At 43.3% G+C, this 72,089-nt stretch overlaps 1 protein-coding gene across 1 annotated transcript; it reads left to right on the plus strand.

Moving 5' to 3' along the window:
- Positions 1-10,752: 10,752 nt before the first annotated feature.
- LOC120980879 (cytochrome P450 2J6-like) lies at positions 10,753-36,430 on the plus strand. The gene is made up of 9 exons (XM_040410236.1): positions 10,753-11,047; positions 24,695-24,857; positions 25,096-25,248; positions 26,599-26,759; positions 29,400-29,573; positions 29,694-29,838; positions 29,931-30,118; positions 33,758-33,899; positions 35,893-36,430. Exons 1-9 carry the CDS (start codon positions 10,886-10,888, stop codon positions 36,072-36,074), a joined length of 1,470 nt encoding a protein of 489 aa, XP_040266170.1. The 5' UTR covers positions 10,753-10,885; the 3' UTR covers positions 36,075-36,430.
- Positions 36,431-72,089: the final 35,659 nt, after the last annotated feature.

Here is a 72,089-nt window from a genome sequence, read left to right on the forward strand (position 1 = left end):
CTTGTTCTCTCGTAACCGTTGCAACACACGTCCTGACATCCAGAATGTGGGGCCTCCCATGGATTCAGAATATACCAAGATGTCTATCCAAATAGACCACCACACACTGCTGCAACAGGTCACGGAAAACATCGTTGATGAATTCCTGAAAGACTGCGGGCGCATTGCACAACCCAAAGGGCATAACCAAGGATTCATAATGACCGGTCCTGGTGTTAAACGCGGTCTTCCACTCATCGCCCGCCTTGATCCTTACCAGGTTATATGCCGCCCTCAGTCGAGTTTGGTAAAGACCGTGGCCCCTTTAAGGCGATCGAACAGCTCGGAAATCAAGGGTATCCGGGTAAGCATTTCCTTGATCGTGATGCGATTGAGACCCCTGTAATCGATGCAAGGCCTCAACTCACCGCCCTTCTTTTTCACAAAGAAAAATCCAGCCCCTGCCGGGACGAGGATTTGCGAATGTGTCCGCGTGAAAGCGCCTCCCTCACGTACTCCTCCATGGCCTCATTCTCCGCTACCGACAGTGGATAGACTTTGCCACGAGGAGGAACGGCACCAGGTTGTAACTCTATGGCACAATCGTATGGGCGGTGCGGAGGTAGGGCAACCGCGCGCACCTTATCGAATACATCCCGGTACTCCCTCGTATTCAGGAGGGCAACAGAGAGTCCGAGAAGTACAACAGCAACTTGACAGACCCATGGATGCAACTAGCCCACACTGCGGTGACCACGAGAGATCTCGGCCGATCTCCAATCGAAAGTCGGATTATGCTTCTGGAGCCAGGGGTACCCCAAGACCACCGAGTAGTGTGGGAGACGAAATAACCTGGAGGCAGACCGACTCTCTGTGAACGGCACCAATGGCTATCCCCACTGAAGGGTCTCATGAGTCACGTGTGGCGGCAGAAGGGGTCTGCCGTCTATCGCCTCAAGAGCCAGTGGGGAACCTCGAGCCTGCAGAGGAATGGAATTGGCGGCAGCGAACACACTATCAATGAACAAACCACCAGCACCAGAGTCCACCAACGCCTGGGTCGTCACCGAGCCCCCGACCCAGGAGAGGTCAACAGTGTTCAGTGGTTTTGTCAACACGGGAAACCGGGGACGAGGAGAGCTCCACCCAAGATCTGCCCCCGACAGGATCTCAGGTGCGAGCGTTTTTCCCGGACGGTTCGGACATGCCCAACCGAAAATGCCCACCGAGACCACAAGTACATGCATCGGCCCTCGCGTCTCGCGGAGTACCCTCTCCCCCCTCGACAGGCGGCAAGCCAAACCCCAGCTGCATGGGTTCATCCCCAGACAAGTCAACCCCAGGAGGCGTGGGAGGAGAGGGAGGCACGGGTGGGACAGCAAACGTAGGCGCCAATCTGTTAGTAGAGACCACCGCAGGCTCTCCTTAAAGGAAGGTCTCTTCCCTGAGTCTGGTGTCAATCAAAAATCAGGAAAGAAATAAGAGACTCGAGCTCCACTGGTAGGTCCTTAGCTGCATCTCATCCTTCAAGGCATCCGAGAAGACCATGAGAGAGAAAGCAGCGACCAGAGCCTCATTATTCCAGCCCACCTCTTCTGCCAGGGTACGAAACTCAATGGCGTATTCAGCTACGGATCGTGAACCCTGTCCTGTTGGACATAAGAGCTTCGCAGCAGAGGCAGCACGAGCCGGCACATCGAATACCTTCCGAAGAGAAGCAACAAAACCGGAAAACTCGGCAACCACCGGATTGTTGTTCTCCCATAAAGGGCTGGCCCAGGCCAAGGCCTTGTCCGAGAGCAGCGAGATCAAGAAGCCCACCTTTGATCTCTCAGTAGGAAAGGCATGTGGCAGCAACTCGAAATAAATGCCCACCTGGTTAAGGAAACCTCGGCACTGAGTTGGCTCTCCCCCAAAGCGCTGTGGAAGAGGGGCAGAACCGGTCATACCCCGAAACACCGCAGGCGCAACCACAGGTGTCGGGGTAGACTCTGGCGCAACAACCGGAGCGGCAGTAGGAGCGACAACCGACCCATCGGCAACGGGAGCGAAATGAGCCGTGCGTTCAAGCAGGGTTAGCAACGCCACAGCGAACCGACCCAACAGGTGATCCTGCTGATCAAGTCTGGCAACCAGCATGGTAGCGAGGATGGCCCTGTACCGTCAGAATTCATGGCTTGGTCCTAATGTCACGGAACCATGAACCAGACGTACAACAAGAGATAAGTGAAAATAAGAAGGCTTTATTGAAAATAAAGCTGTAAAGCAAAAGTCCAAACGGATGGTGAAACCGAAGCAGAGTCTTTGAGAGGCCAGGGGTCAGGAACCAGAAGGGTAGTCAGACGAAGCCAGGATCAGGAACCAGCAGGGTAGTCAGACGAAGCCAGGATCAGGAACCAGCAGGGTAGTCAGACGAAGCCAGGATCAGGAACCAGAAGCAGCAGCAGCAGTCTTAGAAGCATGTGAACACAGGAGGACCAAGCAAGGAACTGAAGCCACAGACCTCCTATATATATGAGCTAGGCATCCAGCTCCTCCCAGTGGGAAGGAGGAGCCGCAGGGTGGAAGGCTACAAGAAACCCAGAAACCAAGATGGCCGCCAGCACATGTCAAACGAAGGAGAACAGCAAGAAGGTAAGACCATGACACACGTCATGAAGCTGCTCTCTCCCATGTGTCTCTGTTTGTAGTCCAATTCCAAGAGCCCCCTGTTCCTGGCTTGGGGCTCATATATCAGCCTCAGAAACAGCCCACCTCCCCCCTCCTCAGGGATGTGACATCATAGTGTGACTGTGACGTATACCTGCACTCAGGACAGCCAGTTAGCCCCCTCTGAGGCTAGCAGCACCACACGCCCAGCCATGTCACAAACACAAGGTGGGGGAGAGCATAACTAGCCTGATAAGCTGGGGAAACTCAACAAAAGGCCTCAGATCTATAGATCCCTTAGCCTTTGAAGTCACCAGCCACCTGGAGACATATCCACCCCACTGCAGGAACTGGCATTTAGGAGGGGGTTGGTTAGGAAACAAAAACCGCCCCACCTCCTGGCTCTAAACGCTGTTCCTATGGGGGGCATTTAAGTATGTATATAGATACTTGGGGCGCATCTATATACACATATATGCTCATTATAAACCTGGGGCATACATGGGCAGTTATAGGCCCATAATATATTATATATATAGATATACACACACACACACATATACATATATATACATATATATATATATATTACCTGGGGGAGAGCCATGGCAGATACACATATACAGATGTATGCACTGCATACACACATCCTCATATATATATCTACATAAGAGGGAATATATACACGGCCATACAGGGAATATATATAAGGGGGGCCCATATACATACATACCTACACATATCAATGAAGGGGCAGATACATACGCCCACTCTGACTTCCCTCTCACGGTACTACAGGCGTTCTTTGATTTCAAATGGGAACAGCATTTTTCTTGGATTACAGCAGATGTTACATCTTTATACACCGAGATTCCCCATGATTTAGGCCATTGTTTTTTGAACATTTGTTCAGATTTTTCTCCAGCTTTCCAGGATTATGTTTGTCGGGTGGTGTGGTTCCTACTTAAACACAATGTCTTTATGTTTGCCCAGCGTTACTTTCTGCAATTGACAGGGGTTTCCATGGGTGTGAAATTTTGGCCCTCTATGGCAAATATCTACATGGCATGGTGGGAGTGCCATCTATTATTTTCATCAAACAATCCTTGGAGTGGCTCCCTGAGATGGTACGTCCGTTACATCGACGACTCTCTGTTGTATGGTCGGGCGATTGTGCGGCCGTGCCCTCTTTTGGGAGCTTTCTCAATGATAATCAGTGGTCATTTTAAATTTCCATTACACATGGTACCTCCACCATTGCCTTTTTGGATTTGTCTCTTGAGGGTGATTTTGTTACACAGCAGGTTTTTTCCAGCACGTTCCATAAGGATACGGGAGGCAATACCACTCTCATGACCACATCTTGCCATCCCCCCGCATGTAGTGCATAATGTTCTAAAGGAGAGTTTATTCGGGCCCAAACGAAATTGCTCCAGAGAGGAATACATTTAGAAAGGAGATGGGAGGTTGTGGCCAATAGACTTATAGAACGGTAAATATCCCCCTTGGACTCTCAATCGTGCAAAGGCAAACATGTCCACTAAGTCTAGAGACAGTTTGATTTTTCCAGGGACCACACGATCCGACAATAAAACATCTCAGAACAAACATTATGATAAGACCGCACAGAGTATCCCTTCATTTGTAACTAATTATAGCATTGAATTTCCACAGATATGTCGCATTGTCCGAAAGCATTTATCTATTCTTAATTGTGACGAGCAGTGATCTGGCATCATTCCTTTTGGTGTCAAATGCATTGCTCGCCGCGCGCCTACCATAGTACAAAAGATTAGTCCTAGTCTTTTATATGATAGCGACAAAAATACTAATAATAAGTTTACCTGATTGAGACACAAGGGTACCTTTAAGTGCGGTCATGGCATTTGCACATGTTGTAAGTACATACAAATAGGTTCCTCAATATATTCTATGGCCACACACAATACCTTTGATTTAAAACAATATGTTAATTGCAACACCAGTTATGTGGTGCACTGCATTACCTGTTCCATATGCAGTCTTCAAATATGGCGTTGGGCTGTACTGACTAAGAGCTTGAAGGTGAGATGATGCATACACCTTTCCGATATTCCACATACAAGAGTTAGACATGTGTCAGCGGTCAGTCTTCATTTTGCGGTTCAGCTTCGGGGGGATACTGCAGGATTCTGGTTCAAAGCTTTGGATGAGAGTTAGTATCCTCCCTCCAGAGGTGGGAACCTACAAGCGAAAACTAGTGGATGTTTGTGCATGGGGTTCCCGTGTTCCAACAGGATTGATCGTAACAAACTGATTCCTTTCTATAATGTATTTTAGATTGTATCATGTTAATTTAGTGGCATCCAACTTTTTCTATTTTATTTTCATCTACATTGGCATGTTGAACAGGGGTCGTGATGGGGAATGCGCATTCCTGTGTGAGCGCAGGCAACGGTGGATCCAGCAGGATTTCCGCTAGTAGATCCGAGGCAGCCAGCAATCAAATTGTCAGGAGTAAGGATCCGTATCAGAGTATCCGAAACGCGTAGATCTGTTTGCTATGTTGGATTTTTTAAAATTCTTGTGTGTATTGGAATAAAGAATGTCATCTTTTTTGGAAGCTGGATTCCTTCTTCATTTTTCTAGTTTCCTCCCTTTCGCCTTTTCCCAGCGCAGTCTGTGCCTCCATTACAAGTGTTATCAGGTGAGCGCAGCCTTGGACTTTTGTTTTATAACTGATCAGCTGAGCTGAACTTATCTGACAAGATTCAGGAGTGAGCAGCACTGTTCAATACACACAAGTACCGCCGTATGACTCATGAACCTCACACTTGGCTGTCGAGTTATTGAGTCCAGAACACGGCTTCACATGAGTTTTGCTTTTTTTTTCTGAATAATGCAGATTTATTATTATTTTATACACATAACTTATGTTTCGTTTTAGAATTTTTAAGGTTATACCTGTAGTTTAAAAATATAGTAACAATTGTGCTTTTTTTAAATTTCCTGGTAATATATATAACATTTGACTTCATTTGCGTTCATCATTGTATACAATTTTGGTGTGCAATTTTAAAGCATTAAGACTTATTACTTTATATTTTATTTTTATTTTTATACTCTGTTACTTAAAGTTCATAAAAACCATGGTGGATTTTATAATCCAGGACAGATGCAAGGACCAGTGACAGTGGAAAAAAGATGGCGTCAATGACCAGACCCATTGGTTACAATAAATAAAGTCTCCTTTAATGAATTGATGATAAGAGTAGTAGTAGTACAAATAGCAACAATAGACACAGTTCCAAAGCATACTACAGTGTAGTCTTTTCCCAATAGCTGTGTATAAGAAAGCAACAATGATGGTAGTGATCCTCCCTGAATCTCACTTTAAGTTCACTTTGCAATCTTCCCAAATAACCAAAGGTGTACTATTCCGTTCTCATTAACTTTTTCTGCAGTTCCCACGATGTGGGAAGTAGTAAAGTCTTATCGCCACAAATGTGCTGTACCTTACTGTCTGAATCCATCACTATCTTGAAATGTAGTTCTATACCGTCTAGGAATGTCGGTTTTCTCAGTTAAGATGTTTTCTGGCAGTTTTTTTGCCTTAGGGATAAAGGGTCTTGGGGCCAGACTTCCGTCTAAGGTCCATTCACACTTCCGCAACTGTTTTGCGATCTGCAAAACGCGTCACTGGCCATGTGCGTTCCGGTACTGTGCTAGAAATTCCTATTCTTGTCCAAGGCTGTCGGACAAGAATAGGACATGCTCTATTTTTTTGGGCGGCCGCGGAAACGGAAGTGCGGATGCGGACAGCACACGGTGTGCTGTCCACATCTTTTGCAGACTTATTATGCGGATGTGTGAATGGACCTAAGCCTACACCTCAGGAGCTCACACATGCCCGTTTACCTCTAATTCTGAGGATAGATTCTCTCTGACCAGGAGGGGAGTGCTGTGAACACTCTCTGGGGCCTGCAGTGATGGCTGCGGAAATGGGGGTCGAAGCCTTAGCGTTAGCCCAAAGTCAAACCAGTAAATGTTTGTATAGTGGGGCAAAAGTTTAAGACGCTGGGATTTTTAAATGCCAATTTTAAAGAGCGTGTTTGTGAGTATGGCAAATAAATTTTTTAACCATAACACCAACGGAGCTTCACTATTGCAGAAGCCACTTGTATTCACAGAACCTCTAGGAAACGAAATCGAAAGAAAAAAACAGCAGATTCACCTGGGGTATATCTGAATTAAGTCCGTGTGTAGATTCTGCGGTATTGCATGAGAACGTGGGATCTCCGTCAAAATAAGAACAACTAGCTACGGAGGGATTATATTACACGCCTTGGTTGACAGAGTGCTGTGTAGTATAATCTGTCTAAATTGTTTGCATACTGGCCTTGATTACAAGCGCAGTCCGGAACTCTATATTTTTACGGGTCCACACCCTTGCCTATTACCACTTTAACAACAAGTACTTTAAGGCTACTTCACACTGGCGTTTCTGGGTCCCGCTTGTGACATCCGTTTCATGGGCTCTCACAAGCGGCCCAAAACGGATCAGTTCAGCCCTAATGCATTCTGAATGGATAAGGATCCGTTGAGAATGCATCAATTTGGGCTGCGTTTGGTCTCCGATTTTAGGCGGTCACTAAAACGCAGCTTGCAGCATTTTGGTGTCCGCCTGACAAACAGATCCGTCCTCACTTACAATGTAAGGGCTCTTTCACACCTGCGTTCTTGTCTTCCGGCATAGAGTTCCGTCGTCGGGACTCTATGCCGGAAGAATACTGATCAGGATTATCCTAATGCATTCTGAATGGAGTGAAATCCATTCAGGATGCATCAGAATGTCTTCAGTTCCGGAACGGAACGTTTTTTGGGCGAGAAAAATACCGCAGCATGCTGCGCTTTTTGCTCCGGCAAAAAATCCTGAAGACTTGCCGCAAGGCCGGATCCGGAACTAATGCCCATTGAAAGGCATTGATCCGGATCCGGCCTTAAGCTAAACCGTCGTTTCGGCGCATTGCCGGACCCGACATTTAGCTTTTTCAGAGTGGTTACCATGGGCTGCCGGGACGCTAAAGTCCTGGCAGCCATGGTAAAGTGTAGCGGGGAGCGAGGGAGCAGTATACTTACCGGTCCGTGCGGCTCCCCTGGGCGCTCCAGAGTGACGTCAGGGCGCCGCCAAGCGCATGGATCACGTGATCACATGGATCACGTCATCCATGCGCATGGGGCGCTCTGACGTCATTCTGGAGCGCCCCGGGAGCCGCACGGACGTAAGTATACTGCTCCCCCGGCTCCCCGCTCCTACTATGGCAACCAGGACTTTAATAGCGTCCTGGCTGCCATAGTAACACTGAAAGCATTTGGAAGACGGCTCCGTCTTCAAATGCTTTCAGTACACTTGCGTTTTTCCGGATCCGGCGGGCACTCCCGGCAACGGAAGTGCACGCCGGATCCCAACAACGCAAGTGTGAAAGAGGCCTAAGGCTACTTTCACACTAGCGTTTTTCTTTTCCGGCGCTGAGTTCCGTCCTAGGGGCTCAAATCGGAAAAGAACTGATCAGTTTTAACCCCATGCATTCTGAATGGAGAGTCAGTCCTTCAGGATGCATCAGGATGTCTTCAGTTCAGTCTTTTTGACTGATCAGGCTTTTCAGAAAACCGTAGCATGTTGTATTTTTACCTCCGGCCAAAAATCCTGAACACTTTGACTGAACGCCGGATCCGGCCTTTTTCCCATTGACTTGCATTAACGCCGGATCCGGCGCTGTGTGTTCAGTCAAACCGGATCCGGCTTTTGCATGTTAAACCCGAAAAATGTGAAAAAAAGTTAAAGTCCATAAATGGCGGATCCGTTTTTTCCAATGCATTTTTTCATTGTGATCAAATCCTGATCAGGATTCAAATGTAATCCGTTTTCACACGTTTTTCCGGATCCGGCGGGCAGTTCCGGTGTCGGAATTGAACGCCGGATTAAAACAACGCTAGTGTGAAAGTAGCCTAAATCCATGGGGACGGATCAGTTTTTCACTGACACAATATGGTGCAAATGAAAACGGATCCGTCCCACATTGACTTTCAATGTAAGTCAAGACGGATCCGTTTTGACTTAAACATTTTTTTTAATGAATAATGCAAACTGATCCGTTCTGAACTGACTTTTTCTCTGGTAAAGGCCTCTTTCACACGGGCGTGTGCGCCCCGTGGTTGCGCTGTGGCCCGCAAAATGCGGGCCGCAATGCACAAGCACAGTCTGTGGGGCAGCCGCAGCGGATCGGGGACCCATTAACTTTAATGGGTCCACGATCCGGCTGTTCCGCAAAAAGATAGGACATGTTCTATCTTTTTGCGGAACAGAAGTACGGGACGAAACCCCACGGAAGCACTCCGTAGTGCTTCCATAGGGTTCCGTTCCGTGCTTCTGTTCCGCATCTCCGGATGCAGACCCATTGTAGTGAATGGGTCCGCATCTGCAATGAGCCGGACCGTGGTACGGTTACACGGACGCTAAATTATGCAGTGGGTCTGGATATGGGTATAGAAGTCTATAGTTTATGTTCGTGACGCCAATTGCAGCGTGCGCAGGGTACAGTCTCAGGGCCCTTCAAGGTGTTGCAACTCACGTACCAGGTTAGGAATGCCAGAGTGGGGTAATGTCTCTGTGTGGTAGTGGTAATAGTGTCAACGGTGTCTCCTACTTTGGTACGGCTGGACTGGATCCTGGCTCACTTGCAATAAATGAGTGTGTTGCTAGTAGGAGTAATTGAGGGATTTGGTAGCAATGAATGAGATCGAGACTTGAAATATAATTCAACTTGTCTTTACTGAAGGCAGCATTAATCCATATGAGATACAGCAATAGTCTTGGGTCCCAGCAGGTATTGGCAATGTATGGCAGGGATCAATATCTTCTTCTGCTCCTATCATGTGCCTGGAGAATATGGCAGTAATCTGTATTCTGCTCTGTCTTTCTTCTGCTGTGTGTAGGACTGACTAGCTGAGGAGGAATTTGGCGTCTCCTGGTCTCTGGATGTTACTCAAAGTTAGCTCACAGGGAATGGCTCTTCCTGGAGTTCTGGAGATGGCTGCTTGCTTCTCAACCAGCTGAGGCTGAAGCGCTCAGACTGGGAATGATCTCTGGTCTCAACCGAGACAAGGTCCTGGCTTGGGATCCCAAAAACATGGGGGCTCCTACCAGCACAGCCTTCCCCTAGCCGGGGGTGGCTGGCACACACTAACTGTAACTTCCTTCCCCACCCATGAGGCAGGATGTGGACCTCCTCAAAGAGGGGGAGATAAACTGGAATGTACTATTCCAGTCTAGATATGCTAAACTGTTACTAAGTCCCTGGTAACATTGCTGCCACCTGCTGGTGTACATGAAAATTACAGCAAAATATATTTTAACAAAGATTTCAATGCACATTAGTGAGGATGTGATGTTAAATTACACAGGATGACAATGCAGATACACCTAACAGGTTGTAGCGGGGTAAAAGAGTTTAGTAACATAACTCTGGGATGTTACACATCCATGATGCGGAATGCCCACGGAACGGCACCCATGTATTGCGGATCCGCAAATGCGGTCCACAATACGGCAACGGGACACACACGCTCGTGTGAAAGAGGCCAAAATGTTAGGTTTTCTAATGGAAGCCTGACAAATTTTCAAGGGTTTCTACAATTGACCTTTATTTCTTGTCCGTGTACGTTCAGTTTTTTTGTGGCCTGTATGAGGAACCATTCATTTTAACGGGGCCACAAAAAACTGAAATGTGTGCATTCCGTATCCGCATGTCTTTGTGCAAAAAAAATAGAACATATCCTATTATTGTTCGTTCTACGGCCAAGGATTGGACATTTCTGCAGGAACCAAAAATACATGATGGCATGCCATCGGGCGGGATCCGCAATTTCCGGACCACAAGACACTTGTGGCCATGTACATGAGCCCTTACACAGGCTAAGGAGGATCCATACCTGCCCTCCTCTCACTGCAGCCTATCAGCACCTCTACCACTGCCCTTCTTACTCCAAGCTGGTTTTACTGGCCAGGTGACAACCCTAGTTGTAAGCAAAGAATGTCAGTGTCCTACAGTTATTGTTCCACAGCAAGCAATCAGCAGAGAAGCAAGCAGTGGGGCCGAGTCCCTGCTTAGACATTATCACAGCTTCCTTTCTGGGAGTGGTTGTACTTTGTGTTCCTGGAATCAGCAAAAGGGCCCTAGCCAGGGATCACTGTCTGAGAAGCAGCAAAGCAGTCATCATGGAGCTCATCACAGCTCTTCTGCTAGGACTCTTACTACTGGCTTTACTATGGAGAAAGATGTCTCGTCCTAAGGGCTTCCCTCCTGGACCTGTCCCCCTGCCTGTGATTGGCAACATACTGCAGATGGGCTTTTCAAATCCATTGCCGGCATTCAAGAAAGTAAGTAGAGAGCACAGGATCAGAGAACTGTACGGACAGCTTGCATGATTGGAATATGAATTTCTGCAATGTTAGTATAAAGTGAGATCAAAACAGGCTTCCTCTTTAAAGGGGATCTCGCACATCAGCAATAGCATTTATCATGTAGACAAAGTCAATACAAGGCCGGCACTTTTTCCTATAGTGTACAAGTACGACCATCTCTTCTGGATTGCAGGGTGGTCGTAACCCCTGGAAATTAGCAGTGTAGAATGTGATGGAAAATGAATCCAGCCAGCAAAGGAGACAATATGGACAATCACAATACATTAGTAAGTGCCTCGTATTAACTGCATGTACATGATAAATGTTATTTGCTGAAGTGAGACAGCCCCTTTTAACAGTATTATGGTGTCCTGTATGAGACAGTATCTCTCAAGTTCTGTTTTGCAGAAATTCTTAAAAATGTCAGACCACTATCCGGTGCTGCAGGCATAGAAATCAGTCCTTGAGATGAGTAAGATTCTTTTTATTATAGTCAACGCGTTTCAAGGGCAAAGGGCCCCCTTCGTCAGGACAATATACAGAATAAAGATACACTTGTAATCGGGATCCCGATTACAAGTGTATCTTCATTCTGTATATTGTCCTGACGAAGGGGGCCCTTTGCCCTTGAAACGCGTTGACTATAATAAAAAGAATCTTATTCATCTCAAGGACTGATTTCTATGCCTGCAGCGCCGGATAGTGGTCTGACATTTTAAGAATTTCTGCATATCTATTTCCCTGGAACCTTTTGGACAGGAAAAGACCCAGGCAGCAGCACGGCATCCCCTAATGCTGGTGGGGAAATATACCAGCTAAGGCACATCCAGCTGTTGTGACTTTTCACAACAGAATCCGGTAAGCGAAATACGCACCATAATTTTATATTTTCTATAAGGCGGTACCACACATGAGGCGCTGTGTTTTTTGTCTTTTCTCCTTTCTATCTTCAAGTTCTGTTTTAGCACTATGTAGGACAGGGGTACTCAACAGGCGGACCGTGGTCCGAATCCAGACCTCAGATGCCTGCTGTCCGGACCCATGCATGTCCCGCATCCAGCTGTATGTGCGTCCTGAGCACACACATACAGTTGAGTACCATGGTGAAGCAGGGAGCGGTGCTCTCTGTACCCAACAGCAGGAGCGATGAAAGGACGTCATCACGCTTGCTGAGTGAGAGAAGCACAAGCCCCAGGATGATGAGCTCTTTTCATCAGCAGAGTGGGAGCTAGGTAAGTACCACTTTTTTTATTTTATTAAAATGACATCACTATTGGAGCACTAAGTGGGCATATCTCCTGTGAGAGGGCACTACTGGTGTATCTACTATAAGGGGCATATCTAGTGCTGAACAACCGATGAGTATTGGAGAAGCGGGATGGGGGGAGCTGACAGTTCGAAAATGTGGGGTAGACGAGTATTTAAAGGGGTTCTGCACTTTGTTTAAACTGATGATCTATCCTTTGGATAGATCATCAGCATTTGATCGGTGGGGGTCCGACACCCAGGACCCCCGCCGATCAGCTGTTTGAGAAGGCAGTGGCGCTCATCTTAAAGGGACCCCTAGCAGAGGCGTACGCTGCATGTGCCTGGTCCTATGTCTGTCCTCAAGCGACCTGGGATATAGTAGGTAAAGTGCGGTGGAAATGGTAATGAAATTGAAAAGAATTCCCCTCTTCCATAAGCTATTACTAGAACCTAAAAACACATGGGGGGGGGGGGGGCGGTTATTAAGACTGGCGCTTTCTGCTATACTGTAAGATGTGCCTGTAAGATGTGCCTGTAATTTATGATGAGGTGTATGCTCAGAGCTGCCGTAGATTTCTGGCTTCATATGTGTCAGTAAACTGGCGTAAACGAAGATAAATTTGTTGGTGCGGATGGCCACGCCCCATTCTTGTAACTCCCCATTGTCCATATTGTCCATATGGACAATATGGACATATTTAGTGATATTGTAACGGTCACGTACACTACACACAGGGGGAAGGATAGTGACCACTGCGCTCCACCCTTACCCTTTGCCCTGTCTACTTTCCTCACAAGTCCTGATGACAGGGGACAACTGGACGGCAGTCCCTAACTTAGGATACGTGCAGGGAGGGCAGACAAGACAAATAACAGATCGTGAACGGACCGGGTCAATACCAAGAGAGCAACGCAGTACAAAGGGATAAAGCAGAGAATAGTCAGGAGAAGCCGGGGTCAAATACCAGGAGAGTAATGAATTACAACAGAAGTCTGCAAAGAATCGTCAGGTGGAAGCCGGGGTCAGAATACTAGGAGGGTTGCGCAGTACAGGAGGAGCAGGCAGAGAATCGTCAGGGAACACAGGATCAGGTAAGTATACAGGAAACTAAAAATTGTCAAGAACCTAATTAACAGGCAAAATGTGGCCAGCAGGCTGCCTGTTAAATACTGGCTAGCTGAGGTCATGTGACGTGGCCAGCGCCACATGACCCACACTAGGGAGTACAGCTGAGCACCTGGTTGCTGGTGGAACTGAGGCCGCCGGCCGCGTGGAGGAGACGTGCACGCCCCCTATAACCTAGGAGACGAGGACGCTGTGCGCGTCCTTGCTCCTGCACAGAAACAGGACGCCGACGGCACTGAGGAGAGCGAGCGCCTCGGCGTCCCGTGACAGTTATGGTGTAGGTATGCCAGAGTGGTGTAGGGTGGCCTAAATGTCCCTTAATGGTGTTCCACTTGTCACGGTGCTCCTACCTGGATATGCTGGAACCCCAGATGATGTAATAAATTGAGTCCAGACCTTGTGTTGAAGTTGATAACAGCTTTACTTGAATAAACGTTCTTCCAAACAGTTTACAGGCTTTGCTTTGGTTTCCAGCAGGCTTTGGCATTAACTGAACTGTGGCAGGCAAACTCCTCTTTGCTACCGTATGTCTGTTGCTCTCTGGCTCTGCTGTGTTGACAGGATTAAATTGGAATCTTTTCCTATCTGCTGTACTTAACTTTGTAATCTGGTCTGGCTCTAGTTTTATCCAGGGAACTTTCTCCTCCTGGCTTCTGAGGCTTCAGGCTTTGGCCTCCACATCCAGCTGAGCTGCAGGTGCTGAAGCTGGCCTGAACAAGGCTCATCCAGGAGGGACCGGCTACTGCTGCCTTTTCCTAGCAGGGGGTACTCTATTCTCCCTTCTAACTAGCTAAACTCCTCCCTAGAGGGAGAAAATAAAATGGAAAGAAGGTTCCATTCTATGTTAGATAGCTCTGCCATTTATGCTGCCACCTGCTGGTGAACCAGGCATATTACACGTTAATATAACAGTTGCAAACATTAGAAATGCACAGTGTATAGGACCTGAACAAAATACACAAGATGACATTAGGTTAGCACATTAGAGATAGTAGAGGAGTTCAAAAGTGGTGGGCGTTACACACACAAAGGCCGATTGTTGTTATCTTGCTTGTTTTAGCTAGAATGCATACAAGCCAATCATGGCCTCATACACAAAGGATAGCCATGTACCCAGGAGCCACATTTCAGTATTTCTGAGCCATAGGTTGTACTTTTTGCTGCACCATATTCTTCCTTAGTAATAATGGCTGTACAGTAGAATTCAACCACAGTATGGGGTGTGATGGAACATGCCACAGTTTTTTGTTTGTGGGTCCTGTAGGACTGCCATAAAAAAAAAAACACTATGAGGGACATGTAAAGGTGCATCTCAATAAATAAAAATATTAAAATTTATTTATTTCAGTAATTCAAAAAGTTTAAACTCATATATTATATGTATTCATTACACACAGAGCGATGTATTTCAAGCCTTTATTTCTTTTAATGTTGATGATTATGGCTCACAACTAATGAAAACTCAAAAGTCAGTATCTCAGAAAATTAGAATATTGTGAAAAAGTTCTATATTGTCGACTCATGGTGTCAACACTGTAATTAGCTACTCAACACAAAACACCTGCAAATGTTTCCTAAGCCTTTAAATGGTCCCTCAATCTGGTTCAGTAAGTTACACAATCATGGGGAAGACTGCTGACTTGACAGTCGTCCAGAAAACATCCCAACATAAAAAGTAGAAATAAATAAAATAAAGAATATTAAAAATAAATGACAAGTGGTATTGTGTTTTCCTGTCCGCTCTAGTGTGGTTGGTATAGTATTTCTATAGATAAGAGGGGCAGGAACCCACATCAAATAGGCATCTCAATGTTACATTAAGGTAGTAGAGCTATTTGCAATCCTGTTGACCGGCCAACCTATATGTCAAAAACAATATCACACAAGAGAATGATAATATGTTTTCCCGTCTGCCCCAGTGTGAGTAGCAACTAATGTAGGTGTGACTCTATGGGTGAGAGAGATGGGAGTCCACTATATCAAATATCTGTGTTGGTATCAGATCCAAAATATATAATCAATATATACACCAGAAAAATATGGTGATCAATAGTGTAAAACAATTAAAATATATACTTCATAGTCACTATTGTGCCTGTAATCCATGATCATATAGAGTCCCAATATTTCATATCTCAATATTCATGATTATATGAAAATCAGAGTCCATGATTATCTGCAGAAAAATCTATGTCCATGATCAACAATAGTAATAACAAAAATAAAAAATCAATATCCATGATCAATAATTATATAGATAAGAAATAAAAGTCTAATTTGTGGACCTGTATATATGCCACTTGAAGTTCTTAATCCAGATACAGTACACCAGTGTTCGTTCCCACCATGTCTCTGCTTTGTTTCTATACAATGTAGATGGCAGTATAGCGGGGGACAATTTGGAATCAGGTAGGAACTTGAACTGTGAATTAAGTGTATTAAGTGAATTAAGTGTAAGTACAGTGAAACCTACAGTCCTGGGCGGTTATATTTAATCAATGGTGGAGAGACTTTTCTGTTGAAATATATATCCACATTCCACATGCACGAGGAGACTTGAATACCATTTGGAGTTATAGGTACTTTTCTCCGGGACATTCCTATTTCCGACTGCGGTTTGCGGTATTACCACTACCAATAGTGGTCTATTCACTGCACAATTCTAGGCGGTACAAAGTGCCAATTTTGAACATTAACACAAGGATTGCACAATTACCATTTTTCTGTGTCATTTTATGTGTTGGTACCAACTACTATTTTTTATGAAGTTTTATTGTATTTGAGTGCATTTATATGAATGATTTATTGGATACAAATATATCCTATGTCCAGATGGTGTGAGTGCTCACTCCTTTCTCTCTAGATGGCAGTATAGGCAGTGATCTGATCTATTTATCCTATTATGCCTTATACATTGTACAGTATATCACTCTTTGTGGATGAATTTAAAATGTTACCACATTGCTGGAGTGTTTATGATGCGTCACTACTTTGAGTGATGATGCTCTCATGAGCGAAATCCTCCGACTCCCCTTCTCGCGGCTGATATGAGCTGCCGTTTGTCGTCCCACGTGGTAGCGCTGTATTAGTCTCCGCCCTGTTGCACTGCAGGCTATAGATGTTTGCAGAAATTCAGAAGCCGCGATGTTGTATGCCGTATTGGATAATAGTTGTACCGGGGGTCTGTTCTGGAGTATTGTAATACCAGTAGTACAAACGCGTTTCAGAGCAACAAGCTCCTTCTTCAGTGGCTTCTACTGGTAGTGTGCTTATTGGTACAATTTATACCCGAAAATTAGTTTCTTTCAGGAATTTGCCAAAAGATGGTATGGATACTCCTTTTGGACCAGTAGGCAACTTATAAAAGATCTGCCTATTGCTAAAAAAATAAAATTTATAGAAACAGATAAGACTATTATGCAAAACACATATGTGAAAATACAAAGAAATATATCAGCGTTCCGCTTCGAGTATATTCTATATAAATCATCATGAAAAAACTAACATTTCAGCTGAGTTAAGTCATTCACCAATCATTTATAATTTTTCATTTTCCGTTTTAATGCTTTTGTGGATGAATTTTATGAAACTCCCTTTATAGGGCTCCCTTCTACAACATATACCAAAAAAACGCATATGCGTATTTAATGCGTTTCTGATGCGTTTTTTGTCTTAAATATATATTTTTTAACTATTCTTATATTCACAAACCCATAATGGGCCATTATGTTTAGATAATTATATAATAACCTCACCCGGCAGATATTCTTTACCATCTATCTAGAAATCTTCTTATTAAATGAGATACATTTTTTTTTTTTTTTTCAACAATATTAAATGATTTATAGAGCACAAAAAGTTTTTTTTTTTTTTTTTTAATTCTCTTTATTGGAAATTTCAATAACAAAAAGTGCATAATTCAAATTCTTGTAACATTGACAGTTTCCATATATCATGAATTCAGTAGGATATACCCTGTGACCATAGTTATTTTTTCATTTACAATTTTGTGTCATATACCTCAAAGCCATATTTCCCTCCCTCTCCCTTACCCTAACGCAACTCACTCCTAAAAAAAAACTTTTGCTCCTTACTGGTTGTCTACAATTTAATCTATCTCGAGAGATCTTGACCCCACATAAAGAAGTCTAGATTTCTAATTTACCCAGACTTCCACTCACTTGGGCCTCCAAATACCATTTGGTATGTATGAAGGGGGAGATTAATTCGCGAATCTCCGCAATGGACAGGGCGAATTCAATAAACTTTCTCCATTTTTTTTATGAATTTGGCTGTTGCCTTCTATTTATTTCTTTCCACCTCCAACCTCTCCATATACACCACCTACCACTTCTTCCCAAGTTGGGACTGATGTATGCAGCCAGTGTCTTAATATAAATTTTTTAACTGCCAGAAGTAGCACGTGAATGACTTTCTCTGCTACCGCCATGCCTGTGGCCTCATCTTGGTTTCTTGGAATAAATTGGAATATACTGTACATTGTTGTGGAGTGATGGCTACCTCTACCTCCCATATTACTGTTATAAAGTGTACCACTTGTTCCCAGAGTGGTCTCAAGCTAGGACAGCACCACAGTCCATGCAAAAGATCTGCCTTCGGCAGAGTACGGTACATTTAGGACACTGTCTAAGATAGTGAGCGGGTGCATCTTTGAAGGAAAGATCAAATGCATATGTGGCCTTGTGCATAATTCTTAACTCTGTTTCACGCCATTGTTCACTGTATACTGCACGTCTAATATACAGTAGTCTAATCCTTCCCTCATTTTGAGTGTCAGATCAGTGTCTTGTAGCTCACTTTCCCATTTGGTGAATGCCCCTTTAACTAGGTTCATGGAGTACACATTCTGGATTTTATGATATAGTTCCGAAAGGGAGGTCATCGACTTATCTTTGCCCATTAGGGCATCTAACCATGTCAACCTATCCCCATCCCCTAAAGATTCCAACAGTTTTTTACAGTAGGATTTGATCTGTTGAAATGGCAGGTAATGGGAAGTCGCCAATTGGAATTTTGTTCTAAAGTCATCCCAGCCTATCAGTTCATGGCCTGAAGTGAGCAAATCTTGTAACCTGTTAATCCTCTTCCTTTTCCGTTCTACATACATTTTGTTATGTCGCCCCTGGGGGTAAGTAGGCAGGGACCATAGCGGCATCTTTGATGATAGGTATATTGGAAGTCTTTATATCTTTCTTACAGCCTTCCAGGCGATAATCGTGTCCCTGAGCAGTATAGAGCCTTTGATTTGGGAGGGAATATCCTTCCATCTAGTATGCAGCAGGGCAGATAGGTCCCAAGGATGTGCTAGTTCATGTTCCAAATGGCCCGCCGAAAAAGAAGTGGTTTCCCAAATCCTGTCCTTTATATGCCAAAATAGGGCCGCAAGGTTATAATATTCGGCAGTTGCAAGCCTCCTTCCCATTTTAACATACAAAGATTCTTATACGCTATACAGGGTCTCTTTTTTTTTCCAAAGGAAAGAAGTGAATGCCACTTGGATCCTCATTACATCTACATGTTTCAGTAGCAGTGGGATTGTTTGTAAGGGGTACAATAACCTTGAAAAACGTATCATTTTTAAAAGATGGGCCCTCCCGCACAGAGACAGTGGTAAATCCCGCACAGATACAGTGGTAAATCTCTCCATTTCCCAAGTTCCGTTTAAATTTTCTGTATCAGTGGGGGATAATTTAAGGCATATAGTGAGGCTGGGGTTCTACCTATCTTAATCCCTACAAGTCAAAAAAGTGGGCAGCACTCCATAAGATAAAAAAGTACAAAAATCTTTATTTACCCAAACATGTCCTGTTTGGGTAAATAAAGATTTTTGTACTTTTTTATCTTATAGAGTGCTGCCCACTTTTTTGACTTGTATGCATTGGACTTGCTATATCCTTATTGGGGCAGTTGCACCCCCCTGTTTTCTTTAGAGACGGTGCTGCTACTTTTTTCTTTTTTCTATCTTAATCCCTAGATATAACATGTAGTCTTTACGCACTTCCACTCCCAGATGGGGAGTAGGAACCATTCGTTGGTTGCACAGAAACTGTAACTGACTTTTTGTCACGTTTACTTTGTAACCAATGACTGAGCCATAGTATTGGAAAGTGTCTAAGATCGTTTTCAGATGGAGCTCCGAGGCCTTCAAATACATCAACAGATTGTCGGCAAGACTTGTTAATTTGATCTCCTTCTTACCCACTGCAATCCCCTCATATAGATGGGATAGTATAAATAGTTGTGCAAGCTGCTCAAGGGTGACATCAAAAAGCAAAGGAGACAGTGGGCACCCCTGCCTGGTTCCCTTCTTTAGTTGAATGATGTTTGACAAATGCCCTTGCACATATACCCTGGGTTGTGGATCTACATACAGCACTTTTATATAGTTGCGGTAAGGCCCTTTTAGTCTGATTGCATCCAATACTTCACTGCATCCAAAGCCTGCAGTGCAACAGAGCGGAGACTAATACAGCGCGACTATGAAAGGCAGCTCATATCAGCCGCGAAATGGGGAGTCAGAGGATTTCGCTCATAAGAGCATCATTACTCAAAGCAGTGACGCACCATAAGGCCTCTTTCACACGAGCATGACGGATTGGCTCCGGATGCGTTCAGGGTGCGTTCAGTGAAAATCGCACCATTTTGCAAGCAAGTTCAGTCAGTTTTGTCTGCAATTGCATTCAGTTGTTCAGTTTTTTCCGTGTGGGTGCGATGCGTTGAGATGCGTTTTTCATGCAAATGATAAAAAACGGAAAGGTTTACAAATAACATCTCTTAGCAACCATCAGTGAAAAACGCATTGTATCCACACTTGCTTGTGGATGCAATGCGTTTTTCACTGAAGCCCCATTCACTTCTATGAAGCCAGGGCTGCGTGAAATACACAGAATATAGAATGTGCTGCGTTTTTCACGCAACGCAGAACTGATGCTTGAAAAATAAACGCTCATGTACACAGACCCATTGAAATTAATGGGTCAGGATTCAGTGCGGGTGCTATGTGTTCACGTCACTCAATGCACCCGCGCAGAAAACTCGCTAATGTGAAAGGGGACTAAAGAGTCCAGCAATGTGGTAACATTTTACTTTCTTCCACAGAGTGATATACTGTACAATGTATAAGGCATAATAAGAGAAATAGATCAGATTACTGCCTATACTGCCATCTACTGTCACGCCTTGCCCTGTGAATGTGCCGAGATCTGTCAGACTGGCTGCACATGTCTGAATTCTTGATTTGTTTTGATTTGGATTTGAGCTGGATCCACCTTCCCTCAGGAGTACTGGGTTTTATTGTTAGTGAGGCTATTTATCCCTCCTTCCCCCCAGTGGCCTGTGTGGGTTATAGTTCTTTTCTAGGAGCTCTTGATTTATGGTGGATCGTCTGCTCCAGCTCTGCTCAAGATAAGACCTCTCCTTCCTTTCCCTTTGTGTGTGTTATCTAGGCCTCTAGGGAGACGCTTGCCTCTTCCCTTTTCCCTGCTGCTTAGGGTTTGCCCAGGGTGTTCAGATTTAGGCACGAGGGCATGTGCATATCCACCCTAAGGGTATGCACATGGGCACAGCAGTCTAGGGAAAGCTTTTAGGGATCACTAGGAGGTGACCCTTTTCTCCCTAGCTTTTGGGCCTAATCTTTTGTTCAGTTTGTTTTCCCATGTTTGGTTGCTTCCCTGCTTACCTACCTGTCGTGACATCTACATTGTATAGGAACAAAGCCGAGACATGGTGGGAATGAACACTGGTGTACTGTATCTGGATTGGGAACTTCAAGTGACATATATACAGGTCCACGAATTAGATCTTTATTTCTTATCTATATAATTATTGATCATGGATATTGATTTTTGATTTTTGTTTTTACTATTGTTCCGGCACATAGATTTATCTGCAGATAATCATGGACATTGATTTTTGTATTAATAATCATGCATATTGAGATATAAAATATTGGGACTCTATATGATCATGGATTACAGGCACAATAGTGACTATGAAGTATATATTTTAATTGTTTTACACTATTGATCACCATATTTTTCTGGTGTATATATTGATTATATATTTTGGATCTGATACCAACACAGATATTTGATATTGTCGACTCCCATCTCTCTCAGCCATAGAGTCACACCTACATTAGTTGCTACTCACACTGGGGCGGACGGGAAAACATATTATCATTCTCTTGTGTGATATTGTTTTTGACATATAGGTTGGCCGGTCAACAGGATTGCAAATAGCTCTACTACCTTAATGTAACATTGGGATGCCTATTTGATGTTGTGGGTTCCTGCCCCTCTTATCTATAGAAATACTAGAGCAGGAAAACACAACCCCACTCTTTATTTTTACTTTTTATTTTGGGATGTTTTTATATGATTACTATGATTATATACAGTTGGGTGCAATACATAGCTATTTTTGGTACAGTTCCCAGTGATTAAGCGCCTTTTTAATCAATACACCAGACACAACATAGTAGATGAGCTGAAGGCTGCTATCAAAGCAACCTGGGCTTCCATAACACCTCAGCAGTGGCACAAGCTGATCGCCTCTTTGCCACGCCGCGTTGATGAAGTAATTCATGCAAAAGGAGTCCCAACCAAGGACTGACCGCCTATACTGTACATACTTTTCAGTAGGCCAACATTTGTGTATTAAAAATATTTTTTTTTATTGGTCTTATATAATATTCTAATTTTCTGAGATACTAACTTTTGGCTTTTTATTAGCTGTAAGTGATAATCATCAACATTAAAAGAAATAAACACATTAAATAAATCATTCTGTGTGTAATGGATCTATAGAATATATGAGCTTCACTTTTTGAATTGAACTACTGAAATTAACTTTTCGATGATATTCTAATTTATTGAGATGCTCCTATACTAAGAACAGTGTTTCATACACAGGTCTGAGATGTACTAAATGTAGATGAGATCTGAGGTTCAGCTTGGAGCTCATGGGCCCCATTACATAAGGTTTATCTGGACCCACCATTATGCTTTCAAGATTATGATACTTTAATTTGCATAATGTGATAAATCCATTTAGAGGAATCACCAAGGAACCAGATAAAGGAGGTCCGAGGTAGTAGATGGACCCAGGGCATGTTGCGTGAGCGGAGCCAAAGGCACATCTGCCACATAAGAACCATCCAGTATTATAAATGTCACATGGTTGGTGGAGTGTGCATTGTGTCCTCAGAAATCTTTAAAGTTTGTTCAGCTTTTAGATTTCGATGTGCTATTCTCCAGATAGGTCATCAGTATTAGATCAGTGGGGGTCCGACAACCAGCACCTCCACTTAACAACTATTTGCTGCAGCTGCCGGAAAGCTAAAAGCAGACAGCTCCGTCCACTGGGTAGTAGCTGTGCTATTGTAATATAGCTCAGCTCCTATTCAAATAATGGGAGCTGTGGTGCAGTACACTGGCACGTCTGGTTTTATGATGCAAGCTGATTGATGGGGTACTGGGTGTCAGAATCCGTCAATCTCAGTCGAGCTTTGCACTCCACATTGCCTGGGAGTGTTTGATGCACGTGTACTGGCAAGCTGGGTGGGACAGGAGGGACTCATACAAAGTTTTGCTATGGGGTCCTATGAGATCTGTGAACGCCCCTGGGCTTACACATTCTGAGTACAATCTCTAACTCCTCATGCGCTTGCAAATAAATCTCTATTAAGGTAATTAATTGAATTGGGCCTCACTCTTTATCAGGCAACACAGACAAGTTGGTTGGTATATCAGAATTTGTTTTATATATCATACTTTAAAATAATTTACAACATGTTGCATAAAATTCATACATTCAATCAATGTTAAAACTCAGACTAAAACTTCAAAATATACACTTCTATATACTAAAAGTCCTTAGGGGGGGCTGTTGAGCCAATAAGTCCAAAGGCAATTATAACCCTGATATGTATTAGCAGCTATACTTGTGGGAGAGCACAATGTTCAATAGAGCAATGTCCAAAGAGATCAATATCATCCCCAGATTTTGTTTGACAAGTTGCAATAATCCAATGCTATACTTTGTATAGAATATATAGAGTACTTTACCCCTCCTGTGTTTGGCCCGTTTGTGCACCAGTTTGTCAGATGCGGTGCTTTAAGCTTCCAGGACCTGTCGGTAAAGTCTATGGGGTTTACACCCTTGCCTGGATAGCAGTGTGATTTCTTTGCTCTGCTTTGACCTTCCAGGACCTGTGGCGTCCCACGTGGTTGGCTGGGGCGGTCAGATGACTTGAATTTCCAGGCGGGGTTTTCAAATTAATCCGTAGATGTTAAAAGTTGAAAACAGACGATTTCCAAATGTTGTTCCTTGATGTTCCCTCACTGTCTTTACCATACGTGTTTCGGGGTAACGGGCCCCTTCCACCACTGAGGAAGGGACCTGTTACCCCGAAACGCGTATGGTAAAGACAGTGAGGGAACATCAAGGAACAACATTTGGAAATTGTCTGTTTTCAACTTTTAACATCTACGGATTAATTTGAAAACCCCGCCTGGAAATTCAAGTCATCTGACCACCCCAGCCAACCACGTGGGACGCCACAGGTCCTGGAAGGTCAAAGCAGAGCAAAGAAATCACACTGCTATCCAGGCAAGGGTGTAAACCCCATAGACTTTACCGACAGGTCCTGGAAGCTTAAAGCACCGCATCTGACAAACTGGTGCACAAACGGGCCAAACACAGGAGGGGTAAAGTACTCTATATATTCTATACAAAGTATAGCATTGGATTATTGCAACTTGTCAAACAAAATCTGGGGATGATATTGATCTCTTTGGACATTGCTCTATTGAACATTGTGCTCTCCCACAAGTATAGCTGCTAATACATATCAGGATTATAATTGCCTTTGGACTTATTGGCTCAACAGCCCCCCCTAAGGACTTTTAGTATATAGAAGTGTATATTTTGAAGTTTTAGTCTGAGTTTTAACATTGATTGAATGTATGAATTTTATGCAACATGTAAATTATTTTAAAGTATCATATATAAAAAAAATTCTGATATACCAACCAACTTGTCTGTGTTGCCTGATAAAGAGTGACGCCCAATTCAATTAATTACCTTTTTACTTTACCAGCATTAGGGAGTGCTGTCGGGCAGTGCACCTACCCAATAGCGGATCAGAAAGTGAGCCACCAACCTTGTGCTATTTACGTTTTTAAATCTCTATTAAGTCTCTATAAAAATGTTCATTCTTGTTTTAGTTCTCTGAGGAATATGGTCCAATTTACAGCATCTACTTGGGGTTCACCCCAGCTGTGGTGGTCCGAGGACTCAAAGATCTCAAAGAAATCTTAGTGAATAAGGGACAGGAATTTGCAGACAGGCCTTTTAACAGGCTGACAGAAGACATCTCAGGATCTAAAGGTAATCAGAGAATTTTCTGACATTTTGCAGACACAACACCGGTTTAAAACCTGAAAGATAGCAGTAACTACAGGGCCACCAGCCTGTCAGCAGGGACTGACTATAAGCATACATTGCCTTTGCTGGCTACAGGTACTATAGTCTTCTGTCAGAGGACCATCCTTCTTCAAGACTATTTTTCACTGGTATTATTCTCAAGTTTTGCTGTATTCCATCATCTTAAATAAATTTTTTCCAGGTCTGGTATTAGCTCGTTATGGGCAAGCATGGAAGGAGCACAGGAGGTTCACCCTTTCCACACTCCGGAACTTTGGCCTGGGTAAAAAATCCATGGAAGAGAGGATTTGTGAGGAGAGTGTGCATCTAATTCAAGAATTTAAGAAAAATAAAGGTAAAATATAAATGTATAGGAGTATAGATGACAAACCAAGAGACTTGAAACACAATTAATACATTTAGAGATGACAATGAAACCAGTATTAAATTGTTAATTTAGGGACTTGAAGGCTATGGGCACTTTTGGAGCAATGTTTTATGATTGCATTTTACTCATATTGGGCTAAATATTATAATTTTTCTTAGTTGGTCTTTATTAAAAATGTTTAGCCATTTATGGGAAATAAGGTTTAAAAATCAGACTGTTTGCAAGCTGTCACAGTCTATTTTTTTTCAATCCTATCATCTGATGGCTCATGTGTAGCTCTTTTCTCCAATCTCCTGACCTCATAAACACTTATTATAGCTCAATTCTTAAAAAGCTGATATGAGGTCAGGAGATCAGGGATAATAGCTACACATGAGAGGTCGGATGATGTGATTCAAAGACGACAGACTGTGACAGCTTGCAAACAGACAGATTTTTAAACCTTGTAGCTCAGAAACGACTAAACATTTTTAATAAAGACCAACCGAAAAAAAAAGATATTTGGCCTAAAATGAGAAACATGCAATCATAAAAAAGGTCCTAGAAGGTATACCTAGCCTTTAAAATAAACCTGTCACCTGATTTAGGGCTACTAAATACACCAGCATGCTGTTGTGCAGCTGGATTCCAGGGTCCTAAATGTGTCAAAAGCAAACTGATCTGTTTTCGCAAAAAAAAAAGTAAATGAAATATAAAAGTACCAGAAGAACAGCCCAGGACTCTTCTCCAGCCGCACCGGGTGCATGCGCACAGGGCTGAGAAAGCTGAGAATAGTGCATCTTGCATTACTGCGCATGCTCTGCACATAGGGCACATGCACAGTTAAGCAAGTTGCACCATCGTCGGTGTCGGAGTATGTGCCCAGTGCCACTGGAGAAGAGTCCTGGAGTCTTCTCCTGGTAAGTTTGGGTTTTATTTACTTTCTTTTGTGGGGATAGATGGGTTTTTCTATGGGCAGGTTTGTGACCAGAAATCTAGCTGCATAATAGCATGCTGGGGGTTTAATGGCCCAAATAAGGTGTTAGGTTTCATTTAAGATTTACTTCCCATAGTTTCTGTAACAACCATTTAAAGTTGCAAGAATAATGTTTGACTTTGACAACTGCCCCTTTCTGTACACACAGACCAGAGCTACATATCACTGACTGTCACTATCCTGCCTGAACACATAGAGGAAAAGGAGTGCTTGTCACAGGAACATTGTGCAACTAAATCCTTACAAGTAGACCGTACTGTAGCCATAGTCATCTCCAGTATCTACAGATTATCGGCTTTATGTTGAAAGTCAATGACTTTTTTATTTTTTATTTTTTTTAGATACCCTACTTGATCCACACTTTGTCATTGATAATGCAGTGTCAAACATAATTTGTATGATTGTGTTCGGGAGGCGTTACGAGTATAACGACTCAACGTTCCGAGATATACTTAACCTTATACATGAAAATATGAAGATGGCAACTAGTTTTTGGGCTATGGTAAGACACTTTATGGGCCAGCTATTTGGGGTGATGAACAAAGTCTACTGTATGTCTCCCCTATGGAACATGTGAAGATCATTTTAACCCTTCTTCCCTATAGGTAGTGTGGACCTTTCAGGGCTTCCCTTTTCCACAGATCCCACAAATAAAGCAGGGAACTGACTGCCATTATTTCCAAAACCAGGTTGGGGCAAGGGATGAGTACACCTAAGCGCCAGGATCTAGTGTCCCACAACTGGAGTATTTTTTTTTTGCCATGAACCTACACCAGAAAAGTTTCTATTTTCTTTATCTTTGGGTCTCTTTATCCTCTGTACATTGCTAGTGAGTGGTGTCACCTATTTCGAAAAAAATTATCATGTATGCCAGCCAGATATTGTAGGTAGACACATTACTATTTTAGGGTAGTACATATTCCAGGACTACTACATGTATTCTGTATGGGGCATTGGTGGTGTACATAGAAGAGAGTGGGTCCCAGGACAGAATGTTCTGGTGTTTGGTTCCTCCTTCATGCCCTTTTCATTACTTTTGGGATAGTTCCCTATTCCCTCCGTTGCTAATGATAAAATCCCTCTGGATAGTTGAGTCCTGCATGGGTTTTCTGCCCAGTAACAAATTGGATAAGACCAACCTGGGCTGGGCTTTTCATTCCAGAGGCCACAGAGCAGCTGTATGATGTACGCCCTTGTGAGGGATACATTACACCAACATATATTTCCTGTATGTGATCAGTGGCATAACTAGAAACGGCTGGGCCCCACAGCAAATTTTTGAATGGGCACCCTTCCTAGCCAATTCGACGCAACCCCCTCTTCCCATGCAACCCCTACTCCTGTGGCTAGTCTAGATCACTTTCTTAGACGAGGCCCAGAAGTCACTCCATCCATTTTCTAAAGTGTCACTGTTTATAATGTCATTGTACAGGGAGTGCAGAATTATTAGGCAAGTTGTATTTTTGAGGATTAATTTTATTATTGAACAACAACCATGTTCTCAATGAACCCAAAAAACTCATTAATATCAAAGCTGAATATTTTTGGAAGTAGTTTTTAGTTTGTTTTTAGTTTTAGCTATTTTAGGGGGATATCTGTGTGTGCAGGTGACTATTACTGTGCATAATTATTAGGCAACTTAACAAAAAACAAATATATACCCATTTCAATTATTTATTTTTACCAGTGAAACCAATATAACATCTCAACATTCACAAATATACATTTCTGACATTCAAAAACAAAACTAAAACTAATCAGTGACCAATATAGCCACCTTTCTTTGCAAGGACACTCAAAAGCCTGCCATCCATGGATTCTGTCAGTGTTTTGATCTGTTCACCATCAACATTGCGTGCAGCAGCAACCACAGCCTCCCAGACACTGTTCAGAGAGGTGTACTGTTTTCCCTCCTTGTAAATCTCACATTTGATGATGGACCACAGGTTCTCAATGGGGTTCAGATCAGGTGAACAAGGAGGCCATGTCATTAGATTTTCTTCTTTTATACCCTTTCTTGCCAGCCACGCTGTGGAGTACTTGGACGCGTGTGATGGAGCATTGTCCTGCATGAAAATCATGTTTTTCTTGAAGGATGCAGACTTCTTCCTGTACCACTGCTTGAAGAAGGTGTCTTCCAGAAACTGGCAGTAGGACTGGGAGTTGAGCTTGACTCCATCCTCAACCCGAAAAGGCCCCACAAGCTCATCTTTGATGATACCAGCCCAAACCAGTACTCCACCTCCACCTTGCTGGCGTCTGAGTCGGACTGGAGCTCTCTGCCCTTTACCAATCCAGCCACGGGCCCATCCATCTGGCCCATCAAGACTCACTCTCATTTCATCAGTCCATAAAACCTTAGAAAAATCAGTCTTGAGATATTTCTTGGCCCAGTCTTGACGTTTCAGCTTGTGTGTCTTGTTCAGTGGTGGTCGTCTTTCAGCCTTTCTTACCTTGGCCATGTCTCTGAGTATTGCACACCTTGTGCTTTTGGGCACTCCAGTGATGTTGCAGCTCTGAAATATGGCCAAACTGGTGGCAAGTGGCATCTTGGCAGCTGCACGCTAGACTTTTCTCAGTTCATGGGCAGTTATTTTGCGCCTTGGTTTTTCCACACGCTTCTTGCGACCCTGTTGACTATTTTGAATGAAACGCTTGATTGTTCGATGATCACGCTTCAGATGCTTTGCAATTTTAAGAGTGCTGCATCCCTCTGCAAGATATCTCACTATTTTTGACTTTTCTGAGCCTGTCAAGTCCTTCTTTTGACCCATTTTGCCAAAGGAAAGGAAGTTGCCTAATAATTATGCACACCTGATATAGGGTGTTGATGTCATTAGACCACACCCCTTCTCATTACAGAGATGCACAACACCTAATATGCTTAATTGGTAGTAGGCTTTCGAGCCTATACAGCTTGGAGTAAGACAACATGCATAAAGAGGATGATGTGGTCAAAATACTCATTTGCCTAATAATTCTGCACGCAGTGTATAATACTGTTGAGTGGCCATGACAATAAAATCTTTTAGTCCTCCTCCTGGTTGGCCCCTTCTGAGTTTGGACCCAAAAGCAGCAGCTTTCCCTGCTTCCACAATAACTACACCCCAGTATGTGTTCATTTCTGTGGTTCTCTTCTCAGCTATACAGTGCGTTTGGATTTGTCAAACACCTACCCTTGCCTCATCAGAAGATCTTCAGAAATGTGAGGGTTTTCTTTGATTTCCTTGAAAGGGTTTTAGAACAGCACAAGAGAACCAGGGTGCCTGGACAACCTAGAGATTACATAGACTGCTACCTGGAGGAGCTGGAAAAGGTACAACACCATGTAACATCATAAATGAAAAAGCCTGGATTATAGACTAACTTGTTATTTGCTTTCCCATATGCAACAAAGAAATCTTTCTATGTGTGTTTTTCATTTTTTTTAAATTAGGAGAAGGGAGAACGAAACAAGTTAACGTTTGATAATGAAAATCTATTCATCTCTGTAGCCGATCTGTTTATTGCTGGCACAGAGACAACATCCTCCAGCCTTGAGTGGAGTCTCCTGTATATGATGATGTATCCAGAGATACAAGGCATGTAATATCTGTCCAGAATCTCCTATCGTACGTTTCTCACTGTTGCTAAATATCAAGTGAACAATACAATGTATCTTCTCTTCTTTTAGAGAAGTGTCGGGAAGAAATAGACAGAATTCGAGGAGACAGAGACCATCTTGACTATGAAGACCGAGTAGGGATGCCATACACACAAGCTGTACTTCTAGAAGTCCAACGCTTTTCCTCAGTTGTCCCATTGGGAGTTTCTCATGCACCTATAAAAGATGTACATCTGAATGGCTATACGATACCAAAGGTGGGAAAAAAATTTTTTTTTTTGTATGGCAGTAATTCCCAAATATTTTACTATGACAAAAAAATGTAGCCTTTCCCTGTGAGAGCTCTGCAAACACCTCCAGCCTACTCTTAAAGTGACAAAAGACGAGTTCCACTGATCTTTGTTGGGAAGCATTTGTTAATTTCCTAGTTCTGTAAAGAGTTTAATCTTTGTCGCCTTCCTCTTCCTGTTACTTTCTTTTTTTTCTCTATGTGCTGTGGACACGCTTACCACTTCCAGAAGTTAATAAACCAATACATTGGTATAAGAATGAATAATGTCTGTTTCAGAGACAGACATATTGACTATGCAAACCTGCACAGGGACCCAGAAGGTTGAGGGAGTAGAATGTTCACTTCTCGCGGACGTGAGTTGTTCGGCATCCTGCTCTCCAACCTGGAGGTCTGGTGGTGGCACTGTATCTCTCTCTCTAAATATGTCTGACAAAGTTGTATGTGCATACCACTAAATTCCCTTTTAATGTTATGGGAAGAAGAAAGTACTAAAAATAATTTTTTCATAGTGTATGATATATATATATATATACAGTACAGACCAAAAGTTTGGACACACCTTCTTATTCAAAGAGTTTTCTTTATTTTCATGACTATGAAGGCATCAAAACTATGAATTAACACATGTGGAATTATATACATAACAAACAAGTGTGAAACAACTGAAAATATGTCATATTCTAAGTTCTTCAAAGTAACCACCTTTTGCTTTGATTACTGCTTTGCACACTCTTGGCATTCTCTTGATGAGCTTCAAGAGGTAGTCCCCTGAAATGGTCTTCCAACAGCCTTGAAGGAGTTCCCAGAGATGCTTAGCACTTGTTGGCCCTTTTGCCTTCACTCTGCGGTCCAGCTCACCCCAAACCATCTCGATTGGGTTCAGGTCCGGTGACTGTGGAGGCCAGGTCATCTGGCGCAGCACCCCATCACTCTCCTTCATGGTCAAATAGCCTTTACTTTCAAAGTTTTCCCAATTTTTCGGCTGACTGACTGACCTTCATTTCTTAAAGTAATGATGGCCACTCGTTTTTCTTTACTTAGCTGCTTTCTTCTTGCCATAATACAAATTCTAACAGTCTATTCAGTAGGACTATCAGCTGTGTATCCACCTGACTTCTCCTCAACGCAACTGATGGTCCCAACCCCATTTAGAAGGCAAGAAATCCCACTTATTAAACCTGACAGGGCACACCTGTGAAGTGAAAATCATTTCAGGGGACTACCTCTTGAAGCTCATCAAGAGAATGCCAAGAGTGTGCAAAGCAGTAATCAAAGCAAAAGGTGGCTACTTTGAAGAACCTAGAATATGACATATTTTCAGTTGTTTCACACTTGTTTGGCCTCTTTCACACTTGCGTTGTTGGGATCCGGCATGCACTTCCGTTGCCGGAGGTGCCTGCCGGATCCGTAACAACGCAAGTGTACTGAAAGCATTTGAAGACGGAACCGTCTTCCAAATGCTTTCAGTGTTACTATGGCACCCAGGACGCTATTAAAGTCCTGGTTGCCATAGTAGGAGCGGGGAGCGGGGGAGCGGTATACTTACAGTCCGTGCGGCTCCCCGGGCGCTCCAGAATGACATCAGAGCGCCCCATGCGCATGGATGACGTGATCCATGTGATCACGTGATCCATGCGCTTGGGGAGCCCTGACGTCACTCTGGAGCGCCCGGGGAGCCGCACGGACGGTAAGTATGCTGCTCCCCTGCTCCCCGCTACACTTACCATGGCTGTCAGGACTTTAGCGTCCCGGTAGCCATGGTAACTATTCAGAAAAAGCTAAACGTCGGGTCCGGCAATGCGCCGAAACGACGTTTAGCTTAAGGCCGGATCCGGATCAATGCCTTTCAATGGGCATTGATCCCGGATCCGGCCTTGCGGCAAGTCTTCAGGATTTTTGGCCGGAGCAAAAAGCGCAGCATGCTGCGGTATTTTCTCCGGCCAAAAAACGTTCCGTACTGGAACTGAAGACATCCTGATGCATCCTGAACGGATTACTCTCCATTCAGAATGCATTAGGATAATCCTGATCAGTATTCTTCCGGCATAGAGTCCCGACGACGGAACTCTATGCCGGAAGACAATAACGCAAGTGTGAAAGAGCCCTAAGTTATGTATATAATTCCACATGTGTTAATTCATAGTTTTGATGCCTTCAGTGTGAATCTACAAAATTCATAGTCATGAAAATAAAGAAAACTCTTTGAATGAGAAGGTGTGTCCAAACTTTTGGTCTGTACTGTATATATATATATATATATATATATATTACCATACTATACAACTATACACCCATATGACTAGAAATGTCTGACATTTGTTGGAAGGGCATGACCAAGACTTCCAAGTACTACCCTGGCTCCCTCAGGGGCGGGCTGGGAACTTAAAGGGGTTATCCCATGACTAATGTAAAAAATTAAAATCAGACATCATATAGTACATGACAATCTCTAACAAATCTATAACCAGCCTTGTACCTCACATGATCTGCACATTCATTGCTCTGCTAGATTTATATCAAGCTGACAGCTCAAGTGGAGTGTCTTTTCTGCTGCAGCTCAGGAGGTGTGTCCATGCTCTCCCTATCACAGCTCAGGAGGGAGTTGAAGGATGAAACGGAGCATGTGCGGCCATCTCAGTGAGCAGGTCAAAGAAATAAGTAAAAAAACAAACTGCAGGTGGCACTATACTGATACATTTTATTTAATAACTTAGGGGTCTTTCACACGTGCAAGTAATCTGCTGTGTGAAAGAGAGCCAAGCCCTGTTCCCGACAGCAGAAACACGGAGCATTAACATGATTAGTAATGCTCCATGCCTGTCTATGATCTTATTACTACAAAATCACAGTGAGATAACGTTGTGACTGTGATTTTGTAGTAAAAAGGTCACAGAGAGGCAAAAAGCATTATCAATCATGTTAATGCTCCGTGTCTCTGCTGTCCGGAATGGGGCTTGGCTCTGTTTCACGCAGTGGATTCCACGCATGGGATCTGCTCATGTAAAAGAGCCCTAGAGCTAAATTTTTAATTACATGCAATTACAAAATTATTCAGATGGAGTTGCTGGTTTGAAAACTGTAGAATATTTTTCGTGGGACAACCCCTTTAAAGAAACACTGGAAAAAAAAATAAAAGTAGCCCCATGTTCTAGGTAGGTTCAAATTGACAGAAGGCAAAGCAACACATGTAGGCTGGGACAACAGAAGTAGGCAGGGGTCAGCAATAGCTTAGTGCAGCACAAAATAGAGCCCCAGCAGAACCTAATTTCATAGTGCAGCATAAATTATTGCCACCCCCGCTGCAGTATTTAACTGTACTGAGGACAGCAATAGAGTTCAATTCAGGAGGGTACATACTGTAAATATTTAATGCTTCTAATTAATGCTGAGAGGATCAGATAGTCATGTACCTGGCTGACGGCTGTGGTCATGAGTAAGGATCTTGATGTATCGATCCGAGAAGCATAGATGAGAGTGTATCTGCATATGGGAGTTTTTATCGCTTGACAAATTAAGGCTACCATTTTTATTGGATTCCATTTTCTTTTTGTGTATGTGTAATAATCTATTTAACTCTTTAGCTGCATTTTTTATTTGCAATTAGGGAATAATGATCATCCCAGATCTGTCCTCGTTGAACTATGATGAGCAACTGTGGAAGTATCCACATGAGTTTAATCCTGAGAACTTCCTGAATTCTGAAGGAGAGTTGCTGAAAGTAGATAGCTTCTTACCCTTTTCTGCAGGTAATGAAAGGAAAACGAATAGATCATTTGTTGATTACATAGCAAAGCAAATGGCATGGCTCTCTAGTGGACCTTAGCCTGGAGCCATCCTTGGAAAGCATCATAGTCTGTTCTACATTATATTGGATGCTTAAAGGGGTTCTGCACTTTCATTTAACTGATGATCTATCCTCTGGATAGATCATCAGCTTCTGATCAGCGGGGGTCCGACACCCGGGACCCCCGCTGATCAGCTGTTTGAGAAGGCAGCGGCGCTCCAGCAGCGGTGCGGCCTTCTCACTGTTTACCGCTGGCCTACTGACGTCACGACTAGTATCAACTAGCGTGGGTGGGGCTAAGCTCTGTTCACTTGAATGGAGCTTAGCCCCGCCCACGCTAGTTGATACTAGTCGTGACGTCAGTGTGCTGGCGGTAAACAGTGAGAAGGCGGGGGTCCCGGGTGTCGGACCCCCGCCGATCAGAAGCTTATGATCTATCCAGAGGATAGATCATCAGTTAAATGAAAGTGCAGAACCCCTTTAAAGGGGTATTCCCATCATAATGATCACTGTTAAATCTGTTAATCATTTGACAGTGATCATTTTTGTAAATATATTTGATTAACCACTTCCCACCCTTTAGGAGAAAATTCATCCCCACTTACCTCATTGTTGTCATTTGGTCTCCCCTGGTTACGGCCACCGCTCTTCTCCAGAATCCCTGTGGCCGCACTTGCGCAGAAGACTCCTTCTTTTATCCGGGCCGCTCGCTGTCCTGAACGCGCACGCCGCCGCACATGCGCTATGGTGACTTCTTCCTGGCCAGAATAGTACAGAGCCGCGAACGCGCACGCCAGCTCTGTACTATACTGGCCAGGGATAAGTCACCATGGCGCATGTGCGGCGGCATGCGCATTCAGTCCAGCGCGCGGCCGAGAGAAGACGTTAATCAAGATGAAGCCCACCCCCAGCCAGAATCCAGGAAGTGAACAGCACGCTGGCAGCAGGTAAGTATGTAAAGGCGCAATGGGAATACCCCTTTAAGATCTCTTTACATGGAACACATTTTTTAATGAACGCTCGTTCCTGATTGTGTATAAATGTGCCACAGATCACCTGATGAACTTCCAAATGCTTGAAGCGGAAATATTGCTGATGTGGATATCTAATTATTGTCTCTGGAAAAAATATTCAGGGATCTGCTGCACAGAAACAATGAATCTTCATTGAGCTGAGAGATTGCTACCGTGTCTGCATGTGAGAACATACAGTACTACTGCCCCATCCTTGGATAGCAAGAGAAAGGAGTCATGTAGCTTTAAGTAGAGGTGCTGTTGTAATATTAAGCATTTTACTGGTCTGGACTACCAATGATGAACCATCACAATTAAAGGGAAATGGTCACCATGAATACAACGTAAGGTACAGGCACCATTTAATAGAGCAGGGAGAGCTGAGCAGAATGGTATATAGTTTTGTGGAAAATGGCGTGCAACAAAATCTGTGACTGATATACAGCACAAAAGTGACGTATATCAGTTCATAAATGAGCCCCAATGTATGTATAATATGCCCCAAACCTAATGGTCTGGCAGCACCCTGAGCATGTATGGCTTTATACTAGAGAACCTCACTGCTTCCTTGCACTGCCATTGGAGCCAAGAGATGGACAGTATGCATGAGCCGTAACTCAATGCCTCCAGCCCGACAGTTTATCCCAATTAGATAAGAAAAACTAGAAATAAAAATAAAAACATCAAAAATAACTAAATGGTTCCCAAGAGTGGCCATTCCACATACAGTAGCTCTCATCTTCTTCATTTCCAGTTAGCTATATGGTGGCAGTGGAAGATTGTAAGTAAAGGTAGGAGCTTTGTAAGTAAAGGTAAAGCCTTTACTATTTCTTTTTTAGGTAATTCTGTAATGTTTGCATTAATCTGTCTGATATTATTTTAATATATAGTGACATCTGTCGGTTCTGTGCTGCTTACTGACAATCTTCTCTTTCCCATCAGGACCCCGGGTTTGTCTTGGAGAGAATCTTGCTCGCATGGAGATCTTTCTCTTCTTCACCACTATGCTTACACATTTTGAATTTCATTGGCCTGACCCCAAATCTCCTCCAGACACCACCCCAGTTTTTGGCATTTCTCAGGTTCCTAAACGTTTTAAGATGAGACTGGATCCTCGTATATAAAACTGATCATCTTCTATCATTGTTAACATATCACAACTCACAACAAGGCTTCAGCTGTTTTAATAAATTATTGCGACATTTAATTGTCAGTTCCTCATTCATCATTTATTGCCAGAGTCTATGGGACTGCAATCAGCAAGTGAGGAAATTGGGATATGACTCTATGACTCTATGAAGGATTGGAGTCTTGGAGAAATAAAACACACAACCACAGATGACTCATTTTGACATCACAGTGCAAACTAAAGGCCTCTTTACACAGTCCGACTGTGCCGGCAATTATGATGAAGAAACTGTTCCCGTTAATTGTGAGAAGAAGTAAGAGCTGCATGTACCCGCCGCAATCAACTTACACTGACGAGCAAAAGGGTAACAATGTTTTGGACTTTTCACTTTCAGGCTCCATATCTCATCACCCACTACAGCTTCGAACGTGAGACTACCATCATTTTATAGACAATCATCTTGGCTATCTCATACATAACTTAGACCTGCAACTATTTAGCATATGATTAGTTATGCAGATTCTGCATTGTTACTGTTCTGCTCCTAGTGGTGGAACAATCATTTTCTTCTTGTATACTACAAATTACTACCTGTTCTCACATTCCCTAATAGCTCAGTGTGTTATTAGGTTGATCCCAAGCGAATTCTCACTGCAATGAGCAGCCATGAAGAAGATTTCCCAAGGAAAGAGAAACACCATCATCCATCTCATCGATAGCGGTATCACGGCCAAGAAAATAGCCAAACTGCATCATGTGAGTGCCATGACAGTTGGAATAATATGAAATGAAGTCCATCCATGCATTCCAAAGCCAAGACGTGGACATCCAGGCAAAATATCGGAGTCAACAAGTCGGCTTATCACAAGGTCTATCAGTTCTGGTGCGACAAACAGTGTTTGCAGTGTTGTGTTACTTCATACCCAAGTTAATATAACAAAAAGTCACCTTGGTGGCAGTTCTGCCTCAGAAAGTCCAAATACAGGCTTTAGGCGGCCTGTTCCCCTGACATATGGGTCTCAGCTCTCCAGCCCAGCACAGGCCTCAGATCCCAGCAAACAGACATGGCTTCTGAGCCCAGCTGCCTATTTAAGGACAGCCAGGTGCTGCCAAAACCCGGACCGGCACTTAAAATCCAGTCCGGTATTTGACCTCACCTGGCTGTAAATCAGCCCAGCAGCACATGCTGGGAGGAAAATACCTGTTTTCCCAGACCAATCCTCTCACTGTGTCACATACGCCCCGCTTTGTTCAACCCTGAGGGGCTGAACACACGTCAGACAGTGTACCCGGGACAGGGCATCCGCATTTCCCTGTAACCGGCCTGCCCTGTGTTCCAGGGAAAACTTAAAGTTTTGTAGGGAGAGAAACCATCAGGTGACCCGGGCATTTCTATCCTTGGCCTGGTTCATCCACTTGACAGGGGAGTGGTCAGTCCCCAGGCGGAATTTTCTCCCCAATAAATTATAGAGGAGAGACTCAAGTGCTCATTTGATAGCCAGGCACTCTTTCTGTACTATACTATACCGGGTCTCGGCTGGGGTGAGCTTACGGCTGAGGAAGACAACAGTCCTCCCCGTTGACTTCCTGAGACAGTACAGCACTGAGGCCTACTTCGCACATGCTGGGAGGAAAATACCTGTTTTCCCAGACCAAACCTTCCACTGTGTCACAAATCTTAGAAACAAATAAATTATTTTTTGCTTTCTTTTTACCATCCTTTTATCCTTTTCAGACAGTATGCAATTATAAATTGAGTGACGGAAACCATACTTATTGTTGACTGTGATCCCTTTCCTATAATTGCCCTTATCCTCAGCCTGTCTAAAGGGACTTAAAGGGGTTGTCTCATCATGGGCAATGGGGGCATATCACTAGGATATGCCCCCATTGTCTTATAGGTGCGGGTCTCACTGCTTAGACCCGCACCTATATCAAGAACAGAGCCCCGCAAGGTGGTGGCTGGAGGACTCCGGTCTGGCCACCACCAAGTCGGCTCACCATAGAAGTGAATGGGAGCGTACTGCGCATGTGAGTCCCCCGCTCCCATTAATTTTTATGGGTTCGACGAAAATAGCCGAGCCAGCGCTTGGCTATTTTCGCCGGCCCCATAGAAAATGAATGGAGGGGGCTGCGTATGCGCAGTGCGCCCTCCTTCACTTGCGGGGCTCCGTTCTCGATATAGGTGTGGGTCCCTATGAAACTAAAGGGATTAATTAATTTGTAAAAAAATCTGTATGTCACATTATATCTTACTCTGCCACGCAGCAGTAGACCCCCGGGTTCCTTTGTGTGGGATGCATAAATACCTACAATTAGAGATAAGCGAATCAAAGCTGACGAAGTGGAATTCGATCCGAATGTAAGTAAAAATTTGATTTGCACCGAATGCAAATTTCCTCGCGCTTTGTGGTAACGAATCACATTTTTTTCCTAAAATGGCTGCTGCACGTGTGAGGACATGGGGCAAGGAACTTTGGGAAGGCGGGATCAGCCATACTGACATGCATGCAGCCAATCAGCAGCTAGCCAGTCCTGTGATGTCACAGCCCTATAAAAAGTGGCAGCCATATTAGATTCTGCCATTCACCAGCATACTTAGTGCAGGGAGAGACGTGTCTGCAGGCGCTAAGGACAGTGATAGGAAAGACTTGATTGTGGTGGAAAAAAAAGATTTACAAGTGCAGGGAAAGATTATTCACGGTGTAGGGAAAGGATAGGGAGGAATCATTCCACCAGCATTTCTGTTGAACAGGATTCAGTCGGGGAGGTGATAGCCTGGGTAATAGGAACAATCCTATTACACCTTGCTGCACTGACTAGGGATCCAAATTGGCATTATACAGCTCTGTAATTCCAGCAAACCATTCTTATTAGGGTGCAAGTGCTGTTTGATACAGGCATTAACAGGGTTCATTACAAGGAAATATTTCTACATTTTATTTGCCCTTGCGCAGTGCAGTTATATGTTCTAAAGCATTTTTTGGCTTGTATTAGTGGGGAAAAAAGGGCTTATTAGCCTTTTTGTCATGTATTAGTGGCAAAAGTCAAATATATTTGCTGCTCAGCGGTGCAGTTATCTGTTTTAAAGCCCTTTATTTTGCGTGTATTAGTGGAAAAAGGAAAAATATCTTTGCCGCTAAGCGGTGCAGTTATCGTATCTGTTTTAAAGCCCTTTTTTCCATGTATTAGTGGAAAAAGAAAAAATATATTTGCCGCTCAGCAGTGCAGTTATCTGTTTTAAAGCCCTTTTTTTCCGGGTATTAGTGGAAAAATAAAAAAAATTGTTGCTGCTCAGCGGTGCAGTTATCTGTTTTAAAGCCCTTTTTTGCGTGTATTAGTGGAAAAAGAAAAAATATATTTGCCGCTCAGCAGTGCAGTTATCTGTTTTAAAGCCTTTTGTGGCATGTATTAGTGGAAAAAGGAAAAATATCTTTGCCACTCAGCGGTGCAGTGATATATTCTAAAGCCCTGTTTGCCGTGTATTAGTGGAGAAATCAAAATATATTCTCCATTCAGCATTGCACTTATCTGTTGAAAAGCCTTTTAGGGCCTAATTGTCATTCTGCGGTGCAGTGATATATTCTGAAGCCCTGTTTAGGCTACTTTCACACTAGCGTTCGGGTGTCCGCTCGTGCGCTCCGTTTGAAGGGGCTCACGAGCGGTCCCGAACGCATCCGTCTGGCCCCAATGCATTCTCAGTGGAGGCGGATCCACTGAGAATGCATCCGCCTGCCAGCGCTCAGCCTCCGCTCCGCTCAGTGAGCGGACACCTGAACGCTGCTTGCAGCGTTCGGGTGTCCGCCTGGCCGTGCGGAGGCGAGCGGATCCGTCCAGACTTATAATGGAAGTCAATGGGGACGGATCCGCTTGAAGATGACACAATATGGCTCAATCTTCAAGCGGATCCGTTCCCCATTGACTTTCAATGTAAAGTCTGAACGGATCCGCTCAGACAACTTTCACACTTAGAAAATTTTCTAAGTTTTAATGCAGACGCATCCGTTCTGAACGTCTGCATTATCGGAGCGGATCCGTCTGATGAAACATCAGACGGATCCGCTCCGAACGCTAGTGTGAAAGTAGCCTTACCGTGTATTAGTGGAAGAAAAAAAGTTATATTCGCCATTCATCATCTGTTGAAAAGCCTTTTGTGTAAATATAGAAAAAAATTATGGCCTAATTGCCGTTCTGCGGTGCGGTGATTTATTCTGAAGCCCAGTTTGCCGTGTATTAGTGGCGAAATAAAAATACATTCGTCTTTCATCGTTGCACTCATCTGTTAAAAAGCCTTTTGCGTAAAAGTAGAAAAAAATTAGGGCCTAACTGCCGTTCTGTGGTGCAGTGACATATACTAAAACTCGTGTATTAGTGGAAGAAAAAAAATAATATTCGCCATTCATTATCTGTTGAAAAGCCTTTTGTGTAAAAGTATAAAAAAATTTAGGGCCTAATTGCCGTTCTGCGGTGCAGTGATATATTCATAAGCCCTGTTTGCCGTGTATTAGTGGAAGAAAAAAAATTATATTCGCCATTCATCGTTGCACTTACCTGTTGAAAATCCTTTTGTTTAAAGGTGGAAAAATGAAGGGCCTAATTAATTGCCGTTCTGCAGTGCAGTGATATATTCTGAAGCCCTGTTTGCAGTGTATTAGTGGCGAAATAAAAAATATTTGATCTAATATTTGATCTAACAGTATGTCAGACAGAGAAGTGCCAGGCCCTACACAGGGGAGTGGCAGAGGCCCAAATGTTTCTGGCGCAGGCAGAGGTCGCAGCAGAGTAAGGGGGAGTGGCAGCAGGGGTCGCAGCGAGAGGCCTGAGCTCCCGGTGTCATCTAGCGGTCATGTCTTGACCAGCAACCCAGCAGACTTGGTCATCCACTTCGTCCCAAGTGACATCAAACACCCCTAGCCAAGAGTCAGTGGGTTCCTCTGACACGACGCTTAGTTGGCATGGCCTGGGAGCAGGCCCTGTGCCTTCACCTGTCCTCAACCTGCCTCTGTCCTTTGCTGTTCCCTCAGCCAGAGAAGTATCATATGCTGTGGGCTCGGACGAGCTACTAGAGGACAGTCAGCAGTTATTGGCCAGCTAAGATGAAGAGGAGACATCCGCCACTTCCTCTGGTAGGCGGGCAAGTAGTGATGAGGAGAGTGGCATGGGAGCTGGTGTTGCGAGCGGTCAGGCTCCTGACTCAGAGACGGTTGAGGAGGACATCAGGGACGTGCAGACAGTACTCGATGATGATGATGTAGCTGATCGCAGTTGGGAGCTGGGTGACGAAGGGGCTTCATCATCATCAGGAGAAGAGCGTTGCAGCTTGCCCGTGAGCCAGTGGCGGAGCCAGCAAGTTGCTAGCGTGGCCGAGAGTCAGCAGGGCGGCAGCAGTGGGAGGTCGGGAGTGAAACCCAGGCTAGATCACCCGCTTCGCAGCAGCCTACCTCTTGATGCTGCTGCCACCTCAACACTTTGTTACCTTGCAACTCTGGGGCCTCCTGATGCTTCTGTCACCTTCACACTATGTCACCTTGCCACTCTTTGGCCTCCTGATGCTGCTGCCACCATCACACTATGCCACCTTGCCAATCTGTGGTCTCCTGATGCTGCTGCAGCCACCTCCACACTCTGTCATTGTACCACTGTCATGGATGAGATTTGCAGATAGCTGGAACTTATAAATAAACGAGCAACTGGCTTGATCCCAAACTAAGGAGCTATTAGGTGAGCCCTATAAAACCCTAAGAGCTCTCCCTGACTGCTATGCACATACAAGGGTCTCGATGATAGACGATTGCATGCCCACGTACCTAAGCCTGTGTGACACCTGAAAACCCTATAATAGTGAGGGGACACGACTACCGGCTCCCTGCACTTAATACAGAGGGAGTCAGGGTCACCTAGAATCAAGCCAGCAAGCAAACACAATAAAGTAAAGGGCTTATCTGAACAAACAGCAGACGCAGCCTCCAGCAGTGAACACTTCATCCAGGAAGTAGTATAAACCGCAAAGTGAGGCAGTATGGGAGGGAATATAAAGGAAGACGATTATGTCTAAATAAGTGACACCTGGCAGAAGGAAAGGAGATGAGAAAGCGAAACCAAAACAAAGAACATCATACAAGAGGTAGAGAAGAACGCCTGCCAGACCTTCTCACAGAAGTGGCGGTATCAGCCACTCTGTGGCCTGCTGATGATGCTGCTGCCAGCTCCACACTGTCATTGTGCTACCTTGTGGCCTCCTCTGGATGCTGCTGCTGCCACCTCCACACTCTGTCATTGTGCCACTTGGTGCTTGGTGGCCTCCTGATGATGATGCTGCCACCTTTAGATTCTGTCATTGTGCCACCCTGTGGCCTCCTGATGCTGCTGCTGCTGCCACCTCCACACTCTGTCATTATGCCACTCGGTGGCCTCCTGATGATGCTGCTGCCACCTTTAGATTCTGTCATTGTGCCACCCTGTGGCCTCCTCCTGATGCTGCTGCCGCCACCTTCACGCTCTGTCATTGTGCCACACTGTGGCCTCCTGATGATGCTTCTGCCACCTCCAGACTCTGTCATTGTGCCACTCTGTGGCCTCCTCATGCTGCTGCCACCTCTGCCATCTCTCGTCGTCCCAGCACTCTGTGGCTTCCTCATGTTGCTGCCACCTCCACACTCTGTCATTGTGCCACTCTGTGGCCTACTGCTGCCACCAACACACTGTCATTATGCCACCCTGTGGCCTCCTCCTGATGCTGCTGCCGCCACCTCCACACTCTGTCATTGTGCCACCCTGTGGCCTCCCGCTGATGCTGCTGCCGCCACCTTCACGCTCTGTCATTGTGCCACACTGTGGCCTCCTGATGATGCTGCTGCCACCTCCAGACTCTGTCATTATGCAACTCTGTGGCCTCCTCATGCTGCTACCACCTCCGCCATCTCTTGTCGTCCCACCACTCTGTGGCTTCCTCATGCTGCCGCCACCTCCACACTCTGTCATTGTGCCACTCTGTGGCCTCCTGATTATGCTGCTGCCACCTCCAGACTCTGTCATTGTGCGACCCTGTGGCCTCCTCCTGATCCAGACTCTGTGGCCTACTGCTGCCACCTCCACACTGTCATTGTGCCACCCTGTGGCCTCCTGCTGATGCTGCTGCTGCCACCTTCACACTCTGTCATTGTGCCACACTTTGGCCTCCTCATGCTGCTGCCACCTCCGCCATCTCTCGTCGTCGTGCAACTCTGTGGCCTCCTCATGCTACCGCCACCTCCACATTCTGTCACTGTGCCACTCTGTGGCCTCCTCATGCTCCTACCACCTCTGCAATCTCTCATCATCGTGCCACTCAGTGGCCTCTTCATGCTGCTGTTACCTCCATAATCTCCCATTCTTGTGCCAGTCTGTGGCCTCCTCATGTGCCGCCACCTCCACACTCTGTCATTGTACTACTCTGTGGCCTCCTCGTGTTGCCGCCACCTCCACACTCTGTCATTGTGCCACTCTGTGGCCTCCTCATGCTGCCGCCACCTCCAGACTCTGTTATTGGGCTACTCTGTGGTCTCCTCATGCGGCTTCCACGCTCACAACTATGTCATAGGGCCATTCTGGGACTTCTCATGCTGTTGTAACCCTTGATACTTCATGACTGGGCCACTATTTAGCCTTTTTGGCTTGGCTGACATCATCTTTTATTTGACTCTTTTTCTGATCTGTCAGAAGGAGGGAAAAATGAGACGCACAACGGATCCTCTCTGTATAGCAGTTGTAAGGCCTGTATGGCTTGTGATTTGGTAGCCATCAGATTTGGCTTGTGATTTGGTAGCCAAAAGCAGGAGTGGGTACAAAACACATAAGACATGCAAATATTACGTTCATGTGTCATCTCTGTTTTGGATCCACTCCTGTTTTTTTGGGCATTAGCAATACTGATGGATTAATAACCAAATGCTGACCGAGTGAAGGAGGGTGCTCCACAGACAGGATCCATTTTTTGTGGGTTATTATTTTGATGGATCAGAGGAAGGGAAAAATTATCAGTGACGTCAACACAAACTTACTGCTGACACCCTCTCCACTCTGTTGGGGGGCTCTACTTTTTTAAGCGTTTAATAGAACATGTTCTGTAGACATCTATGTGGAATCAGCTGCCGACGGCGCTAACATCGACCTGTAAGGCCTCTTGCACACGTTCTGGCTGTGCCCATGCTGCGGACTGCAAATTGCGGTCCGCAATGCACGGGCACCGACCGTGGGGAAACCGCATGCACCCGGGAGCCTGCACATTGAGCCACTCAACACTACCTAACAGTGGCGTACAGCAGTGCGGGCAAATAGAGATGCGCAAGACTTCGGCCGGCTTTAGGTCATGTGATATTACTATGTTACTATGTCATTATGGAAGCAGCGATTCCTAATACGGTATGTCTATTTTTTTTTATTTTTGCTTAGTTTTACACTATAAAAGCATTTTTGAAAAACAACATTGATTTTTGTCTCAATTTTCTGGGACCTATATTTTTATTATTTTTTTGGACATGGTCTTTTGTTGGGCTCACTTTTTGCAGGATAAATTGATGTTTTCATTGGTAGCATTTTGTGTTACTAATAGTATTTTTTGATTGCTTGCTGTTATGTTTTTTTGTGAGGTTATATTTTTTGTAAAAAATGCTTATTCTGGCACTGTTTTTATTACTTTTTTATGGCGTTAAAATGACTGGGTAGATTATGTGATATTTTTATAGACCCGGTCATTATGGACGCTGCGATACCCAACATGTACTATATCATTACAGTTTATTAATTACTATAGGGATAACATAACGTTTCTAAGCTCAGTTCAGCAGTATTTTCAGTGTTTCTCTTCAGTTAGTGTCATGTGAATTGCGGTCTGGTTAATGTGTGCAGTGCTACACCAGTTAAGACCAGTTATATGGGTGCAGCACCTGCAATCTAGGCAAACCAGTGTTGTAGTCATGACTATGCAGGTTTAAAAATATCACCCTGTCACATGAAAGTGTGTAACATGTGATATATAGTATTTCAATTCACATGAAAGTTAAGTAACCAAATGAAATTGCATGAGCTGTAATGTTGCTAATGGTTGCATTACATTGATACACACCAAAGGACACGTCCACACGGTCAAGACCAGAAGTAGATTCCATAAAGGGAAGTAGTATTTCTCTCCTTTTATGATCCATTCCTGATTTTGTCTTCAAACACTGCATCCAAAACCCTATACATTTTTGGGAGCTAAAATCAGGAATGGGTCATAATGAGAGAAAGTAACTATTAAGGACAGATACAGCCTCCTCTTTTTTTAATTCACTCATAGTGCAGCGAGCCCCATATGAGCCAGTGCAGAGGATGGGTGTGGTAACATAGTATATAAGGCCGAAAAAAGACATTTGTCCATCCAGTTCGGCCTGTTATCCTGCAAGTTGATCCAGAAGAAGGAAAAAAATAATATGTGAGGTAGAAGCCAATTTTCCCCACTTAAGGGAAAAAAAATCCTTCCCGACTCCAATCAGGCAATCCAAATAACTCCCTGTATCAACGACCCCTCTCTAGTAGCTATAGCCTGTAATATTATTACACTCCAGAAATTCATCCAGGCCCCTCTTGAATTCTTTTATTGTACTCACCATCACCACCTCCTCAGGCTGAGAGTTCCATAGTCTCACTGCTCTTACCGTAAAGAATCCTTTTCTATGTTTGTGTACAAACCTTCTTTCCTCCAGACGCAGAGGATGTCCCCTTTTCACAGTCACAGTCCTGGGGATAAATAGATGATGGGATAGATCTCTGTACTGACCCCTGATATATTTATACATAGTAATTAGATCTCCCCTCAGTTGTCTTTTTTCTAATGTTGATAATCTTTCAGGGTACTGTAGTTGCCCTATTCCAGTTATTACTTTAGTTGCTCTCCCCTGTACCCTCTCCAGCTCTGCTATGTCTGCCTTGTTCACAGGAGCCCAGACCTGTACACAGTACTCCATGTGTGGTCTGACTAGTAATTTGTAAAGTGGTAGGACTATGTTCTCATCACAGGCATCTATGCCTCTTTTGATGCAAGCCATTATCTTATTGGCCTTGGCAGCAGCTGCCTGACACTGGTTTTTACAGCTTAGTTTGCTAGAGTAAAGGCCCTAATGAATTTATTTGTCACAGTGTACTCCTATTAGGCCGTAGCTCCATGGGAATCGATGCAATGGAAATGTACAGTAGTACTGAAAAATGAGGCCAAAATTAAACATATAAAAGTCCCTTTTACTAAGTGCAATGTAGAACACAATCAATAGCAGTAGGGTTTTAGTGCAATTTTCTGTCACCAGTAAGTATAATGGAAGGAGGTTGGTTGGCTTCAATTTAGTCCTGGTATTGTACTGGCCTAGTACTAGCCTGGGTGATGGGTGTCTTAGCCGTAGTCCCTCACCTCACAGCAGTGTCTTTAATGCAGGTGTTCATCTGTTCACTTTGATGTCTGATTTCTCTCAAGTGCTTCCCTCCCTTCTATGGTAACATAGGAACTCCCTGTCCTGGCAGGAAGTAGGACCAACTGACTCCTACCAAGACAGGAGGAACACCCTGTTCTTTGCCAACCATTGCCATTCACATACTTCCTGGTAATTATGGCCATAACATACAAAAATACATAACAATATTTAACACAAAACTATACAATTGGAGTATCCCCAGGTCTGGGGTACTATACTAAAGGTTTGGCTTCCAAAACTTCTCCAGTAAATCTGAGCATGTGGCCAAACTCTCAGAGACAGCAGTCAATAGCTACCCCTTCATCTAAGTGGTTTCAGAGGGAGGGAGATCCCTCTGTCACCTAACGGCACCCTAGAAACCAAGGGGTTCTGATTTTACATGATAGCCAGGAGTTTAATAGATTACTTGTCAGTTTTTGTGTCCTCTCCACACTATAACTACACAGGAACTCTCCCTTCTTGGCAGGAGGCAGGACCAGCCAACTTCTACCAAAAGGAATAGGGTGGTAAACCCAGTTCCTGCCAACCTTTGTCATTCTTTCCTTGCTGGTAGTAATAGCCAAGAAACAAACAGTGAAATGCAGTATACAACAAACAATTTGTAGTTCCTCCAGGTCCGGGAACTATATCTCTGGTTGAAACTAAAGATAACTAGCATAATGTAACACCAAGGTAAACCGATGGTGAGATGACTAAGATAATGTCAGAGAAAAGTGATATGTAACAGTCTTAAAGGGGTTATCCAAGTTCTCCAACAGCCCCCCCATGTTCCAGGCTGCTCACAGGTAATATGCATATCCCGCTCCCCGCTCCCTGTGCCGCTCCTGGTCCCCGCACCACTGCTGCTGCTTCTCCCTGTACACAGATGAAAACATCCACAGCAGAGCAGAAGATGACTCAGAATGCTCTAGACAAGTTGTAGACTAGAACAAGGGGGTCCGTGAGGCTCATGGAGAATTCAAAAGGTGTGGATGGAGGTACATTTCATCAGGTTCGGAGCCTTGGACATGCCCCTCTGCTTTGAGTCACATTTGTGAGAAAAGCTCATTACAAATGTTTGGCACTTGATTACAAGAAGCAGTTGTTTGACACTGCTTTTGCTATTACAAAAGCTAAGGTTTTTTGAGTGGGTGAGCGAGTTTCATCAGCAAGGACAGGGATAGGCAGCCTGCAATAAGGTGACAGCAGGGTGAGGGTGACAGCATGTTGTATAAAAACATACTATTAAAGTACCAGTTCCTTTAAAAAGGACAAAAGGACCAAGTTTGGATGTCTTCGAAATAACATTACAATCTAATTGGGTGCAATTTTTTTACAGATTTTACAGACCTTATGGTGTGTAACTTTCCGATGTATAGATGGATATTTTTAATGTAGCCTTACAGGACAGGCTAGAGAAATGGTTGAGAAGGTGTCACTATCAGGATGAAAAGGTAGCTTGGGAAAAGGCATCACACCTTTCTACTGGTGGTTGTTTGTGACTCTGCACTCCATTAGTGGCAGTACGGTATGGCCTTGGAAAGTGTCTAACAAGTAACACAGCTGTGGACCTCACTCATAGGGGGTAGAAGCTTCATGGCAGACTTCCTGGTATGTGGTGCGGCCCAGGTTATCGTGAAGGTTGGTCAAAGGAACTAATGGGAGAAAGGGTGATCATGGAAGGTGGGTCAAATCAGACCCTTCAAGGGTCAGCCAAGACATGCAGGGCCTGGTGACCATGTTAAAAACAATGGCCTGGGGCAAGAGAGATCCGGATCAAGTGTATAACCTGCATGGTAGTAGCTGGGCAGAGAGAATGGGAGTGGTAGTATCTGTTTAAAGTGTTCGTTACTCACTGCGGGATTGGTCCTTCTCTGGCATTCCCTGGGTCACTCACAGTTGTTGTTTATTTGAGTTATTCCTGTCTGGTTCAGGGTGTCCTTGGTGATGTTGAGCATTGGGGGTGCAAGGTAGGGTACTCATGGTGAAAAGGCATACTTCAATACAATACTGTTCCAATTCAGGTGGTGGTGTATGTAATGATGAAGCCAGTTAGAGATGAGCGAGGTTTTCAACAATTCGATTCAGCCGCTTTGCCGAATTTCTCTAAGAAATTCACTTTCTGACAAATTAATTTGTCACGAAGCGTGTTAAATTAGGTCTATCCTGGCCTGCAGTTAAACTTTGCACATCATCATACAGGCCACCAACACCCCTAAACCAACAGAAAAACATACAGCAGCCTCTAGTAAAGCAAAAAACGCTGCCCCTGCAGGAGCTGTGTCCCAATGCTCTTTAGTGGAACAAAATAAGGACATGGAGATAGCACTAATAAAGTGGTGGAGAATAAAGGTTCATTTAGTCCATGTTGTGACACTGCAAACACATTCTTTTAAATTCCTTCTGTTAGCTGTAGAATGATTGTGCGTCACTATTAAGCTTAGTTCAAATCAGGAGGAGCAGCTGCAGGAGCATCACCAGCTCCAACAGCAGCAACTTAAGTCTTGAGTCTCTGATGAGCAGTTTTCTTTAGCCGCCTATTGAAGAAACCACCTAGTAGCAGCAGGACATGGATCAGAACCTGAACCAGCAGGTGGTGGCATACTTGGACTGCACCCTGTCACTCTAGATCGAAGATTCCCTCAACTACTGGGCAGCCAAATTTCATTTGTGGCCGCAACTGGCCGATTTTGCCGCAACTGGCTCAACCAGGATTTCCAGACACCAGTGTCTGATGATGCAGCAGACTAGATCATTCTGGCAGTAATGATCTGATTGTAGTGTGCTGCCACATCATAACATTGTGACAAATGGGCCGTTACTTCTGCCCATGTGCTGCTGCCACTATTCTGATGCGGTCACCTGCCTGATGCCACACGCCTGCTGTCTCTACTGCCATCTGCTCATACAGTCATCTGCAACCATCTTGTGATGTTACTGCCACTACTGTTGCCCCCCCCCCCTCCCAACTTTGTTCCAGGGCCACTATTGTGACTCTTTATGCTTTTGCCACCTTCACCAGTCTGTTACAGGGACACCAGGTTCTCTGTTTGGCCGTGTTGACATCACAGTTTATTTTTCCGTTCTTCTGGTCTGTCAGAAGAACAGAAAAATAACAAAAAAACGGGCCCTGCCGTTTCAGCATCCATAAGGTTTTTATAACACGGTCAGTATTTTGCATCAGGATTTTATCTTTATTTGGAATATGAAAGCAGGAGTGGGTCTAAAACACAGAAGACATGCAAATATTTCCATCACATGTTATCTCTGTTTTGAACCCACTTCTGCATTTGCCTTAACAATACTGATCAAATACTGATGCAAATGGCTGGTCTGTCTCCAAAATATGCCAGAGTTCCAATTTCCTCTGGCAAAATGCTATATAGTCTAAAAGCTAAATGCAGATTTTCTCTGTTTAGCATGTACCTCCTCATAATGGCTGATATACATCCAAAATATTCCTCATTAGCTTCTACCAAGGCTAGTTTAAGGCTCAGTGTCTTTTCTCTTCTACTGGCTGTTACTCACTAGGGCTGCTTCTAGCTGGATTCCTCTCTCACTGATGTCTAACACTATGCTGACTCTCTACACTAAATTTTATCCACTCCTTATAGGGAGAGTGGAATAGCCCCACTGTTGTGTCTTCCTTATGTGCGAGGACAGATCCTCCTACTAACTCATTGACTCCAGAGTAACATACAATTCAATTTTTATTGCAAGGATAGGGTGAAACTGAGGAACAGAAATGTACTGTACTTACTATAGTGAATGAGCAAAAAAATGGACAAAAGAACAGAAACTGTCCAAGCCCCATTATAGTGAATGAGGTCGGTTTGTCTCAGTTCATTTCAGTTATGGCACATGGATCTGGCTCTTCTGTTGTTTAGTTAGTTCTCCTAAAGGAGAAGAACACTGGAAAAAACTAGCACTGATGTGAATGTTCCCTAAGATAAATAAGACAAAATTGTATTCATATCTGCCCCATTTCCTTATTTAATGTGGAAAAAGAGCACATCATTGTAGTTCTTAAGCTCAAGAATTACAAATATTTTTCATGATTTTTTAGAAACTATTTTCTATATCTAATTAGACTATTTATGGAAGATTTTCTAAATAAGCAGAGATGAGAAAATATTGGATGCATTACCTAAATTAACAAAAAATCGAATAAACTGGTTGCCCCATGACCTCAATCTCCTGATATACTCGGGGGTCCATGCTAATCCAAAGTGATGTATCTTTTTTGGATCAACACATGCTGTGTTTCAGAAAACATTAGCATTATAATTGTTATCCGAGTCAACATAAATAATCTTTCTTCAATAGATCTGGATCATTCAGCAGATTATTCAAGGAGTTCAAATTAGCAGTGGACGCAATGTGCAAGTGAAAGCAAAGGAAGCAACTCATCAATTTTCATTAACCGTTTCTGGCAGAATCTGCCCTGTAGACACTTCTGGTGCAGGAATGAACTGTCTTCAATAACAATACTGAAATCTATAATAATCATCAATAATCTTTATATAGCACCAACATATTCCACAGCACTTTACAATCAGAAGAGTAAACATATAACTGGTGATGAGCAAATTTGTTTAAATTTGTTTCAGGTCAGTGCAGTGCCATTTAGGATGTCTGTAAAGGGTTAATTAATGCTAAAAGGATTCATTTAATTCTGATTTGTTGTTAAGACAAAAAACAAGATTTGTTGTAGCAACAAATCAGATTCTACCTTTTATTTTTGACAGCTCCTTTGGAAAATGAAAGGTTGAATGTGATTATAAGCCAGTTCTACTTTACACCAGTTTGATAAATGACCCCATTATTTCTTTATGCACTATGTACACCAAACATAAATGCATGGATAATATATGGTTAACACTGGCAGATTTGTTTAGGTTTCCAGGGTGATGGACTTAGCCTGCCCCATGGTTAGACGAGTCTAGGCTGAGCAGAGCAAGGGAAAATACATATACAGTATAGACCAAAAGTTTGGACACACCTTCTCATTCAAAGAGTTTTCTTTATTTTCATGACTATGAAAATTGTAGATTCACACTGAAGGCATCAAAACTATGAATTAACACATGTGGAATTGTATACATAACAAACAAGTGTGAAACAACTGAAGATATGTCATATTCTAGGTTCTTCAAAGTAGCCACCTTTTGCTTTGATTACTGCTTTGCACACTCTTGGCATTCTCTTGATGAGCTTCAAGAGGTAGTCCCCTGAAATGGTTTTCACTTCACAGGTGTGCCCTGTCAGGTTTAATAAGTGGGATTTCTTGCCTTCTAAATGGGGTTGGGACCATCAGTTGCGTTGAGGAGAAGTCAGGTGGATACACAGCTGATAGTCCTACTGAATAGACTGTTAGAATTTGTATTATGGCAAGAAAAAAGCAGCTAAGTAAAGAAAAACGAGTGGCCATAATTACTTTAAGAAATGAAGGTCAGTCAGTCAGCCGAAAAATTGGGAAAACTTTGAAAGTAAGGGCTATTTGACCATGAAGGAGAGTGATGGGTGCTGCGCCAGATGACCTGGCCTCCACAGTCTCCGGACCTGAACCTAATCGAGATGGTTTGGGGTGAGCTGGACCACAGAGTGAAGGCAAAAGGTCCAACAAGTGCTAAGCATCTCTGGGAACTCCTTCAAGACTGCTGGAAGACCATTTCAGGGGACTACCTCTTGAAGCTCATCAAGAGAATGCCAAGAGTATGCAAAGCAGTAATCAAAGCAAAAGGTGGCTACTTTGAAGAACCTAGAATATGACATACTTTCAGTTGATTCACGCTTGTTTGTTATGTATATATTTCCACATGTGTTAATTCATAGTTTTGATGCCTTCATAGTCATGAAAATAAAGAAAACTCTTTGAATGAGAAGGTGTGTCCAAACTTTTGGTCTGTACTGTATGTAGAAGCTCCTGCAAACTAGAGCGGAGTCTAGAGAACCTTTAACTCTGTGTCTACAGCTACCAGAGAATTTACTTTATCATTAGGGAAACCCTTATCCTTAGAGTAAGACACCAGACATCTTAGAATGTCCAGAACCAACAAGACCATGCAATACGGCATCAGCAAGTTATGTATCAACCAGTTAGTTGTTACAGCAAAAGACTTTACTGTTGTGAAAAGGAGAAACTGTACTGTATGGCATCTACCACACTTTGAAATGGACTGGCTATCTAAATTCTGGGACTTAGTGTAGGACCCAAGTCTGTCTTGAGGGTTCCCCAGCAGGCTGCGTCTCTCTGGTGCAATGTCAATGTCAATAGAGCACTGACAATAAAATCAATGTACTATATGGCTAGTGAACTGTATTTAAAAGCAATTAAAAGATTGCCTGTTTTAGTCCCCTTGTGGGACTATTAAGTGGATAAAAAAGTAAAAATAAAACATTTATTAAATAAAAAAATTACAATAAAAAAGAAAATACGCTTTTTTCCCCATTGAAAATGGGCTTTTCAATTAAAAATAAAATCTCCCCCATGTTTGATATTGCCATGTACTAAAAGACCCACACTAAACAAATATCATGTAAATTATCCTCTACAGTAAACACCGTAGAAAAAAAATCCCAAAAATGCCACAATTGCAAATTTATTCTTAGTCGTTACCGAAAAAAACTTAATAACAAACTATTAATAACAAATTATACCAATAAAAACTAACTAAAGTCATCCAGCAAAAAAAAAAAAAAAAGGGTCTAGGAATTCAGCGATCCAAACTGATTTTCTTCTTTTAAAAAAAGGGGTTTTATTGCACAAAAGTAGTAAAACGTAAAAAAAAAAAAAAAACTATTTAGCATTTGGTATCACTGTACTTGGTATCATACTGACCAAGAGAATAAAGATATAATGTTATTTATGCTGAAAAATGAACGCCGAAAAATTTATAACGTAAAAATTCACTGGCAGTATTGCTGTTTTTTCCCATTTTCCACCAGAAATAATTAATTAAAGTTAATTTTATCTGTGCTCCAAAATGGCACCATTAAAAACTACAACTTGTCCCGCAAAAAACAAGACTTCATACAGCTACATAGATAGAAAAATAAAAAGTTATAGCTCCTGGAGGACGACAATGAAAAATGGAAGAAAAACGCTTGGTCAGTAAGGCCCAAAACAGGCTGGTAACCAAGGGGTTAACAGGGTCAGATGCCTGTCCATGTCTATAGACACATGGTAGTATAAACATATATAATATTATAACAGCATTGGCTTGTTCTGAACAGGTGTTTCTTATTGGGAACAGTAGCAGTACAGTAGAAACAGGAAGAACAAGGCAGATATATGCATTCGCACTGCATGAAGCGATGCTGCTGCCCACAATGGTCATCACAGTGCGCATGCGCAGGCGGGATCTCATACAGTAAATTGGATGACGCAAGAGGCTTACAGGGCGGGCCAAGCAACAGGCTGGGGAGAGATTATGTGAGAAGAAGGAAGAGCGGCCTGGGCACTTGCGAGCCCTCATTTTCATATGAATAAAACAGTGTTTTTTTCTTTTGGTGAACATCAAAACAAAAGGAGACAACCCCTCAGTCGTTGTATCATTCACTAGTTCCACTTCCTCTTCTCTCCCTATTGCTGTTGGGTTACTCAGGCTTCAGTCCTAGGTCTTCTCCTCTTTTCTCTCTACACAGTCCCTATCAGACAGACTAGAGTTGGCTTTAAGTACCATCTCCATGCTGATGACACCCAACTGTAGACTTCATCCCGTGACCTCACTTCTACCGTACTTCAAACCAGCCTGTCTCCTGACAACCTTATTAGGACTGCGTCCATTTGGGATACATATTGCATAAAAGAATAAGTGCTTTAACAATAAATGACATTTAACTCCTTAATATTGGGTTAACTAATGCATTCTCCCCTATTTTAACATAAGACATCCACCAACATCTGATTGTCTGTCCGCTGTAACATCGTGTCTTACTGTATCTGTATCAGAAACTGAATCTTTCAAAAACTGAATTACTTGTGTTTTTTTAACAATTTACTAACCGGTACCTAAATCTGATATCTCCCTCTCAGTGGTGGCATTAACATCATGCCTTAGCAGCATGCCCACTGTCCCGGCGTTATATTTGACACTGGTCTTTCCTTCACAGCCTATATTGAATTGTTTGCCAGCTGGACACCATTTAGCAGTAGCACTATTACCTTATTGGGTACCACTTAGACACTATTACTATAGCTGTAAGCCCTACCAAGCATTATGCCTGGCTTAGTAGGGTTGATCAGCAGCGACTCCCAGGGAGGAAGGGATAGGGGTGGTGGTCGTTCACAGTGGCTTCCCACTCCAACGCTCCCTCCCTTGGGCCATGCAGTGAATGCAGGATGCACCCTTTTTTACCTCAGGGCACACCTCGGACCCTTTGGTGCACCTGCCAGGTGTTAGATAGGGTGCCCTTGATATTAGATAGATGGGTGCAAAGCAGGAGGGCATATATAGGTATGGGATGTCAAATTATGGTGGAGTCAATAACCAAGGCCTGTTTGGTTACAATAAACAAAGTCTCTCTTTATTATTATTTATTTGAAAGCACAATCAATGCCATGGTGTGGTACATCTTTACCAACACAGTAGACTTTTCCCAGTAACAATGATGGTAGTAGTCCTCCCAGAGTCTATACCTCTGAAGCGATTCTTAATCATCATAAAAATGGTAGTTCGCTTTCCGTCAGTGGAAGTCTCTCAGTTAAGTTTATCTCTGGCAGCTTTTAGTTTCAGGGTTTGAAGATTACCTGGACCAGGCTTCTCTTCTGGCCTATTTTTCACGAGCTCAAACATGTATGTCTTGTCCCTAGCTCTGAAGGTTGGAAACTCTCTCTACACTAAGCCAGAGTAGGAGGCAGGGCCAGCCTGTCTCCTGACAACCTTATTAGGACTGCGTCCATTTGGGATACATATTGCATAAAAGAAAAAGTGCTTTAATAATGAATGACAACATTTAACTCCTTAATATTGGGTTAACTAATGCATTCTCCCCTATTTTAACATAAGCCATCCACCAACATCTTGCCACATAGATCTCTTGTGAAATGCAAAACAAACAGCAGCATACTGTATGCACATAACACAGTTAAAGGGGCTATCCAACCCTTATAATGCCCCCCAAAATGCCCAAGCACCTTATAAGGTTATACTTACCCCACTCCCCGGCACCCACGTCGCCTCTGATGCCCGCACAGCCGCCTCGGCCTCTCCTTGCCGCGCGGATCAAAACATCCGGTGATGGGGGGTAAGCAAATAGCAGGCCACAACGGGAACAAGCCTCCCTAACGTCACCCTAGCTGGCAGCTGATGGAAGCCTAGTTCCCTCTGGTGGTAAGCGTAATGTCTGCTGATACAGAGGATGCGGGTCCTTGTTTAAGAGGCTGTACTGCAGGGGGTCTGTCTTCTGTACAGATAGGGTGGCGATATGCCTCCCAAAAATGGCTTTTCTGAGGATCCGTTAGCTTCCACGGCAGGACATAAGATGCCCCCCTTCCGAAGGTGACCCTGATGACCAGACTAATGGTCATCGTGTTCTCAAATCCCATAGTGGTAGTCAGAGGTTCCAGTAGGCTGGCAATCAGGGCTCAGTGTTAATGGGCTCTTTTTCACGTATTGTAGGCCATGAGACAGGTCCATATCTTTGCTCACTTTCCAGGAGTTTGTACAGGCTGTATGCTGTGGTTGGCCTGCTTGATCCTCCGACCATACCTCGGCTGGTGTTGTGTGCACAGGAGGTGTTATGTCTGATGACCCCTCCTGCAAATTGGCCCTACTTTCTCCCTAGAATGCAGGCTGTGGAGGTACTAAGCGAAGATGCGGCCACCCACCTGACCAGCAACTTACCAGGAGTTCTACTGCTGTCTCATCGTCCTGGAGGAATCCAAACCTATGGTCAGTGGAAAATCTGAGAAAAAATCTGAGGGCTGCCCCAGAACTGATGATGCTTTGCGCCTGCTGGGTTTTCTCATCCAGCATGCTAACAACTCGGCCAGCCTCTGTACTCGGTACATGAGAGGTAGAACTGCAGACAGGAGCACTCCATGGCCAGGTTATCATGCAGGGACTCCAACTGTGGCCTCTGCACTAGACCCCCAGATCAGACCCCCAACCAATAGTTGGTCAGACGATTCATCCTCCTCTTGAGCCATGCTCAGTTCACCCATGAGCTCCAGGAGCTCAGGCTCACCCGCCCCCCCCCCCCCCCCCCCCAGAGCATCTGAGACCACGGCGAGGGAAGGAGAGATTTTTAATTTCTTTTATTTTTGTTTTTTACTCGCTGCCTTCCTGAAGCCATAACTTTTTTATTTTTCCATTAACATAGGTGTATGAGGCTTGTTTTTTGATGGACAAGTTGTACTTTCTAACGGCACAATTTTACTGTACGTACAATGTAGTCGGAAGCTGGAAAAAAATTCCAATTGGTGTGAAGTGAGAAAAAAAAAAAGATTTTTATGGGTTTTATATTTACAGTATTCCCTATGTGGTAAAACAGATCTGTTATTTTCATTCCCTCGTTCAGTACAATTACAGCGATACCAAAATTTTTGTTTTTCATATTAAAGTCTACAGAGTTGTGTGACAAATCAAGTTTTGATGGGCTATCTTTAGTTTTTAATTATTTTTCCATTATGATGTTTATTGTATGGGACAAATACATTTATATTTTAATAGTTCAGGAATTTTGAAATTCAAAAATACAAGTGATGTTTATTTTGTTTATTTTTATTATGAGGAAAGAGGGTGATTTTGTTTTTTCATTTTTTAAAAACTTTTTTTTACACGTCTTGAACATGCGATCATCATGCAATCGCTTCTCCTATACACTGCAATAAATTACCATTGCAGTCTACGGGAGATCCACTATGTCTGGCGTGAAGGAGCCGCCCAGGCTCCAGGAGTGCAGCACTCCCTGGAAAAGATCTCTCAGATTCCATGGTCACAATTGACCACAGCATTTCAGGGATCAAAAGTCAATGAGCATTATTGCTTTGCCTCTGGGCATCTGCTATGTAAATCAGCTCTAATATAAAGATAGGAACCACTTTCTGGATCAATATTGTAAATGTAATAATACAAATCTTTAGCTCAGATCAAAAAGAGGGACATTTAGGGAGCAAAGAGGGACAGTGCTACTTGGGTCAAACCTAGAGACTATCCCTCCAAAAGAAGGACACTTGAGAGATTTGGCCTCAAGCTATTGTAGTTGCTCTTGGGACAGCTCATATGACTCTGCTGAAGCACTTAAGAAACCACAAATTACCTGTCTGTATATATCACACACATATCTCTCAACTTTTTGGACGATCAAATAGGGATACTTTTGGTTCCTTGTGTGAAAGATCCATTTTTACTCCCTATTTATAGACTTCAATAGTTTTCTTTTAGACAATAGCAGAAAAAATATCTGAATATAGAAATTTCTAAAATCCAAATTGCATCAAATAATGACACAATATACAAGAAGTGCTCTAATATACAGATAGGAACCAGACAAACGCCTTCTGGATCAATATTGTAAATGTAGCAATGGAAATCTATAATTTCAGATCAAAAAGAGGGACATTTAAGGAGCAAAGAGTGACAGAGGTACTTGGATTAAAAATAGGGACTGTCCCTCTAAAAGAGGGACACTTGGAAGGACTCTCTCTGGAAGCTCTCATTTCCACAGCCTGTACTACTTTTATCTCTGTGAATAACTTCATATTTGGACAATTAAGTCAACAGTGCCACCAAGTGGTTAATTCATGTAATATTCATTAAGCTCAATTTCCTTTTATATTCTGTGAGCTGTTCACAGCCTACTGTAGGGCCTTGTGCAATTTTGGACGAGTCACAAACCTCTGAACTAAAATAACTCTGTGTATTTATTCCCCGAGGAAATACTGATTTCAATTGGTGCAAGTCAACAATTTTTGCCTCTACCTTTTTTTTACTGATTTTATTCCCTCCTGGAATGGACAAATACTTGTACAATTGCTCCTCTGGTATAGTTAAAAAAGAAAAAGCCTCCAAAACGCCTACCTCATCTCAAGCTGGTCTACCACCCAGATCCTCAACTAGAAAATTTGGGACTCTACATCCATCCTCCCCAGTTCCTCAAAGTCCAAGCTCCCTGCAATAATTTTAATCCGACTTGGGTTACACAAAAGAATTTCCAAACCAATTCCAGACAGACTCTTTTATTCCCTCAATGGAGGAGGGCACATCTAACACAACTGTTGGCACAGCAGGTCTCTTGACTTTTTGTGCCATTACTAGACAAACGTCTGAATCTTCTACATACGTCATACTTTTTCGTGAACTTCGATTCGCTCAACACTACCTTTAATGTCTGCATAGAAGACGTGAAAAATATATTCATCAAAAGAAGCAGTTACGTCCCACAAACTCTTTATAGGTTACTCTCAAAGGCAACCCAGCTTTACATGATGGCCGTCTAATCCACATCTTTTATACCTGGTTCAGACATGGCCTTCGCTCTTAAGATCTACATTTTGTAGATCTAAATAATAATTAGTTACACATTGTCCAGGCAATACAGGATACACGCCCCACATTCACCTTTCTCTTAGTTGCATACCTCCAAGTCAAAAGCCTTACCACCAAATACATACACTCCCTCTCTGATGATGAGTAGGACTTAGCTTTTCACTGGGTTCTTAGTCATTCTACAAATTTCAAAGGGAAAATCGCTGCCTTATATAGATCTTTACATTCTACACTAGATTATTGTACCTGCCTCTCTGGATTAGTGACATGGCTCCCTATCATTCCTGGGCTCGACATTAAGAATTTCCTAAACATAATGGAATACTCCTTCTAAACACTCCCATCAGCCAAATATATGGAAAAGGTTCTACAAACTGTTTGGAGATTATATATTTCACCTGTCAGAAGTTTTTAAGATTGGCATTTACCCCTCAGGCTCTTGTCTCTGCTGTGGTTCTCCATGAGCAGATATTGATCATCGACTGTGGTCTTGTGAGGTAATTCAACTTTTTGGTCAAGGTCTGGGACTTTACCCAAACACCCATAACCAACTTTGTACCTTTTAATGCTCTTTAGAGTTTGTTTGGCTGGGTGGAAAAGAAACATTGATGTGATCCACGGACTAGAAAATTGCTTCACATGATCTTCGAAGCAAGCCATTCCACAAAAATTGATAGACCCACAAGACCCACCACAGAGGCTGTTCTTAGACAAACACAAATTTTTATTTAAAGAATATGTGTCATCAGAAAATGACCTATTGTTTAAATCACGTTTTTAAGTTTGAAATACTTTTAAAAGAATTGTTGGTGGTTATTTTTAATTTTCCATGTCAATATCTATAGTTAAACAAAAGCCATATAATCCTGCAGTTTTCACACTGGCCACTAAGTGTAATAATAGACACCACTTCTTGGTCTTTAGGTCACTTTACTGCAGTTAGCTGCTTATCTGTCATTCTAATCCTGCCTGTAATGATATTACCTCTGTGTACAAATAAGACATCATCCTCTATTCACAATAGGTGATTGTCAAAGCCTATCTATTCTTTTCTTGCACAATGACCTCTGCAAAGGACACAGAGCATGCCTACACAACTCTACCATAGAAGTCAATAGCGTCCCCTCCAGACCATTGTGTCTATTGACCATGTGGCTACCGTTAAGCTATTTTCTTAATGCTTTCTAAATGCTGTTAAGAACAGCTCAGGCAAGATGGCTGCCTCAAAAAACATCCATAATGTTTAGAAAATAGAATACAAAAAAAATCTGCAATAAGAAAATAACTGTCAGGATAATGACTACCGTCACACGAAAGCAAGGATAGTGCAGCCCTAAACTGCCCAGGCCCACTATCCCTACCTACTTTCATGATCACCCTAGGCCAGGGGTCTGCAACCTTTAAGACATAAAGAGCCACTTGGACCCGTTTCCGAAGGAAAAAAAAAACTCGGAGCCGCAAAACCATTGCGACATTTAAAACAAATATAACACTGCATATATTGTTTCTTACCTTAATGCTATATACAGGATCGTGCAGTCAGCTGTCAATCTGAAGAAAAAAAGGACTTTTTCACTTAACAATGTAAAATATATTTTTGCAAATTAATAGCTAATTAAAATATTTAATTTACCTTTACCAGACCCCCCCAATCATGTGCCAGTAATACCAGACCCCCCAATCATGTGCCAGTAATACCAGACCCCCCTCCAATCATGTGCCAGTAATACCAGACCCCCCCAATCATGTGCCAGTAATACCAGACCCCCCTCCAATCATGTGCCAGTAATACCAGACCCCCTCCAATCATGTGCCAGTAATACCAGACCCCCCCAATCATGTGCCAGTAGTAATACCAGACCCCCCCAATCATGTGCCAGTAGTAATACCAGACCCCCCCAATCATGTGCCAGTAATTCCAGGGCCCCCCCAAATTCCCCAATCATGTGCCAGTATAATACCAGGGCCCCCCCCATTATGTGCCAGACTGCCAGTTAAAAAAAAAAAAAAATTAACACTTATACTTACCTCTTTGGAGCGATGCGATGCAGACCTCTTCCGGCGTGTGTCCCGACTCCAGCGCTGTACGGCTCAGGCGGCGCGATGACGTCATCGCACCGCCTACGCCAGCCTCTGATAGGCTGCCGGCCTAGTAGTGCCGGCAGCCTATCAGAGGAACAGGAAAGGGACACACCTCCCTGCTCCTCCGCACAGCCTTCTGTTTGTATCGCTGTCCTGAGGACGGCGATAAAAACAGATCACTATGGAGATGAGCGCTTCGCTTCCACAATGGAAGCGCTCATCTCAGTGTCTTCCCCGCCGCCGCCGCACACACACTGCTCATGCCGCACACACACTGCTCATGCCCATGCCGGAGCCGCGGCAAAGGTTCTAAAGAGCCGCATGCGGCTCCAGGGCCGCGGGTTGCCGACACCTGCCCTATGCAGTGACCCACAACTGGATGACAGTCTATATACTGCGATATGTGAGAGGCAACACACAAACAGGGAGAAACAGATGCACCAACACAATAAGAATAGTTGTTTGGAAAAATGGGTCAAATGGCAGACGTTCACCACAGTACAAGTATGCCAGAGGCAAACGAGAAAACAAAAAAACGCCAAAGAATCAGAACCAGAAGATCAAATATGATATCAAAATGCCAGAAGCCAAAACCATAGTCACAAAGTCAGATCCAGAAAGTCACATCCAGGGGAGTCTTCAATAATAGCAAGGAACAGTAAGGGGAGCCAGATAGCAAGGAGTACACTGGCACCTACACATTGCAGTTTCAGGCCTTTATAGTGGGAGAACAGCAGCTCACGATGGCGTACCTGCACACTGGGTGGAGCTGCTGCCCATATGCCCTCACATTTCAGAGCCCCGGCTCTGACATCACTGAGCGCCGTGCCGTACTCCTGGTTCCCCTGGCAACCAGGGTACTTCTGGGTACGTGATCCCCTGATTTTAATCACTTTGCACTTTATATGGTGCCATATATCAAAGGAGCAGCCTTCCCGCGGGACATACATACATACACACACATATATACGTCTTTTTATACAGTATATAAATATTCTGACTCCGATTGTTGCAATAGCGATTTATCCCTAGTGAGACCTCTATGCCTGGACTCTACAGACAGATATAATCACTGCGGACAATCCTTATCAGATAGCTTGAACTCACCAACACCGAGTTTATCCATGTAAGTTGCTTTATTCTGTAAGCCAGATAACAGAGTACAGCAGAACAGATGAATTCCAGTATTGTGCGGTCAAGAGATGATGCTTTTGTAAGCGTACATGAGAATACATGTGTACCTGTGCAAATGTCTGGAGCAGAATGAAGAAACAGGAAGTGAGGTAGACAGAAGAAGGGGTGGAGCAATGAAATGAATGACAGATATCACGAACAGAAAAACAAGTGCAATACCAAAAACGCCCACTAGATGGGTGCATATAACCAAATATAGAATATATGAATGGTTCAATGAATTAAACTATATAAATTTTAACTGCGTAGCAGCACACTCCCCGTCTGGCATTGAAAATGTCACTATATAAACGATAACGGTAGTTATATAATTGCAATTTGCTAGATGTCTGAGGAAATGAAAAACATAAAGAGAACAGGCATATAATGCAACAACTAAATTGTAAGGCTTCAAGTGAATCAATTAAAGTTCAAACACTTCTTGCTTGAAGTTTCAAATAGGATTCAGCAGCCTAGGCAAATAAGTTCATTCTCCAAAAGGCTAGAGCAGAATAAGTTTTGTGATAGGCTTGATGAAAGTCTTTATAGTCCCTTGTCTTGCAACTTTCACCTCCACCTTGTGTACCTTACTGTCATCACTAGGAACGCTCTTCACAATAAGTCCTATAGGCCACTGGATTCTTTCGGCTTACTGGTCCTTGAGCAGAACGAGATCTCCAACTTATGTTAGGGTACTGTCGTTGCCATTTCCTGCGTCCTTGCAGAGTGGAAAGATACTCCATCTTCCAACGATTCCAGAAGCGGTTGGCAAGGTCTGTACTCGCTTCCATTGATCAAAGCACAGATTTCCATCTTTAAAGTTTCCAGGTGGAACAGGAACGGACCCAAGCTTCTCGGTAAGCAGGGTAGCTGAGGTAAGGATAGTTGCGTTCTCTGGATCTGTAGACACTGGAACAAGTGGACTTGAGTTGATTATGGCAGATGCTTCTGCCAAGAAGGTGGTTTGAATCTCGTGGGTAAGTCTTGTGGAGTTCAAGTCCATAAACATAGAGTCCAGTATTTTTCGTGTGATGCCTATCATTCTCTCCCATGAGCCGCCCATGTGGGAAGAATGAGGAGGATTGAAAATCCATGTACAGCCTTTTTCAGCTAAAAGTTCTTGGATTGGCTTAGAGTTGAGTTGTAACTCTCTACAGGCTCCAACGAAATTAGTTCCACAGTCAGACCTCAGTGTTTTGACTGGTCCTCTGATGGCAATAAATCGTCTTAGAGCGTTGATGAAGTGTGAGGCATCTATAAATTCTATCACTTCAATGTGTACAGCGCGCACACTCATGCAAGTAAACAGCAATGCCTATTGTTTACTGTTTGCTTAGTCACCTCGAGTTCTGCGGGCTGTTACTATCCATGGCCCAAAGACATCCAATCCAACATTGAGAGAAAGGTGGGTCAGTACTTAATCTGTCAGCTGGCAAATCTGACATTAGCTGTTCAGCATAGCTGTAATTTGTCTTTTTGCTCCTATGATCCAAAGGCCGGCTGCTCTTATGGCACCTTCAGTGAAGTGTCTACCTTGGTGCTTAACCTTTTCAGTGGTGATATGGTGGCGAGCAGGTATTATGAGAGGATTCTGTTCTTGTTCTCCCAATTCAGCCTTGTTTAAAAGTCCACCGAGTTGTCATCATTGTCAATGAATGGGTTCATGTTAGCAATTGGATTGTTTTTTGGAATGTCTCTCTTGTCACGGATACATTTAATTTCAGAGCCCAAAACACAGTGTATTATAATAATTTCACCTTTAGCAATGTCCTTTGCAGAAAGAGGCTTTTGACACGCGTGCCAACCTTGACATTGAACATCAATGGTCTGTGTGTGAAAGCAGTGTGCGATATGGACTAACCTTGCGATGGTGTGTACAAGCCTTATCCACTTGGAAAAATGTTCAAAGCGTTGACAGCCCAAGACGAGTCTTTGTTCAGTTCTGGTGGCGAGGGTTGTAGCTCCAGGACGAATCTCTGGATTCTTGTCAGGTTCTAGAAGACCGAAGACGTCAGCCGTGGTCTCTTCTGTGTGATCCAGCAGGAATTCAGGACCTGTTAACCAGGAAGAATGTGCAAATACACTTGCAGACACTGGCCTAGTAGTATGATCTGCAGGATTAATTTCAGATGGGACATAATGCCATTGTTCAGGTTTAGATGATTGCCTTATTCTTTTTACACGGTTGCTGACGTAGACATAGAAATGTTTAGTCTGGTTGTATATGTAGCCCAGAACAACCTTACTGTCTGTGTAGAATTTTGTGTCATCTATCTCAATGTCTAGCTCGCGTAATATGAAATCTGCGATTTCTACAGCTAGCACAATCCCACAAAGTTCAAGCCTAGGAGTTTTTTGCTCAGGCTTAGGTGCTAACTTAGCTTTCCCAAACAGAAACCCTATGTGGGTTTGATTAGAAGAGTCTCTAACCTTGAGGTAGGCAAAAGCCGCTATGGCCTCAGTAGATGCTTCTGAGAAGATGTGAAGCTCTTTTCTCTGGCTTGTAGCAAGGGAAGCTGAGGTATAGCAGCGTGGTATATGGATTCCATCTAAGGCATGTAGAGATTGCTTCCAGGACTCCCACTTTGAAAGCTTGTCAGATGGCAGTGGAGCATCCCAATCTTTAATAGACTCTGAGAGCTGTCTAAGTAAGGCTTTACCTTGTATGGTGACCGGAGCCACAAATCCCATTGGATGGTATAGGCTGTTTATCACTGACAGAACACCACGCTTGGTAAATGACTTGTCTGTAGAGATTACTTGAAAGCTAAAAGTGTCCTTTAATAAGTCCCACCGTAGGCCCAGACTTCTCTGTATAGGTGGCATGTCCATTCCCAGATTTAAGTCCTTAAACCATGTGGCATGATCGCCAGGTTGAAAGGCTTTCATAACAGCAACACTATTTGAGGCAATTTTGTGTAGTCTGAGGTTAGCCTCAGGAAGCATACCTTGTGTCCTTTCGAGCAGGTCTATGGCTTCTTCATCTGTAGGTAAAGACTTTAGTCCATCGTCAACATAAAAGTCTCTCTCAACGAAGTGTCGAACATCCGCGCCATACTCCTTTTCTCCATCAATGGCAGTCCTTCGTAAACCGTATGTTGCAACAGCGGGTGAGGGACTATTTCTGAAAACATGAACTTTCATGCGGTATTCAATAATCTCATTGTCCATGTTGTTGTCACGGTGCCACAGAAACCTTAGGAAGTTCCTATGGTCTTCGCGTACAATGAAGCAATGAAAAATCTGTTCAATATCAGCAGTTATGGCAACTGGTTCTTTTCTAGATCTCATAAGTACGCCTACAAGGTTGTTGGTTAGATTCGGACCAGTGAGAAGAACATTGTTTAAGGATACACCTTGATGCTTGGCACTGGAGTCAAATACTTTCCTGATTTGTTTTGGCTTACGTGCATGATACACTTCGAAGAAAGGCAGATACCAGCACTCATCGTGTCTTTGAAGTGGTGGCGCTGGTTCGGTGTGATCATTGTCAAAGATCCTTTTCATAAAGGCGATGAAATGGTCCTTCATTTCAGGCCTATTTCTTAGTGTTCGTTGAAGTGAGTTGAATCTGGATAAAGCCTGTTCACGATTGGTTGGGAGTTTGGCCCTTGTAGCACGAAGAGGTAATGTGCAACCCTGCAGTTAGACTCATCCAGAAAGAATTCCTTATCCATTATTTTGAAGAATTCTCTGTCTTCAACTGACAAGGCTATTTTGTTATCCTCACTTGTAGTACAAAACACTGTGGTACCTAGGTCGTCATCACAATGGACAGGAGTAACATCAGGTACTTGGATGATGTCAAGAAGCTTCTCCTTTACTTCATAATGGTGAGGGCACAGTTTGAAGTGGGATGCACATCCGTTTCCCAACACGTAAGTCTTGAAGGAGTGTATCTCAGATGGCGTACGCATCCTGTCCAAGCATACATCGCCCACTATTACCCAGCCTAGGTCAAGTCTTTGTGCATAAGAAGCGTTGTCAGGCCCATCGCACTGATCGCGTACTTTATGTACTCTAAGAATATCCCTTCCTAACAGGACTAAGATATCAGCACTCTTGTCCATTGCAGGAATCTCATCAACAAGGTGCCTTAAATGAGGATGTTGATACGCAGCTTCTGGAGTGGGAATCTCTTCCCTTGCATCTGGTATCTGGTCGCACTCAACTAATGTTGGTAGGGGTATGCCCTCTCCCTCGTTGATATGAGAGACCATATCTTGAGCCCTGTTGTGCCAAAGGTCTCTACATGACCAGAACAGGTTCTGAGAGTATATGGTGTTGCGTGGCCAAAGATCTCAAAGAATTTAGGCTTAACCAGGGATCTGTTGCTCTACTCATCTATTATGGCATACATGCTAGCAGCTTTCTCCGGATGATCCCTTGGGTATATCTTGACTAGGCATATCTTGGCACAGCATTTGTGGTCCTTGCCTTCTCCACAGACTTCTGTACATGAAGAAGAGACATTATCTTAGGTTGGAGCATGACCTTGTTGCTCCCCGCCATGATTTGAGACGGGAGTGGTGGTAGAAAGCTGCTGTGGGTTGTCTGGAAGTGGAGTAGGATGCATGACTGTAACATGTCTGTCGCTACCGCATTCTGTGACAACTTTACAATCTTTAGCAAAATGCACAGCACTTATAGCATATGCCAAGTTTCTGGAGAATCTCCCTGCGCTCTTGTAAAGTCTTTGCCCTAAGCCCACGACATTTCTTAAGACGATTAGGGTCTTTATCTCTGTCGTCCACAACGTCCCGATCCGTAGGTGAGGTTGTGGAGGGTGAGATGTCTGTCCTTTTAACAGATATAGCTCTATTTAAGTCTCTACGTTTAGCTGCTGTGTTATCATACCTTGATGATGGTGAGGATGAAGCAGGCAGGTTGGATTCACTGAAGCTGAAGCTGGGATCGTTTCTCATCCAGACTTGATTACTAATGAACCTGCAGAAATATGAGAATGGAGGAAAGGATAAATTATAGTCTCTTTTGTATCTTGAGCCCTGTTGTGCCCATTTCTCTTGTAGGTCGTATGGCAGTTTAGACACCACTGGGTTGACACCATGAGCGGTGTCAAGGAAGCTTATTTCAGGTAGACGTGGGTCAGTCTTTGCCAACTCTAGCTCCATGATGAGGTCACTTAGATCTTGGAGCTTGCAATAGTCTTTGTTCCCTATTTTTGGGAAGTTTTGCAGTCTCTTAAATAGAGCGCTTTCTATGGCTTCAGAGATACCATAGACTTGCTCAATTCTTGCCCATGCAGCAACAAGACCTGCATCTGGGTGGTCAACATGTACTGTTCTGAGTCTTTTAACACGACCTGCAGATTTTGGTCCCAGCCACTTTATGAGCAAATCAAGTTTTTCCTTAGCAGTAAGGTTGAGATTGGCAACAGTAGCCTTGAAGGTTGATCTTCAGGCCCTGTAGCTCTCTGGACAGTTGTCGAACCTTTAACGCCTTAGGGACACAGCCTTATTTCACCTTAAGGACCAGGCCATTTTTTGCAAATCTGACTAGTGTCACTTTAAGTGCTGATAACTTTAAAACCCTTTACTTATCCAGGCCATTCTGAGATTGTTTTTTCGTCACATATTGTACTTCATGACACTGGTAAAATGAAGTAAAAAAAAATTATTTTTATTTATAATAAAATACCAAATTTACCAAAAAAAATTAAAAAATTGCAAATTTCCAAGTTTCAATTTCTCTACTTCTATAATACATAGTAATACCTACAAAAATAGTTATTACTTTACATTCCCCATATGTTTACTTCATGTTTGGATAAATTTGGGAATGATATTTTATTTTTGGGGATGTTACAAGGCTTAGAAGTTTAGAAGCAAATCTTGAAATTTTTCAGAAATTTTCAAAAACCCACTTTTTAGGGACCAGTTCAGGTCTGAAGTCACTTTGTGAGGTTTACATAATAGAAACCTCCCAAAAATGACCCCATTCTATAAACTACACCCCTCAAGGTATTCAAAACGGATTTTACAAACTTTGTTAACCCTTTAGGTGTTGCACAAGAGTTATTGGGAAATGGAGATGAAATTTGAGAATTACAATTTTTGGCAAATTTTCCATTTTAATCCATTTTTTCCAGTAACAAAGCAAGGGTTAACAGCCAAACAAAATGCTATATTTATTGCCCCGATTCTGTAGTTTGCAGAAACACCCCATATGTGGCCATAAACTACTGTACGGGCACACAGTATGGTGTAGAGGGAAAGGTGCGCCGTATGGTTTTTGGAAGGAAGATTTAGCTGGACTGTTTTTTTTGACACCATGTCCCATTTGAAGCCCCCCTGATGCACCCCTAGAGTATAAACTGCATAAAAGTGACCCATCTAAGAAACTACACCCCTCAAGGTATTCAAAACTGATTTTACAAACTTTGTTTACCATTTAGGTGTTGCACAAGAGTTATTGGCAAATGGAGATGAAATTTGAGAATTTCAAATTTTGGCAAATTTTCCATTTTAATCCATTTTTTCCAGTAACAAAGCAAGGGTTAACAGCCAAACAAAATGCTATATTTATTGCCCCGATTCTGTAGTTTGCAGAAACACCCCATATGTGGCGGTAAACTACTGTACGGGCACACAGTAGGGCGTAGAGGGAAGGGTGCACCGTATGGTTTTTGGAAGGCAGATTTTGCTGGACTGGTTTTTTTGACACCATGTCCCATTTGAAGCACCCCTGATGCACCCCTAGAGTAGAAACTGCATAAAAGTGACCCCATCTAGGAAATTACACCCCTCAAGGTATTAAAAACTGATTTTACAAATTTTGTTAACTCTTTAGGTGTTCCACAAGATTTAATGGAAAATAGAGATACAATTTCAAAATTTCACTTTTTTGGCAGATTTTCCATTTTAATAATTTTTTTCCAGTTACAAAGCAAGGGTTAACAGCCAAACAAAACTCAATATTTATGGCTATGATTCTGTAGTTTACAGAAACACCCCATATGTGGTCGTAAACCGCTGTGCGGGCACACGGCATGGTGCAGAAGGAAAGGAATGCCATACGGTTTTGGAAGGCAGATTTTGCTGGACCAGTTTTTTTTACACCATGTCCCATTTGAAGCCCCCCTGATGCACCCCTAGAGTATAAACTCCAAAAAATTGACCCCATTTTAGAAACTACGGGATAGGGTGGCAGTATTGTTGGTACTAGTTTAGGGTACATATGATTTTTGGTTGCTCTATATTACACTCTTTGTGAGGCAAAGTAACAAGAAATAGCTGTTTTGGCACCGTTTTTATTTTTTGTTATTTTCAACATTCATCTGACAGGTTAGAACATGTAATATTTTTATAGAGCAGGTTGTCACGGACGCGGCGATACCTAATATATATACAATTTTTTTATTTATGTAAGTTTTACACAATGATTTCATTTTTGAAACAAAAAAAAATCATGTTTTAGTGTCTCCATAGTCTGAGAGCCATAGTGTCACTACCAGAGCTTTGAGACGTTCTCACAGCTCTGTTTCTCCACCCCTGTGATGATGTCACTACTAGAGCTTGGAGGAGTTCTCACTGCTCTGTTTCTCCGCCCCTGTGATGAGCTCTTTAATTTCAGTTTCCTTCCTCCCAGCTGTTCCTCCTGCGTTTGATTTCCCTGCCTTTAAATCATCCCTCCTCCTTTTGTAGGCTGTGGATTATATTTCTCATTTGAGTTGTAGCTCTTGCTTGAGTATGTTCCCTTGTATGCTATCCTTTCACTGGACCTGTGTTCTGCTGCAGCAAGTACTCCGGATATTGCCAGCCTGTCTTTGGATCCGTCTTCACTGCGGCTGCAGCTCCTTCAGCTAAGTGTGCAGACATTGTAGTGTATCTGTGTGTTTTCTGACTGGATCCGAGGCGACCACGGTTCCCTCCATATACTGAGCAGGGCACCGGTGGCCGTGCCCCTTCCACTATTGTAGGGGTTACAGTGGTCATCAGTCTTAGGTACGCAGGCATGCCTCGTTCCACCATTTGGATCCGGGCATGGGCTTAGCAGCATAGGGAGAGCTTTGAGGGTCTGACAGGGGTCACCCTTTATCCTCCCTAGTTTGGGTTCGGTCAGTAGCTCTATTTTCTGTGCATGCTCTTGTTGCTCACATACAGCCGTGACACATAGTTTTTTCAGTTTTTGGGAAAATATCTTGGGTAAGGTATGATTTGTGCGGGATGAGATGATGGTTTGATTGGAACTATTTTGGGGTGCGTATGACTTTTTGATCGCTTGCTATTACACTTTTTGTGATGTAAGGTGACTAAAAATTGCATTTTTTACACCGTTTTTTTTTTTACGGTGTTCACCTGAGGGGTTAGATCATGTAATATTTTTATAGAGCAGGTTGTCACGGACGCGGCGATACCTAATATGTATACAATTTTTTTATTTATGTAAGTTTTACAAAATGATTTTATTTTTGAAACAAAAAAAATCATGTTTTAGTGTCTCCATAGTCTGAGAGCCATAGTTTTTTTAGTTTTTGGGCAAATACCTTGGGTAGGGTATAATTTTTCCGGGATGAGATGACGGTTTGATTGGCACTATTTTGGGGTGCGTATGACTTTTTGATCGCTTGCTATTACACTTTTTGTGAAGTAAATATTTTTATAGAGCAGGTTATTACGGACGCGGCGATACCTAATATGTATACTTTTTTTTATTTATGTAAGTTTTACACAATGATTTCATTTTTGAAACAAAAACAAAAAAATCATGTTTTAGTGTCTCCATATTCTGAGAGCCAAAGTTTTTTCAGTTTTTGGGCGATTATCTTAGGTATGGTCTCATTTTTTTGCGGGATGAGGTGACGGTTTGATTGGTACTATTTTGGCGTACATATGACTTTTTAAATCACTTTTATTACCTTTTTTAGGAAGTAAGGTGGGCAAAATGTAAAATTTATTTTTTATTTTTATGGCGTTCACCGTTCGGATAAAGTAACATGACCATTTTATAGATCAGGTCGTTACGGATGCAGCGATACCTAATATGTGTAGGGAATTATTATTTTTTTCATTTTTAATCAGTGATAAATGTGTTTTTTGATTTTTACTTTTTTTTCCCTTTTTTTTTTTTGGGCCCAGACCCACTTGGTTCTTGAAGATCCAGTGGGTCTGATGTCTGTATAATACAGTACAGTACACTATATAGTGTATTGTACTGTATTTTACTTACACTTTGTCTGAACAGATCTATGCCTTTAGCACAGATCTGTTCAGCACCATGGACAGCAGGATGCCTGAGAAGGCGTCCTGTTGCCATGGGAACTTTCCCCGTCTGCTCAGTTGTGGCCACAACTGAGCAGACGGGGAAGGGTAAGGAGGGGGGCTCCCTCCCTCTGTGAGCCCATCCTGTCTGGGGGCTGCAAAGGCACAGCAGCCCCCCGATGGGAGAGGGAGGGAGCTCCCTGACTGTTAACCTTTTCCATACCGTGGTCTGTACGGACCGCGGTATGGAAAGGGTTAAACGGCTGACATCGCATCACAGATGTCAGCCGTTTATACCAAAGTGTCAGCAATGTGCTGACACTCTGGTATACCCACTGGCCACCAATGATTATTCAAGAGGAGGCGGGCAGGGGATCGCGATCCCGCCTGCCGCACCGCCCGCCTCCCGCACCGCCCGCATCGCCTTCAACCCCCCCTGCACCTCCCGCCGGCATAAAAACATTCAGGGGTGCAGGGGGGGTGAAAATATATATATATTCGGCATACTAAAGTTTCTGATCTGGGATCAGAAACTGCAGAAAGCGCAGCAAACCGCAGGTCTGAATTGACCTGCGGTTTG

This window comes from Bufo bufo, chromosome 10, assembly GCF_905171765.1.
Source record: "Bufo bufo chromosome 10, aBufBuf1.1, whole genome shotgun sequence".
NCBI classification, from domain to species: domain Eukaryota; kingdom Metazoa; phylum Chordata; class Amphibia; order Anura; family Bufonidae; genus Bufo; species Bufo bufo.

Coding starts and splice junctions, on each gene's coding strand:
- LOC120980879 (XM_040410236.1), top strand. CDS start 10,886: ATGGAGCTCATCACAGCTCTTCTGCTAGGACTCTTACTACTGGCTTTA. Junction 26,760..29,399: donor CAACTAGTTTTTGGGCTATG/GTAAGACACTTT, acceptor TTCTCTTCTCAG/CTATACAGTGCGTTTGGATT. Junction 30,119..33,757: donor ATGGCTATACGATACCAAAG/GTGGGAAAAAAA, acceptor ATTTGCAATTAG/GGAATAATGATCATCCCAGA.